Source organism: Pistacia vera, unplaced genomic scaffold (assembly GCF_008641045.1).
Source record: "Pistacia vera cultivar Batoury unplaced genomic scaffold, PisVer_v2 Contig128, whole genome shotgun sequence".
Taxonomy (NCBI): Eukaryota; Viridiplantae; Streptophyta; class Magnoliopsida; order Sapindales; family Anacardiaceae; genus Pistacia; species Pistacia vera.
In genome coordinates this window covers 468733-540821 of record NW_022195335.1, presented here as the reverse complement: position 1 = coordinate 540821, position 72089 = coordinate 468733, and the positions used below count along the sequence as shown (strand labels likewise).

At 36.3% G+C, this 72089-nt stretch overlaps 4 protein-coding genes across 7 annotated transcripts; 3 read left to right on the top strand and 1 right to left on the bottom strand.

Moving 5' to 3' along the window:
* The first annotated feature begins 34004 nt into the window (after nt 1–34004).
* On the top strand, nt 34005–35420 carry LOC116121768 (protein EARLY RESPONSIVE TO DEHYDRATION 15-like). 2 transcript variants are annotated; one of them, XM_031407715.1, is made up of 3 exons: nt 34005–34122; nt 34591–34952; nt 35047–35420. In XM_031407715.1, exons 2-3 carry the CDS (start codon nt 34610–34612, stop codon nt 35193–35195), a joined length of 492 nt encoding a protein of 163 aa, XP_031263575.1. In that variant the 5' UTR covers nt 34005–34122; nt 34591–34609; the 3' UTR covers nt 35196–35420. The 2 variants fall into 2 exon arrangements, with proteins under 2 accessions (XP_031263575.1, XP_031263574.1); XM_031407714.1 differs by having other exon boundaries at nt 34094–34122; nt 34569–34952.
* Nucleotides 35421–36822: 1402 nt separating this feature from the next.
* Nucleotides 36823–38268, top strand: LOC116121769 (protein EARLY RESPONSIVE TO DEHYDRATION 15-like). Of its 2 annotated transcripts, none has more exons than XM_031407716.1 (3): nt 36823–36964; nt 37411–37794; nt 37895–38268. In XM_031407716.1, exons 2-3 carry the CDS (start codon nt 37452–37454, stop codon nt 38041–38043), a joined length of 492 nt encoding a protein of 163 aa, XP_031263576.1. In that variant the 5' UTR covers nt 36823–36964; nt 37411–37451; the 3' UTR covers nt 38044–38268. The 2 variants fall into 2 exon arrangements, with proteins under 2 accessions (XP_031263576.1, XP_031263577.1); XM_031407717.1 differs by having other exon boundaries at nt 36827–36964; nt 37433–37794.
* A 1086-nt stretch (nt 38269–39354) lies between these two features.
* On the bottom strand, nt 39355–44597 carry LOC116121767 (GTP-binding protein BRASSINAZOLE INSENSITIVE PALE GREEN 2, chloroplastic). 2 transcript variants are annotated; one of them, XM_031407712.1, is made up of 3 exons: nt 42964–44593; nt 42113–42276; nt 39359–40075 (listed from the first exon to the last, which is right to left on the bottom strand). In XM_031407712.1, exons 1-3 carry the CDS (start codon nt 44450–44452, stop codon nt 39725–39727), a joined length of 2004 nt encoding a protein of 667 aa, XP_031263572.1. In that variant the 5' UTR covers nt 44453–44593; the 3' UTR covers nt 39359–39724. The 2 variants fall into 2 exon arrangements, with proteins under 2 accessions (XP_031263573.1, XP_031263572.1); XM_031407713.1 differs by lacking the exon at nt 42113–42276 and having other exon boundaries at nt 39355–40075; nt 42968–44597.
* A 9941-nt stretch (nt 44598–54538) lies between these two features.
* Nucleotides 54539–58394, top strand: LOC116121747 (putative pentatricopeptide repeat-containing protein At1g16830). The gene is given in 4 exon segments (XM_031407682.1): nt 54539–55048; nt 55050–56525; nt 56609–56627; nt 57559–58394. Coding segments are annotated over 4 exon segments (2841 nt in total).
* Nucleotides 58395–72089: the final 13695 nt, after the last annotated feature.

The window sequence follows — 72089 nt, the reverse complement described above, 5'->3', positions numbered from 1 at the left end:
TGCCTTGTAATACTCTAACATCCTCCCTCAAGCCAAGCAGTAAAACTTTGGTAGCTTGCCTGTGAAAAATTTTTAGTACCTTGTTAAGTTCATATCTATATTATATTTTTATATAATCTATGTAATGTGAAGTGTTAATGCCAATTTTAGATGTTTTTATATATTGTGTATTTGTGTTATTGGTTAATTGAATACTTTGCATTTGAAATGTTCTGTTGATTTTAACCAGGTAGTTCATAAAAGTGTTAAAACTAAGATTGATATTGCCGTATTTTTCAAAACGTATTATTGACAATACATCATATTAAACCCGTATATACCCGTACCGTATTTTTCCCGTATCCGAATTTTATGGCCGAATTTTTATAAACGTATTTTTCATCGTTTACCGTATTATACCCGTATAATTCCCGTACCCTTTTTTTGCCGTACCCGTATTTACTAACTAGGTTAGTTTTTAGGGAAATTCTCAAAATCATAAATATAGACAAAGACTCAAAAAGTCTATCTTGATGTTTACCTTTCCTTTGTGATGCTCACCCATTTAATATGATTTTTGAATTTTTTTTAAGTAAGAAATATTGACATACAAGACAATGAGTTCTAGTTTAATTTGACAAACTAATTTTAGAAAGTATTTTTATTTTATAAAGTATATGAAAAAATTATAACAACTTTATTAATTTTGTTCTTGGTATAATTAAATAAAAATAAAAATAAAACATAAAATTTAGTGTAAATTTGATTAAATGTACTTGTGAGATATTTTGCAAATTTAATTGATATATTTGATTAATATAATTATGTGAAATTTAAAATTTTGAAACAAATATTTTTTCAAGTTTTTCAACCGCCCCCCAACACCCCGGTCTATGGTCAGTCTCGTACTATGTAGGATGAACAATGTTAACATGGGAGTATTCATGCACTCTCAACCTTTTAGTCAATCACAGTCGACCCCTCCCAGGATTTTATTAATATCGTTAACAAATTATAGTGAGAGTATAAATGTCATTGTAAACATCTTAGCATATAAACGACGTTTTTTTATTTTTTTTATACTTTTGCAAAAGAAAAATTCTCCTATAGAGTTGTATTCACTAATTTTAATTTTTAAAATGTCAAGATTGTTTTTTTATTAGACATATTTGATCATAAAATCACGTGACATATTTTGATTTGGTATAGTTAATTTAATGAATTAAAATCAAGTCATTAAAAAACAATGTTTCAGAGGGCGCTTCCTCCTAATGTTTTCGCCCAACATCTTGAAATATAATCACCAAAATTATGTCAAATCAGTTTCTGGCTTACTGACTCAAGGATCCATCTGGAGAAAGGCCAGTCCACTACCAATTAATCATAGTGTAATTACAAACAAATTGATTAATTGATGAAATGAAGGTGGTGGTCACTCTTATGGTACGCAAATGAAATGAACAGGTCAATCCTTTTTTATTTTGTCCAGTTCCTTCAACTTGCTCAATACAATACACCTTAGTGGATCACTATTTCTATGCTAATCATTTCTGCTCGTCTTGTCTAACTTCTGAATAAAAGAAAGGCCGAACGACATGTTCTCACCCAAACTTTTCCTTAAAAACAAGTTAGTACCCAAAAAGTTTCAAAATAGCAAATACCCACTTTTCGTCTACATCTGTTAGTGAATTCCATTTATATCAACTGAAAATGCTAAAACGCCCTTATTATTTTCTTCTGTCTCCTCTTTTCTTTCTTCTTCCCTTTTTCTTCTCCACCGCTTTAAAACACATCTCTTTCTCCAAGATTTCAGCTTTTCATTTGCAACAACAAAAGTGCCCACTACCACCCCGGTAGTAACCACCACAACAACAATCGTCCCGACAACAACCACTACATGAACAACCGCCCCAACAGTAGCCACCACAACATTAACCACCCTTAAAGTTTTCTTAGCAGTTCAATTCAGTCATGTTCCCTGTATAAATTATTGAAATATCACCCTTTTTCTCTGAAATTTGATCTTCAGCTCTTTAATAATGTGATGAATTTAATGATATTAGCTTAAGTGATTGTTAAATTGTTTGCCAAATAGTGGACACTCTTTCTGCTTTGAAATACGCCTTGGTTGATCCAAACGGTGGGTTTCAAAGCTGGGATGCAGCATTTGTTGATCCATGCACCTGGCTTCACATTAAACAAATTATTAAAACATACCGATACATGGCCCAACTAAAACCGATTTCCTCGAGCTTAGAGAAATCGGTAGGTCACCTAGGGGTCCTGTAATAAAATCTTGAGTCTTCAAGTATGATTGTCTCTTCCTTGATCCGTCTTCAAGTACATTACAAAAACATCATTCTAAATTTACAGTGAGAATAATTATACAAAATTCTTTACATCAATAAATTTAGAAACCTCGATTTACATTCGAGGGGAATGAGATGAGAAAAGAATATACATCGAGAAGTGGAGAAAGGCAAGACACGCATGCCCTATTTAATAAATTACAACCATACATACCCCAAAAATTTAAAACATTCACCATAGGTCTAAGCCTCATGTACCGAGTACCATGCAATATACAAACGTACATGACACACATTTCAAAAACAATCAATTTTTGAATTGGGTGGGTAAATTATTAATTACCCCCTGGCAATTTACAGATATGTATTTGGTCTAAAAGTTTTGAAACTTTTCACTTTGGCCCCTGTGCACTCGAAAGTGCACTTGCTGTGGCGATGGATTAGATCGCCACATCGTGCGCTGATTTGCGTCGCATACATGCACCACGTGTGATCGCCGCAACAATGGATTATATTGCCACTACAAGCGCTGATTTTTGTCAACGCGCACCTTAGACTGTGATTGCCACGGCGATGAGTTATATCACCGTGGCAAGCGCTGATATTCAATCAGCGATCGCGCTAAGGATGATCGCCGCGGCGATGGGTTATATCGTCGCGGCGAGCGCTGATTTTGCAATCAGCGAGTACGCCAAACAATGCACGCCGAGACGATGGGTTATATCGCTACAGCGAGCGTACACTGATCTGTAGCATCAGATCAGTTCAACCAGCCACCAAAAATACGCCAAGCGGATTTTGCAATCAATCTAAACTTCTGATTTCAACAAAAATCCATAACCCAATATACCAAACTTGCAGATCATCAGCAAATTAAATTAACCAATTAACTTGATTTCTTAAAACATGCTTTCAAGGCAGATTTTGTGTAGATTCATCAAGGCAACATGTTATCAATCAAACCATGTAATCAACCATACATAAAACTGTAAAATCTAGTACCCTAGGCTCTGATACCACTGTTAGGAAATGATCAAGTCATGGCAGCAAAAACAAAAATTATTTACAACATGGATCGTTCCTTAGAACCAAGATCAGGACACAAATTTACAGTTTATACATTATATTAGAATCTGCAGAAAATTCAGTCTAGAGTTAAGGAATCATACGCAAGTTTGGAGGCTCCTCCAACTTGTCTCGGAACGGGTTTCGCTACCGACCCAAGAGTAGTATCGAACCAATGTAGTCCACACGAAGATAACACCAAGGAACTAAAGAGGGATTTGTTACATTCTCTTTAGCCTTAAGAACTAAGAAGGAATCAGATAATATTTGATTCAAGCAAAAAGGCAAGCTGGCGTGGGAAGAAGAGAAAAGGGGGCTGAAATTTTAATCTTAATGATTGAATAAATTGTTATTTAATTCACAAAGTGTTGCACTTATATAGTGCACACTTTGCCCTATTCCATCATGAAATAGGCTTGGACACCAACCCAAACAGCCCCTATGTCCAAACAACCCCATTTAGATATTTTAATTTTAATTATCATTATCAATTAAATTCAGTTAATAGATATAATATATTAACATTTAACAATAACGATTATTCATTTAAATATATGCGAACACATATTTAAACATAATCTCACTTATTTAATTTTAATATCAATTAAATAAAGATTACGACCTCAGCAAATTTAATTGCACTGTGAGATTACCAAAATACCATTTTGCCTAAAAAGACGAAAACACATTTCTTATAAACTGGTTCTTAAATTATGTTCTATGTGTGTGACCTGGAGGCTCCTTATCATACTAGTAGTGTGTAGTATCGCGATTAACACCAATTAATCGTCTCACTATACACAGACCAAGATTGGCCCCTAGCAAGGCATCATGGCCACTCGATAGATTTGGATTCAGTGAAGTAGCTACCTGTCAATGATATGGTTACCATACAATCCAATCATTTCACCATCCGTTATCTTAACGAGACTGAGACATAGAAATAGTGTCAACCTCAGTTACTCTCAATATGTATGTATTCAGTTACTAGACCAATGACCGGAACTATAAACTGGATAGAGCAACAACTCAATCCCACTGTGGCTACAGTTTTAGAGTCATTGCCATTTACTTAATTGCGTTGTGAGATAACTTCCCCCCGTACCCGAGAGTAATGAATCCTCTGTCGATCCACCATAGTCTTGATACACTCTTTGATGCAGCCAATCACTACCGTATTGACAGCTCTAAATAGAACTGGGTTGTGCTAGTGTCAAACTGCATCAATCGGCGCATAAGGCGCTCTAGTGATCTCAAGTCTAAGGATCACATTCACCACCATTCGTTAGAGGATTTGTTCCATAGATACTGGGGTTACCATCTATATGGAATCCTCTAGTGGGTTAGTCCAGTGTACTTGCCTACAGCAAGCACCCATGTGTTGCACTAGGTTGTCACCAAACAACCTTGACAAGTAAGATCAGTCACTGCCTTTCGACATGGTCGTTCAACACTATGATAGCCTTACCGTATTATATGTGCCCTTACTTCAGAATAATACTAAGGCTACGGACATTTTTAGAATGACCACCATATTGCTCATAGGGTTCTCACTATCAAGATTTGAAACACTTGATACCCTCGTCACGGTTCTACCATTCTAAGGACATATATCAATACATACAATAATGATTTACACGATATAGAATAAAATGCATTTTATTGATCAATGAACATTATTACAAAGAGTCAATTCTACAATAATTGACTGGCTCTAGGGCACCTACTCTAACAATGTCTCCATGACCATGTACAATTTTGGGGAATGTTTATGTCAAAAATGCTTATGTTTCTCAAAAGATGAATTCGGACCCAAGGGACCCACAAAGTAGGGTTTCTATGATTGCACAAGTTTCAAATTTGTCTTAAAGAAGTCGCGAGGTTTCATTCCTTACATTTCATAAACCCAAGCCCGCCCTCATTTTTGGGTACACATACCTCCTCCCAAGCTATTCTAGCTTTGTGTCTATCCATATCAACTCTGGACCAAAGAAAAGCTCTCAAATTAGCATTAATTTCCTCCTGAATTTTAGAAGGAAGAATAAAGAGAGACAACCAATAAATTTGGATACTCCAAAGAATGGACTTAATCAAAATAATCCTCCCTACATAGGATAAAAACCTAATTCTCCAAGAGGCAACCTGAGCCAAGATTTTATCCAAGAGAGGTCGACAATCCCCAAAGGTTAGCTTAGAGGTAATAAGGGGTACACCTAAGTATTTGATGGGAAGAGTGCCCTCAGCAAAACCTATCAAACTTAAGAGCTCCATCTTTCAATATCACTCACACCAGAAAGGAAGATATTGCTCTTATTGGGATTTGCACTCAATCCTGACCAACTTTCAAAGGTAATTAAAGCATTCTTAAGGAGAGATAGAGAAGTACCTTTGGCTTTGCAAAAAGGCATAAGATCGTCTTTGTTAAAGTAGATGCCCTAGAGCCAATCAATTATTGTAGAATTGACTCTTTGTAATAATGTTCATTAATCAATAAAAGGCATTTTATTCTATATCGTGTAAATCATTATTATTGCAATATGTATTGATATATGTCCTTAGAATGGTAGAGCCGTGACGAGGGTATCAAGTGTTTCAAATCTTGATAGTGAGAACCCTATGAGCACATATGGTGGCCATTCTAGAAACGTCCGTAGCCCCAGTATTATTCTGAACTAAGGGCACAGATAATACGGTAAGGCTATCATAGTGTTGAACGACCCTGTCGAAAGGCAGTGACTGATCTCACTTGTCAAGGTTGTTTGGTGACAACCTGGTGCAACACATGGGTGTTTGTTGTAGGCGATTACACCACAGCAAGTTCACTGGACTGACCCACCAGAGGATTCCATATGGATGGTAACCCCAGTGTCTATGGAACAAATCCTCTAACGAATGGTGGTGCATGTGATCCTTAGACTTGAGATCACCGGAGCGCCTTGTGCACCGATTGGTGTAGTTTGACACTAGCCTAACGCAGTTCTTTTCAGAGCTGTCAATACGGTGGTGATTGGCTGCATCAAGGAGTGTATCAAGACTATGGTGGATTGACAGAGGATTTATCACTCCCGGGTACGGGAGAAAGTTATCTCACGGCGCAATTCAGTATATGGCAATGACACTAAAACTGTGGCCACAGTGGGATTGAGTTGTTGCTCTATCCAGTTTATAATACGGGTCATTGGTCCAGAAACTGAATAAATAATATCGAGAGTAACCGAAGGTTGACACTATTTCTATGCCTTCGTCTCGTCGAGATAACGTATGATGAAAGGATCGAATTGCACGGTAACCATATCGTTGACAGGTAGCTACTTTGCTGAATCCGAATCTATCGGGTGGCCATGATGCCTTGCTAGGGGCCAATCTTGGTCTGTGTATTAGTGAGACGATTAATTGGTGTTAATCGCGATACTATACACTGCCGATATGATGAGGAGCCTATGGGTCACACACATAGAAGATAATTTAAGATCCAAGAAGAAAGAAGGGCGTTTTCGTCTTTTAAGGCGAAAGGGTATTTTGGTAATTTCACAGTGTAATTAAATTTGCTGAGGTCGTAGCTTTATTTAATTTGTTAGAAAAATTAAATAAGTGAAATTACGTTTAATGTGTGTTCGCACATATTTAAATATATTATCATTATTGTTAAATGTTAATATATATTTAAATATATATTAATTGATTTTAATTGAGACAATGATGGAAATTAAAATAAATCAAATTGGGAGTGTTTGGCAACATGGGGCGTTTGGGTTGGAGCCCAAGCCTATTCCGTATGGGATTAGGGCAAATTGTTTTTAATATAAAAAGAAAAGTGTGTTAATTTATTTTGGTTGATTTTTTCTTTGTAAAAACCAAAACACACAGCAGCCCCATTTTGCTTCTCCCACGGAAGTAACACCTATGGCCTAAAATCAATTCAATTGATTTTGTTTTTTTCTTCTGAATCTTGAAGCCAAAGAGGATCTAGCAAATCCCTCTTTGGTTCTTTTGAGATTGTCTTCGTGTGGACTACACAGGTTTGATCCTATACTTGGATCGGTAGCAAAACATTCGTCGACAAATTTGGAGGAGCCTCCAACGTGCATTTGTTTTCTTTAAACTCATGTTGAATATTTATGCAGATTTTATTTAATATAAATTGTAAAATCATACCCTTGATCTTGGCTCATGTAAACGATCCCTTGTATTTTTTTTTTTTTCCGCTGCGTATACGGGACCGTTTACTAACACGTCCGTGAAACAAAGATGAGTCAGCCCCACTTTCTTGCATCTCCAATGAAAACTAAAGTTGACGACAAGATTTGTTGGATACCCTCACCTTCGGGGGATTTCTCTACCAAATTGGCTTAGGAGGCTATAGTGGAAGAAGAGCAAAAGTTGAGTGATGTGACTTGGTGTGGTTCTCAAAGGCTATCCCAAGATACTCTATGATCTTATGGATGACTATAAAGGAGAGATTACCTACAAAGGAAAGGTTGATGAGGTATGGGGCTACTACTAACGCTCATTGTTGCCTTTGTAACTCATCTATAGAATCTCTTTACCACTTATTTTTTGCATGTCCTTTTTCTAAGTCTATTTGGAGCAAGATCCTTATGCTTGCTGACCTTGGCTATGTAGTTAGACCCTGGCATGATTACATCTCCCATTTGGCAAGGAAATGGAAAGGTAAGAGTCTAAAATTCACTTTGGGTAGGCTTTGTTTAGGGGCTACGGTTTATTGGATTTGGAAAGAGCAAAATACATGAATTTTTAGGGGTGACTACAAGGATTCCTTCACCATAATTGATGCTATCAAAAGTGTTGTGAGAGACAAAGCTATGGACCTTAGGAATGTCAAAGCATCCTACAGCACTAGGAAGTTGGCGAATGATTGGGGCCTCCCTAGATTTATTTTCAAAGATGTTCCTCAACTTCCCGACACCGTTTGAAGACTGGATTACGGAGGGTTACGTAGAATGGTTTTTGCTTGGTTGTATTTGTATCATTTGTAAAGAGTTTGATCTCATGTTTTTCTTTTAATGATCCTAACCTAGGGAGGTGTCCTATGGTAGGTGGAATTTTTGGTGTTCTCTTTGCTTTCTTCTTGGTGGTTATCTCCTTATGTGGTTTCAGATAAAACCCAAGAGCGGATGGCCGTATTGTAGGCTTGTTTCTTTTGATTCCTATTTTCGGGGCATGTCCCAAAATAGGCTAGTCGTCTTTTATTAGGCATTTGTACATTCTTCTCTTTTTTAATATTATTACTTACTTAACCAAAAAAAAAAAAAAAAAAGTATAAATCATTGTCTCAAAAAACTTTAGATATATATTTTATTTCATCTTAAATCTTTAATGTAACATAACATATATTTTTTTAACAATATACAGATAATTATTACTATGTGAATACAACTTTTGTTAGGACGAGAATTGTAAAAATTATAACTTATTACAATGTGAAATTTATTCTTATTTATAACTATCTCAAATTGGAAATAGAATTTTTTATGACTACGTAGAGTTTATTCATATATAGAGTATCACTATAGAGAGATTTTACTGTATTACTTTTATATCGTTATTCAACCTTAAATGTGAGTACATTAGTTTTCAATTTCGTTAAACTTTTTTTATTTCCTTTTTATGAATTCCGTTGGGATTAAAATAAATACTTACACGGATCTTCCGATTTCAGAAAGTCCATAGCAATTACTAATATTTCAATCAAATTTATATGTATGCAGTTCCAAAATAATTTTATCTATACATGGAGCAAACAAGAAAAGAACTGATATAGTTATTTTGAAAATTGTAAAAGAGAAAGAGAAAGGAAGTTGTGAAGGAAATTTCCAAATTCTATTTATCTTATAATTTGGTCTCTTACAATTTTACCGTCAACATATATAATATAACTAAATTTACATAAGTATTTCGATAATAAAATATTAGATAACAGAGTTATATTTTGGAATTTGGCATGCTCACCCACAAAATAAACATTTGCGAAAGGCATCAAGTACAAAGATACGGGCAAATGAACACAGAAAGAACATATAAATCATACATATTTGATAGGTTAAATAAAGGTAGTTAGAAAACAATTCTTCAAGGGCATTTGGGTCCTCCTCTCTTGGTTTTCCAGTTATTGTAACAAGGACAAAATTGTTTGTTTCCATAAGTTCCAGGAGGCACACACAAGCACTTGGCGCAACACTTCTGGCAAAAGAACATGCACGGCTTCTTGAATGCTGTCTTTGAGCATCTTGTTGTGCAATGAGGTGCGCATTCTGCAAGTACATCTCATATTTAATATCAGTTGACTTGCTTATTTTACCAAGTACCAACCTCATATTTAATGAACAGTATGCAGAATTGAAAACTGATTGATTTGATATTTTTTTACCTTGAGGTTGAAGGCTCCCTTGAGTGGCACCATACTAAATACCCGAAAAAAAAAATAAAAAAAGATTGACATGAAAATTAACTAGTCAGAACTTCATAATTAAATTGTAAATATACGCAAGTAATTAACATATGACAATCAGGCCATAAAAAGTCTCACCATGGGATTGTTTGGACTTGGCTGTGGCTGAGGAGTTGGAGCCTCAGTAAAGCTGGCAACCTGAAATATTAAATATAATTTAGCAAAAGAGAAGCTGGCAAGTAGCATAATTTTGTGTGGATGCATGGGTTTAAATGCCATCATATATATAGAATGAGATGATGTAGAAAGAAATGGAGAAGTTTATTATCAGTAATCACATCATCCAACTTTTTCTTTAATAATATACCTTTAATTTACATGAAATGATCATGTGATGCTCAACATTGCACGAAATTAATCATAACTGAAGAGTGCGAAATTAATCATAGCTGAAGAGTGAAAGAAAGAGGCTTACATGGTTCTGTACAAGCAGAAGAAGCAATAAGATAAGAATTAACATCAGAGTGCTTAACTTTCTCGCCATTAATGCCGGGATTCAGAAACAAATTAAAGATAACTGTTATTGGGTAGGTCGAGTGAGTACGGAAAGGGAAGAAGGAACTTTAAATAAGAATGAGTGATTGTGAAAGCAGTTAGGAATTTATGGGGTGTTGATATGTGAAGAGTAGGGGGTTTGATTTCGATTGCATGCAAAGGGTGAGCCACACATGTTGATATCGCCCCATGCTTTAGACAGCAAATATCGATAAGGATCAAGATACCATTCTCATATGAGTTTTATATCAGAGTTAGTTCGTCTCATAATTTGTTGTTGCCTAAATTTGGCATTACACTAAATTTATTATCTTGTCCTTGGATCACATTGACCTCTTACTCTATTTGGGTGATGGGATGCTCTGCTATTCAAAGCCAAATTCGTGCACTACATAAATACTATTTATTTATAATGCATTTTCAAGTTAATTAAGCTCAATAAAAGTCCCAAGTTCCATTTGTTGTAGAAATACAGTTTACACTAAAAAAGCAAGTATTTGCCGGTACTTGATCACGTTTCATTACGAGTAACATCTAGTTTTATGAATAAATTACATGTTCCTTACTTTCTAATTAATATCTGGAAAACCATCTATGCCTTAATTTCTTACACGTAATAGTTAAATAATAGGTAGAGAAGTAAGTATAATTAGGTGTCCATGCATGGAGAATTCTATAAAGTGAAATAAAGGAAGGCGAATCTGTTTAGCATATTCTGAAAGCAAAGGATTGACACGTAGCAATTGCCTAAACTTGTTTTGATTCTCCTCCATGTGAAATAGGTAAGATGAAAATGATAGGAGCAACATCACATGTGCATTCACATGTTGTTATTAGGTTCTCAAAGGACCCTCTAATTCCTCACAGACATTGTAAAGCTACGCTGAGAGTATGCAGAATCCATAGTCTTTGTCTTCATTGTATCTTAATTGTTAGTCTATCATATTCTCGTGAAACATTTTTGTTTGTTCTATAATATTCTTGGAAATTTAAGGGAGAAAGGCTGTCTATTAGCCGCCCATTCAGACCATTGAGAGTGAGAGTGAGGTATTTAGTTGGTTATGTTAGTTTATCTCGTGACCTATTTATGCTGCTGCAGGTTTGATTCCCTAAAAATTTGTGGAGGTCATTGATTGGACCGGCTTCATCATGAGAATCAAATGGATTGTGGGAGAGTGTATAGCTTTTCTTACCCTTCTTAATTAGATTAAGTTCAGTAGGTTAATTAGCTTCGTGGGACAGGCTTATTAGAGTCAAGGTGCTTCTTTGAATTAGGCTCACTTGGGGGATTCTAATTGGGTACTTCAGTTTTGTAAGCTATGAAAATGAGGAAAAAGCCCAAATCTAAAGTACTTTAAACAATAATTAAAACCCTTCCTAAATTAACATTGTGTGTAGTTACATCATCATCTATGCATTTAGGCATGGAATTACATAAGTTTTTCACAAAAAATTAAAAAATAATCAAATTACGAATATACCCTTGTATGACAATTTGTTGACTTTTGAGTTGACTTTCTCAGTACAAAATCATTTTTGCTGATTTTATATTTTATAAAATTTTAGAAAAATACAAAAAGCTCTAATTTTAAATTTCATATTTTTGGATTCATACTTATTTTATAAAAATGTTTCCTCATTTAAGAATGTACTATTTTAGCTTTCCAAGTTCTAGTTTTGTTTTAATTCCTTATAGAGAACGTTTTTATTAGTTTTAAATATTCTTTTGTTAAGGTAGGTGTCCTAGAGTTAATCAAATTATAGTATTTGACTACTTGTAAAAACATGTTGATATTAATAAAAGGCAATTTGATGTTATTATGTCTAACTATATTATGTAAATCGTATTTTGAATATATTATAATATATGTCCTTAGAATAGTAGAGTCGTATCGAGAGTATCAAGTGCTTTAAATCTTTATTGTAAGAATCCTATAATCACATCATATGGTCATTCTAGAAATCGTTCGTAGCCCCAATATTATCTTGAAGTAAGGGCACAAATAATAAGGTAAGGTTATCATAGCGTTGAACGACCTTATTGAAAGTTAGTAACAGAACTTCCATGTTAAAATTGTTTGGTGACAACTTGGTGCAACGCTTGGGTGCTTGTAGTTGGCAAGTTCATTGGACATGACCAACCAGAGGATTTCATATAAATGGTAACCCCAATGTCTATAAAATATATCCTCCAACGGATGGTGGTGCATATGATCCTTAAACTTGAGATCACCAGAGTGTTGTGTGTAAATATCAGTGTAGTTTTACACTGGCCTAACGTAGTCCTATTTAGGGTTATCAGTACGGAAGTGATTGGTTGCATTGAGAAGTACACTATGGCTATAGTGGATCAACACAAAATTCATTACTCTTGATTATAGGAGAATTATCTCGTTGAGTAATTTGATAAATGACAATGACCGCAAAACTGTGGCCACAACGGAATTGAGTTGATGTTCAAGTTTGATTAAGTAGTTAGTTTGAATTACTGAATACGAACATATCAAAGTAGCATATTTGAAGTTGACATTATTTATGTACTTCAAGACTTGATGAGATAATAGATGATAAGAGGATTTGATTACACAATAATCATACCATTGACAGGTAGCTGATACGCTAAATCTGAATCTATCGAGTGGCCCCATGCCTAACTAAAGGTCAATCTGGGTCCGTGTGTAATGTGACAATTGATTGAGTGTCAATTACAAAACTACTCACTGCCGATACGATAAGAAGTCTATGGGTCACATACTTAAAAGACAAATCAAATAAGATTTTAAGTAAGGGCATTTTCATCATTTTGAGGTGAAGGGTATTTTGGTAATTCTTATGATGCTATTAAAGTTGCTGAAGGTTGTTGCCTATGTCTGATTTTAATATTGGATTTTAATTTGTAAGATTACTTATTTATTCAAATATATATATTAGTGTATATATATTAAAAGAATAAATAATCATTATTTAAATTAATATATTGGTGTATATGCATTTTAAATAGTGGATTATTATTGTATGATTAAAGCAATACTAATAAAATACCAAAACGACATTTTCTTAGGCAATAAATAAAGTCTAATTATTTATTTATAAATAATGGATATTAGTGGAAATAGAAAGGAATATTCCTTGGCATATTGATGTGTATGATTTTATTTAAAAGCAAAATAGTAAGTACACTAATCACAAAAAGTAATAAAGTGGTGAAGTGAGTACCGTCTCACAGAGATTATGTATTAACTACTGAAATTTCTAATCTATTAGTAATTGAAGGACAAAAAAATTGGATTTATGGGAGACAAAATGAATTAAACTAAAACAAAGTATTATAACTTGCTAGAATTGTAGATAAAACTAAATTAATGCAAATGGATGAAATTTACTTTTAAAAAAAAAAGTTGGGGCTTTTAACTTCACCAAGTTACTCTAACTTAACCTATAACTTAACCTATGAAATAGTTTGCTGACGAGAGACTTACTTTAATAGAGTGCTCCCAATCTATCCAGAGATCTTTTGCAATTCGTTGATCCGAAACATTCACCAACACAAAATCTGCTAGACACATTCTAATCGCGCTTCGTGCCGTCCGATCTTGTGGATCCCATTCTATTGGCTTTGATGTGACCTCCTTTGACGTGGACTCCTCTGTAGCTTTCAAAGTTTCCTCCACCGTTGGTTTCAGATCTTCAATAACATGCCACATTTCTCTATCAACAAGCAAATCCTCCATCTTCAATTTCCATAACTCAAAATTTTGTCCATTAAACTTCTCAACTTCCAAACACGCTTGACTAAATAACATCCCTTCAAAAAAGGATGAACTCATCTTCAATCAAGGAACAAATCCCAACCACGAACCTAGCTCTGATACCAAATGTTGAAACCGAAAGACAAACACATCACAAATAAAGTATAAAATAATAATATAATATAATGATTTACCTTGGTTTGTTCCAATCAAAGAACTACATCCAAGATTCAAACAAAGAATTTTTATTGAGTATCAGAATTTGATGCAATTACAATGGTAACTCACTCTCACTCTCTATTCTTTTTCGCACATTAGGTTTTCCACTATTACAGAGAATACATAATAGACACCTAACCCCATTTGGGTTTATCCGAATATAACCTGACTCAAGCCCAAATATTAATAAACTAATTCTAAACTCAATTAGACATTGGACTAAAAGAAGTATACATCATATCCAACAACGCTGACACATTGCATTCTATCTTAACTAGAAAACCCATTTCCCTTTACAATTTTCTGGAAAATTTGTAATTGAAGAATTTTCTAACAACTCATGTGGCGCAAAGAACGGATTGAACAAGTCTGAAGAATACAAACCTAGAAGTTGTGTGAATTTTTTAAGAACACGAGCAACAAGTCTAATTGGAAATTCGACTTTTCTAGAATATGAAAAACCTAATTGAAGTCTTGTTGAAAACCTCAAATCGTCCAAGTGAAAGTTAAACATAGTTGTGAAATGGAGTCAGAGATGTTTTTGCCCCTATTTTGTCCTTATTCAAACAAAGAGTAGTCAAGCATTACTATATGAATGGGAAATTGACACAATTGTCCTTGTTAACTATATAAGATTTACATAATAGGTGTCCACTTAATGGTTAAAATGTGACTAAGTTTCCCTTGCACAAATTCTGAAAGTTTGAAATAAATGACCATTGAAAAGCTTTCCATGCACCTATTCCAAAGTTTAAAAGGAATCATCTCATTTCGTAAAACACACAGCATTACGCTTTCTCATTGTTGATCACACAACCATTCCACTCATTATCTTCATTTTCATTACACAAAACACCATCAAACATGAACAATATCATTCCACATATCAAAAACACATTAACACAACCAAATAATACAAAACTAGTAATCAACACAACAATTTAACATATGTAACAACACTGCATAAAATAAGTTTTCATTGTTATTGTCCATGTTAATATAATATAGATTACGATCTTATATATTTCATGTTATAGAAATATAGACCATAATTTAATTTTATGCACTTTTGGTAGACTAGTTCAAAAAGATTTGATCAATATGTATGTCATATGCACAAAAAATAAAGATTCCTACACTTATGTAGATATACACAACAAAAAAAGGTACCTATCATCCAACTAAAGCACTTTTATATGTCATTGTTAACGCCACCATAACCGAAACCTGAAATAAAACATACCTTAATGTGTAAAAATTCCTTAAAAGATAAGGGCAAGATTGAATAGGAGTTAATAGAAATTAATGCAGAATAATAAATTTCTCAACTACCTAAATGCTATGAGCAATAAATGACAATAACAAAAAACAATAAATAAGCAACAAGTAATAAATGAGTTAAGAGAAGAGAAATGCTTAGTGATTTATAGTGGTTTGGAGCTTTGATAAAGAGCCTTCTACATCAACTTCTTCAAAGAAACCTCCATGAAGTTACAAAAGACTCAAATTTTGCCAATACAACAGTTTTCACAGGATTTCGCCTCTACAATAATTTAACAGGATTTCATCTTTAGTTTTATAGGATTTTGCCCACAAAGATGAACCAAATGTTCCTGTGAATGAAATAATGGGTTTCAAATTTCTCTCTAAGGATATAACTTTGAGTACAAATGATAGAGTAATTTTTGTTTAAGATTGAGCTCTAGGGTTTGCAAGATTGATTGATGATTGTTGCACTATCATTTCTCTTGCTTTCTTGCAATAACTCTTTCTATTTAAGTCTTCGCCAACCCTTGAAATAAATTAGAGTCATTGCTTCATTTAATGCATTGTTGTAGCTTTCTACAAAATGGGTTGATTAGGTATGTCAACAAACTTAAGTCACACTAGTCAATGGCACCTACCAATGACCTCAAATGTAAAGTAAACCAACAAAATAATTACACAATCCAATAGCACCAACCATTGTCCTCGGTCGTAACTCTCAGATCAGTAAAGTAGACACTACATGCCCCACGTGCATCAAACGAATGCAATTCTCTTACTAGGCCTCTAGTATTTTTTTTTTTTTTCAACCTTCGCTAATGTGAACAAGCAAAACTACTAGTTAAGTGAAAACCCAACACTATTAAGGAAAATCTCCAATGTAACTTAACCTCCCACTAGTTGAAGTGTACCATTCGCTGATACAAACAAGGTCATGACCAACAATTGTTTGATTAGGCCTATAGTGTTGGAAGACATTAAAATGTTTATGACTTAATATCATTTTACGAGGGTTTTTTATTTAGTCTCATCTTTGGTTGTTTTAATAAATTGCACAAATAAAACATTCACCCTTAAGATGCATACTAAGCAAAATTTAAACGTGTTGGTACATAGCCTAACTAAAACCAATTTCCTCGAGCTTAGAGAAATTGGCGAGTCAACATAGGGTCAAAAGCTAAACTTCGAGTTCTTGGGCTTGCTTGCATTTCCATCTCTTTATCACTCCATCGTCATGTACATTACAAAAATTTCATATAAAATTAAACTAACATAATTTTACAGTTTGAAATAAGAAACCTTGAGTTACATTCAAGGGGAGTAAGATGAGAAAAGAATTACAAAAGAGAATCTAGAGAGGCAAAACGAATTTCAAACTCCTAAGGTCAAGGCTTATGTATCAGGCACCATGCATATTCATAGACAAGAATAAGCATTCAAACAATCAAAACATATTTGTGATCAAGGGATTGAACCCCAAAGGGCTAAACTTGATGGTCAAGAAAGTTTGCTCCCTTTATTGACTTCCTGGGTTCAAACCACATTGAGGTCATCTACTACATTTGTGGTTTGCCTTGGAACACTAGGCTTATAAAGTGTTCAATGAGTCCTGGGGATTAACTGAGATGCACACAAGTTGGCTCGAACACCTCAATCATTAAAAAAAAAAAAATTTGATTCAGTATGGATTATTATTTACCCCTTGATTTTTACAGCATTCCAATTAGGTCCAATGGGTTTTAAACTTTGCAGTTTAGTCCCTACAATCGGATTTCACTCAATTGGGCTTCCAAAATATACCCAAACTGAACTAACACTTCAAGTATATTCTGGACAATTAATTACACGCAACAACGCGCAACTAGTAGCCCAAAATTCAGTCCAATGTGCCATTATGTAGGCTGCTTGAAAAACATTTTGTGCACGACAACGCACGTGGGTAGCAGCATTTTTTAAATTCTAGGACATGCACCAACATGTAACCTTTCACATGATACGTTCCGTGAGTCATTCGACAAATTGTAGCCTCTTAAATAAATAAATCTCGAGCATATAGTCAGTTCGCTCACGACAACATGCACAAAACTGCTTTCTTGATAACTATTTTGAAACCCATGTTGTCAGAGTTGAACAATAAAAGGAATATCATCATTTCTAAAACACACAGCATACGCTTCTCATTGTTGATCACACAACCATTCCACTCATTACTCATTTTCATTACACAAAACACCATCAAACATGACAATATCTTCCACATATCAAAAACACATTAACACAACCAAATATAACAAAACTAGTAATCAACACAACAATTTAACATATGTAACAACACTAACAAAATAGTTTTCATTGTTATCGTAAACTAACCATATAGTGCTAGATACATAAACATTCATCAAACATAAGATGCAAATTGTCAAATTATGGAGGGAAAAATGGTCAACCAAAAATTGTAACTAAATTTATTAGTCACTAAAGCAACCTGTTCTGCGACTAACAAAATAGTCTCAAAACATTAACTTTAGACGCCAAAAGTTGGAACATGTGGACCCCAAAATTGAGTTGCTCTTTGCCCGACTAATGGCAATTCAGTTGGTAAATGTAGCCTTTTTGCAACTAATTCTGGTTAGTTGCTAAAAAAAAGGTTGCAGAATGTCATTTTTCTTGTAGTGTGGCCTGATACTGTAACTATTCATCATAATCAGTACCTGTGAGAGTTAATGAGGGCTGAACCTGCACTGTAGAGGACTTAGAATGAAGATTAGAGTGATCAGCCTGAGCAATATTAGCAGCATGGGTAGGTCGACCATGTAACTTAAAACATTTCTTTCTAGTATGTCCCCACCGATGACGGTAACTACACTTGGGTCGATTTCCTCTACCACCTTGATCGCCCTATTCTCTTTTAGTAAAAATGTGGGACTAAGAAACAAGAACCGAAGAGTCACCAGGAGAATGCACTGTAGTAAGGGAGGAAACACGAAGTAATTTGGCAAACACGTCATCAAGGGAAGGCACAGTAGATCCAGAAAGTATTTGATCTCAAACAAGTGTAAGATCTAGACCTAGCGCTGCAAGTGTCAGGACCATAAAGAACTTGTCCCGTGGAGCCAAATCTTCTGCTGCAGATTTACAAGCTGGTAACAGCAGATTGAATTCTATCTTAAGAGAGGCCATCTTACCAAGGAAGTCTGACATATTCATATCCTGTTGTTTGAGATGAACTAAGTTGGACACAACATAATATAAACATTGAATGTCATTTGTATAGAGAAGTTTAGCTTGACTCCAAATATCAACACAAGAGTGGTAAGATTTGTAAATAGGGTGAAGGGGGGGATCAATAGTTTGTCATAACATACTACACAACAGAGCATCAATTTTAGTCCAGGAAGACTTATCTGATGTAATATCGGCAGCCTTGGTGGTCAAGTGATCCTCCAGACCTTGACCCATACACCATAATTCGATAGAGGCAGCCTAGGATGAATAATTAGCAGTCCTAATTAATTTCTCAGTGGTGATTGGGGGGGTGGGGGGGGGGGGGGGGAAGAGAGATAAAAAAGAAAAACCACTTGGATGTGACTGAGAGGCTGATTTAGGGGGATCCATGAAGAAGATTAGAATGTCTTGAAGCTGACAGAAAAGCAAAAGCTCACGCTCGTTGGAAAAACAGATCGGAGCAGAAGCTGTCGAAAACTCGATTGGCGCGTGAGGGCGCGTGTAGCGACGGCCGAAGATGAAACCACTTGGGTTATGACGACGATGAGGAGACGATCAGTCTGGTATGATTAAACCAGATCCTGATCGTTGTTAGAGAGCAGTCGCTAGAAAAAAAAAAAACGAGAAAGAGAGGAAAAAAAAATTGGAACTTCAAAGACCTGGTTCTGATACCATGTGAAGAAATACTTTGTTTTATTACATATTTCACAATGAAATGTACAATGAATTTATAGCAAAAAACAAAACACTAATCTAGGAAGTAAATTGTTACATTTCTATTATAACCGATCTAATTCTTAATAGCTTTGATCTTAACCTAATATAGAAGATAGTCTTCAATGAGAATAATCTTGTTTCCTATTTTACACTTCAACAAACATAACACAATGATTTACCCTGGTTTGTTCCAATCAAAGAACTACATCCAAGATTCAAACAAAGAATTTTTATCGAGTATCAGAACTTGACGCAATTACAATGGTAGCTCACTCTCACTCTCTATTCTTTTTCGCACATTAGGTTTTCCACTATTACAGAGAATACATAATAGACACCTAACCCCATTTGGGCTTATCCGAATATAACCTGACTCAAGCCCAAATATTAATAAACTAATTCTAAACTCAATTAGACATTGAACTAAGAGAAGTATATATCATATCCAACAACGCTGATACAATGCATTCTATCTTAACTAGAAAACCCATTTCCCTTTACAATTTTCTGGAAAATTTGTAATTGAAGAATTTTCTAACAACTCATGTGGCACAAAGAACGGATTGAACAAGTCTGAAGAATACAAGCCTAGAAGTTGTGTGAATTTTTTAAGAACACGAGCAACAAGTCTAATTGAAAATTCGACTTTTCTAGAATATGAAAAACCTAATTGAAGTCTTGTTGAAAACCTCAAATCGTCCAAGTGAAAGTTAAACATAGTTGTGAAATGGAGTCAGAGATGTTTTTGCCCCTATTTTGTCCTTATTCAAACAAAGAGTAGTCAAGCATTACAATATAATAGGAAATTGACACAATTGTCCTTGTTAACTATATAAGATTTACATAATAGGTGTCCACTTAATGGTTAAAATGTGACTAAGTTTCCCTTGCACAAATTCTGAAAGTTTGAAATAAATGACAATTGAAAAGCTTTCCATGCACCTATTCCAAAGTTTAAAAGGAATCATCTCATTTCGTAAAACACACAGCATTACGCTTTCTCATTGTTGATCACACAACCATTCCACTCATTATCTTCATTTTCATTACACAAAACACCATCAAACATGAGCAATATCATTCCACATATCAAAAACACATTAACACAACCAAATAATACAAAACTAGTAATCAACACAACAATTTAACATATGTAACAACACTACACAAAATAAGTTTTCATTGTTATCGTAAACTAACCATATAGTGCTAGATACATAAACATTCATCAAAACATAATCCATGTTAATATAATATAGATTACGATCTTATATATTTCATGTTATAGAAATATAGACCATAATTTAATTTTATGCACTTTTGGTAGCTTAACCCTTTAAAGACTAGACTAGTTCTTTTACAAAAAGATTTGATCAATATGTATGTCATATGCACAAAGAATAAATATTCCTACACTTATGTAGATATACACAACAAAAAAAGGTACCTATCATCCAACTACAGCACTTTTATATGTCATTGTTCACGCCACCATAACCGAAACCTGAAATAAAACATACCTTAATATGTGTAAAAATTCCTTAAAAGATAAGGGCAAGATTGAATAGGAGTTAATAGAAATTAATGCAGAATAATAAATTTCTCAACTACCCAAATGCTATGAGAAATAAATGACAATAACAAAAAACAATAAATAAGCAACAAGTAATAAATGAGTTAAGAGAAGAGAAATGCTTAGTGATTTATAGTGGTTTGTAGCTTTGATAAAGAGCCTTTTACATCTACTTCTTCAAGGTAACCTCCCTGAAGTTCCACCAGACTCAAATTTTGCCAATACAATAGTTTTTACAGGATTTCGCCTCTATAATAATTTAACAGGATTTCATCTTTAATTTTATAGGATTTTGCCCACAAAGATGAACCAAATGTTTCTGTGAATGAAACAATGGGTTTCAAATTTCTCTCTAAGGATATAACTTTTAGTACAAATGATAGAGTAATTTTTGTTTAAGATTGAGCTCTAGGGTTTGCAAGATTGATTGATGATTGTTGCACTATCATTTCTCTTGCTTTCTTGCAATAACTCTTTCTATTTAAGTCTTCACCAACCCTCGAAATAAATTAGAGTCATTGCTTCATTTAATGCATTGCTGTAGCTTTCTACAAAATGGGTTTATTAGGTATGTCAACAAACTTAAGTCACACTAGTCAATGGCACCTACCAATGACCTCAAATGTAAAGTAAACCAACAAAATAATTACACAATACAATAGCACCAGCCATTGTCCTCGGTCATAACTCTCAGATCAGTAAAGTGGACACAGCATGCCCCACGTGCATCAAACGAATGCAATTCTCTTACTATGCCTCTAGTATTTTTTTTTTTTTTTTCAACCTTCGCTAATGTGAACAAGCAAAACTACTAGTTAAGTCAAAACCCAACACTATTAAGGAAAATCTCCAATGTAACTTAACCTCCCACTAGTTGAAGTGTATCATTCGCTGATGCAAACAAGGTCACGACCAACAATTGTTTGATTAGGCCTATAGTGTTGGAAGACATTAAAATGTTTATGACTTAATATCATTTTACGAGGGTTTTTTATTTAGTCTCATCTTTGGTTGTTTTAATAAATTGCACAAATAAAACATTCACCCTTAATATGCATACTAAGCAAAATTTAAACGTGTTGGTACATAGCCTAACTAAAACCAATTTCCTCGAGCTTAGAGGAATTGGCGAGTCAACATAGGGTCAAAAGCTAAACTTCGAGTTCTTGGGCTTGCTTGCATTTCCATCTCTTCATCACTCCATCGTCACGTACATTACAGAAATTTCATATAAAATTAAACTAACATAATTTTACAATTTGAAATAAGAAACCTCGAGTTACATTCAAGGGGAGTGAGATGAGAAAAGAATTACAAAAGAGAATCTAGAGAGGCAAAACCAATTTCAAACTCCTAAGGTCAAAGCTTATGTATCAGGCACCATGCATATTCATAGACAAGAATAAGCTTTCAAACAATCAAAACAGATTTGTGATCAAGGAATTGAACCCCAAAGGGCTAAACCTGATGGTCAAGAAAGTTTGCTCCCTTCATTGACTTCTTAGATTCAAACCACCTTGAGGCCATCTACTACATTTGTGGCTTGCCTTGGAACACTGGGCTTAGAAAGTGTTCAATGAGTCCCAGGGATTAGTTGGGATGAGCACAAGTTGGCTTGAACACCCTAATCATTAAAAAAAAAAAAAAATTTATTCAGTATGGATAAATATTCACCCCTTGATTTTTGCAGCATTCCATTAGGTCCAATAGGTTTTAAACTTTGCAATTTAGTCCCTACGATCGGATTTCACTCAATTGGGCTTCCAGAATATACCCAAAGTGAACTAACAATTCAAGTATATTCTGGACAATTAATTACACGCAACAACGCGCAACTAGTAGCCCAAAATTCAGTCCAATGTGCCATTATGTAGGCTGCTTGAAAAACATTTTGTGCACGACAACGCACGTGGATAGCAGCATTTTGTAAATTCTAGGACATGCACCAACATGTAACCTTTCACATGATACGTTCTGTGAGTCATTTGACAAATTGTAGCCTCTTAAATAAATAAATCTCGAGCATATAGTCAGTTTGCTCACGACAACATGCACAAAACTGCTTTCTTGATAACTATTCTGAAACCCATGTTGTCAGAGTTGAACAACTCAGAAAGTCATATCAAAATGTTCCTCACATGTGTATCTACCAGTGGAAGGAAACCTCGCATCAATATACGCGCTATAACGCACTCAAGAGCAAAAATGCGAGTATGCATCGCCTGTTGCCGCAAGCAAGTGTGCCATACATAAAAACTCACAGCAAGTGGTGCACACGACTAGATTAGCCGTGCGCTGGTCAAGGCCATGTGTGGGAACACATGGCCATCATGGCTTGGCCATGCACAACTATGTACAGCCACGGAAACCGCCATATGCAGAAATGTATGGTGGAGGCAATGTACAGCAGTGGTTGTGTGCAATAATCCATAACCTCTGGGGAGGGCAATGGTTGCAAATATGGACGTGCAGCCACCATAGTGCCCGTTTGTGGTGGCACTACACACGGCCACTCATTTGGGTCGCACGAGGCAACGCGTGACCATTCTATTGTCACACACACGAAACACGCAACAGTTGACATCTACTGTACGCGACGATGCACAACAGGCCCTATTGTCGTGCACAACCACATACAACTACAGTGTGCCACCACACGCAGTGGTGCACCTAGGGTTTCTAGAATTTTTTTTTTTTTATTTTAATCAGAGGCACATTAAATTAATTTTGAATCCAAACCTCAACAAAATCTATCAATTAATCAAATTAGAATTATTAATCATAAAATTAATTGAACATGCAATTAATCAAATTACATACATAAAACATAAAATTAAAGAGAAAAATCAGATAATCCGACACTCTGATACCACTGTAACACCCTGACCCATAGCTGGCCCAACACTGTCAATATATTGTCTGCTTTGGCAACCTAGATGACTCGGCTCTGAAGCCCAACCCCTCATGATTTTGTTCTCAGGCCCAAAAACCTTTGTTTAAGCTTAAATGCATCTTGACATTTGGGTGATTTCCTTGGTATTTAACCAGCTTAGGCCCCTCTTTCCCAAGCAATGTAGGATACTCTTCCCCTTGCTCCTACTCTCTTCTCCCCTTTCTTTTCTCTTTGGACCCATTCTCAACAATTTCACTCAATCATTCACACAACACCAACTCAATACTCTAAATCAAAGTCAAGCAATATCCAAGCAAAATAATTCTACAATTAAACTATTCAACTTAAATTTGCTCTAAATTCAACTTCCAATAATATATATTAATTCCAATTCACCAATCAGTTGCAAAAATTACATTTCCTACTGCAATGGGACACTTACTTGTTGAGAGCAAAGCCAAGTTCCCTCTTGCTGATGGAAATCCACTCCAATTTGCAAACCCTAACCCTTGCAATTGATGATGAATTCCCAAAATCCTTGAGAATCTCTACAAAGTAAGATTTGGAAATAGATATGAAGTGTAAATAATTGAGGAATTTGAAAAGAGGTTGAATAATCAATGGAAAAGAGATGAGAGAGTTGATAGAGTTTTAGTAAAATTAGAATTTTAGGGTTTATTGGTGAGAGAGATGATATTTGAGTTTAAATAGAATAGGTTCAAAATTTTGGGTGGCGTCACAATGCTAAAAATTTGATGCTGTGGCGCCAAAATAAGAATTTTGGGAAAAAATTCCAGGGGCATCCATGTCGCGGCATGGATGTGGCACCCAACATACCCTTTTGACTCGATAGGTCTATGCCGCGACATGAAATTTTTCATGCAATGCTAATGCCTTAATGCAAGTTAAACAAGTTTTTCTCTTCTTTCATCAAACAAGTATTTTTCTTTTTTAAACAAGTTAACAAGATTTTCTCTTCTTTCTTGCAATGCTTATGCCTTAATGCAAACACACATTTAAAATGATACATATCTCGATAACACATTTATGAAACAATTGAGTCACTTCATGCAAAATAACTATAATTTTTCACAAATGATAAGTGTTAATTTGGGGCAAGAAATGTGAAAATGAAGAATTCTCTTATTCAATGAATGAGAATGTCTGTTACTTGTTGCTTATATACAAAGAAATAATACACAGCCTTTTAACTAATTTCTTCTAACTATCTTAACAAACTTACAGCTCACATAACTAATTTCTAACTAACTAAGTTTTTTCTATATACAAACACTTGATCTTTAACACTCCCCCTCAAGTTGGTATCTTATGTATATCTTTCAAGCATAACTTGGACAAATTTTTTTCATGTTGTAGCCTTCCCAACCCTTTCGTCATCACGTCTGCCACTTGTTCTCCAGTTTATATATTTTGCAATGATCAAACCACCTTGAATTTTCTCTCTTATAAAATGACAATCTATCTCTATGTGTTTTGTTCTCTCATGATACATGGGATTTGCCGCAATCTGCAATGCTGACTTATTATCACAGTAACATGCCGGTATTTTGGCTTCATCATCAAGCTCTTTAAGCGCCTGTTAACCAAACTAACTCTGCAACAGCTACAGCCATGCTTCTATATTCTGCTTCTGCAGATGATCTTCGCCACAGTATTTTGTTTCTTTGATTTCCAGGACAGAAGAGAATCTCCCATCTTGATGCAGTATCTTGATACTAATTTTCTACTGACTGGCCAAGCTGCCCATCTGAATCATAAAGGAAATTAACTCTTTTGTACTTTTTGCGGACATGAACAACCCAAGTGCTGGTTCCTTTTTCACATATCTTATACCTCAATGCTGCTTCCATATGTGATTGTTTAGGAGCCTGCATGTGCTGCTTAAAGTCTGGACAGCAAATGAATTGTCTGGCCTGGTAATGGTTAATATACAACCTTCCCACCATTCTCCTGAATATACTAGGATCTGACAGCAACTCATCCTTTTCAACCGTGGGAACTTTTGATCATACTCATATGAAGTCAGTTTTGATTTTGTTCAAGAGGAGTGTCAGCAGGTTTTGCAGCAGACATCCAGCCTCCGAAATGAGTTCCAATGCATATTTTCTCTGGTTAAAAAACAATTCCTTCAGAGGACCTAGCAACTTCAATTCCAAGAAAGAATTTAGGTGACCGAGGTCTTTGATTTTGAAATTATCCTGCAATATGAACTTCAACTGATCTACATCTTGGTGTAGCTCCCTGTTTCAAGATGTCTCTACATAGACAAGCATGATAACATATTGCTTCCTTCTCGTTTGGTGAATAAAGAGTAATCATATTTACTTTGTAAGTAACCATTTCTGATCAAGGCTTCAGTGAGCTTGTGATTCCACTGTCTACTTGCTTGCTTCAATCCATACAGGATTTGAGCAGTCTGCAGACTGTGTTCTCCCCCTGAGTGCCAATCCTTGAGGTAAGGACATGTAAACTTCTTCATAAAGATCCCCTTGCAGGAAGGCATTAAACACATCAAGTTGAAAGAGTGGCCAAGCATGAATAGAGGCTAACGCAGGGACTGATCTGACAGTGACCATCTTTGCCACCGGGAGAAGTTTCTGTGTATTTGATACCAGCTGTTTGATTAAGCCCTTGGCCCACGCCGAGCTTTGTATCTCTCTAAGGTACCATCAGAATTATACTTGACTTTGTAAACCCACTTGCAGCCAATCGACTGCTTTCCTGCAGGATTGGAATAAGTTGCCAAGTTTTTATTAGCTTCTAATGCGTGATTTCGGTCTGCATTGCATCAATCCAATTAGGATCCTGAGAAGCTTCAGCAAATGAAATAGGTTCCTTGTCCGAGAAATGGAAGAAAGGAAACACCTTTAAGATGAAGAAAGATGATCATGAAAGAACATCTGAAATAGAGTAATGAGCTGAAGGTGTAATGTAATCCTGCAACCAAATTGGAGGTCTATGATCTGGCAGAACGTCTGATTTTTACAGGAATGGCAGAGGAGATGCTGGAGCTGAATATGTTGAGAGTGTGAATTAATTGAAGGAGCAGCAGAGACAAGATCAGTAGTGGACCAGGACTGAAATGGTCATCTTCAGTATTAGGATCAGGAATGGCAGTATTGACAGGAGCAAGATAAGAGTCATCAGAAAATATAGTATTGAAAGGATCACTTGAAATAATGGAGTATAGAATGTTTCTGGAATTGAAATGGAAAAATGTCTTCAATAATTTGACATCTCAGTTGACAAAGAAACTGAAATCTTGTAAGTTCAGCAACTTGTTCCCTTTTGTGTGAAGAGTATCCCATAAAGACTGATGGGATGGCCTTGAAACCAAATTTATCTCTTGAGCTTAGATTGGATGCGTATGCCAAACAGCCAAACACTTTGAATTGATCAATTGAAGGAGGGGAACCAAAAGAACTTGATGAGGAGAACTATCCTGGAGCACAGCAGTTGGAAGTCTATTGACGATATAGCAGGCTGTGAGTATACATTCTCCCCAATACTTGATTGAATAGAGGCCTGAAATCTCAAGGCTCTAGCAACACTAAGTAAGTGCCTATGCTTCCTCTCTACTACCCCATTCTGCTGGGGAGTATAAACGCAATTTTTTCTAGTGGATAATCCCAAGGGAAGTAAAAAGAGCTGAACATTGAGAGTTGAGAAACTCTAAGCCTTATCTGTTCGAACAGTTTTGACAGAGGCTGAAAATTGATTCTGGATAAGAGTAAGAAAACTCTTAATATGAGTATGACTTCATCTTATTTGCCATGAGGAAAACCCAGGTAACCCGAATGATCATCAACCACTGTGAGGAAGTATTTGTAATGATTTGTGTAGGAGTATGATATGGTCCCCATACATCCATAGCAACAAATGAAAACTGTAGGGCCCTTGTAGTTGCTAATAGGAAAAGGTTTTCTCACATGTTTGGCAAGAGACAATATCACAATGGTACTCAGCATTATCAGAATTAAAACTTCTTATTCCAGAAAAATATTCCATTTTCGTATATGGTATAACCAAGTCGTTTATGCCAAGCTGGTTTACAGAAGCTAAACACGAAACATGTAAAGTTTTATTCAGTATTCAAAGTAGAAACATTGGCCTTGTGGCATGAGAAGGCATGAAGAAGTAGAGACCCTCTGATTCTTACATCCCCAGGATTTTCCCATGGAGAGGCCCTGAAATATGCAAATCAGGATAAAACTGACAAAGCAAGATAAGTCTTTGGTGAGCTTTGAGATAGAAATCAAATTATATTTGAAATCTGGCACAAATAACACATTATTCAATTTCTGATCTGGACCAATATTCAAGATCCATGTAGTGTTCAGTTGAATAGGCCATTGGGAAGTCTGACTGTGGAAGGAGAATCTGTCCCCATCAACTTGTTCAAAGTGTTTAGAAAAGCTGTCAATGGTGACTGCTCCTGTGTCTAATATCTAGCAACATGATTTAAGATGAAAAGTAGGAGTGAATACCTGCCATATTAACGTGTGCATCATTTGGAGCTAATGCAGGTTCCTTTTGGAGCAATTTAATATCTCTGCTACTGTTCTTTGGAAAAAATTGGAGTTGCTGCGGCGTGTTTATTATTTGACTATGATCAGGTAATTCATTTGTGGCAACATTGTTTGCTGATGATGGAGCAGGATCTTTCGTCTGGTGAACTTAAAATCAGCAGGATATCCAATGATCCTATAACATTATCCTTTTTATGTCCTTTCATATGGCAGTGTTCACAGTTTATATCCAGTTCTTTTTGGGTTTGACCGATTGTTGGTTGGATGAAGAATAAAACTGTTGTTTCAGAAGAGGATTCTACAGCACCATTGGATAAACTTCTCTGGCTTTCCTCAGTGACAAGCATAGAGTAGGCTTGTTGATAGATGGTAAAGGTTGCATCATGAGGATTTGGCTTCTAGCATGCAAATAGTCTCATTTATCCATCAGAATTGTAGTAACTTTTGATTCTGCATGTGATCTACGTAAACTTTTGACATGGAACATTCACAGGAAGGAAGCTGGACAGAACGAGTACTCATCCATAGCATTCTTAGTTTAGAGTAATAAGTGAGATGGACGAAGTACCCTGCATTAAGGTGACTATTTCTCTATGTAATTGAAAAACTCTAGATCCATTCACTTTAAAAACCTTTCTTTCAAACCTTTCCATACTAGATGTGCACTAGATGCATAAACGATGCCACTAGAGTTCTTTAGTAACGGAATTCATGATCCAGGAGAGAACTATAGCATTACATCTATCCCATTGATTGTGCAAGCTAACTAAAGCTATTCTTTGTGTAAGTTCCATCAATAAATCCATCTATTTTTAGCTAACAATGCAATTCTCATAGATCTACTCCATAATGAGTAATTATCAACACCACTTAATTGAAAAGAAACGGAACAGCACCTGGAGTATCAGAAGGATGAAGGTAAAGCTGATGACTAAAATGATGTGATGAGCTCAATTGATCATTTCATTATTTGCAGAAGACTGCGTCTCTCCATCTGCACTGACATTTGCCATTTTGGAAGAATGAAGATGTAGCTTCTTGATCAGAAGAATGAGATCAGATATAGACGAAATCCTGAGGAATATGAAACGAGAAACTGATGAATCATTAACGAAGCTGATGAAACAGATGGACTGTGAATCAGTAAGCCGTGAATTCCTGATGAACAGAGTGAAGTTCTCTGTGAATTTTAGAATTCTCAAACCCTGGAATCTTGCTCTGATAACATGGTTAATTTGGGGGCAAGAAATGTGAAAATGAAGAATTCTCTTATTCAATGAATGAGAAGTCTGTTACATTGTTGCTTATATACAAAGAAATAATACACAGCCATTTAACTAATTTCTTCTAACTATCTTAACAAACTTACAGCTCAGCATAACTAATTTCTAACTAACTAAGTTTTCTTCTATATACATAACAACTTGATCTTTAACAATAAGAACAAAGAAATATAAATGCATTTTCAAAAACTTATCAAAAAATCTATTTTCTTGAAATTACCAATCAAGTTAATTAATGATTCAGATATAAGAATCAAACTAACTATGTTTTCTGGGACAGCTGACATATTTTTTGGTACACAACAAGCCAATAAGAAAACTTGTACTGACACTCGACATATTGGGGTCATAGTCAGTCTTAGGCAGTAACAACTTAAAAACCTAAAAGACGAATAATCCAAAACTTTTGACCTTTATTTTCTCCACTTTGATTGCATAGCTACCAGACCTGCTCTTTATTTTAACCTAAAAAATAAAAAATAAACGAAAGTTCGAGGCGAGTGGCAGATTCAGGATTTTTATCAGGGTAGGCATATGCGGCTCCGCCATTATTTTTGCAAAAAATCACTTAACCTTAAATAAAGAAAATAATATAATATCAAGAACTTAAGAAAAAAGAAGGTAATAATACAATATTTTCCTACTTAAATAAATCTATAAGAAGCTAAATTTTGAGTAAATGTGTTGAGTAAACCTTGAGCAAAACCTCATTTTAATTTTTAATTTTTTATTTTTGGCTTCTAAGATTATAATATAAATTTTAATGACTTTGATCAAACCTAACCTAAGGTAAAATCAATCAAAACTTAAATTAAGTTAACAATGTGTCGACTTTTAATATGAATTAATAAAAAAATGGGGAATTTTCTTGGTATAAACATAGATAGTAACTCAAATTTCTTTAATAATTTTGAGCAACTAAATGATGACGTTTGAAATGTAGGAAAGTGGTGGGTCAAGAGTGATGAATAACGTTCTTTAAAATATAGTTAAGGTTTTAATTTGAGAAAGTATGTTTATTCTTAGACACAAAACACAAAATAAACTCACAAGACCCATGTCTTTTTCTCTCAAATTAGAATAAAATAATTTAACTCTAAAATAAACTAAATTGAAATAAGTAATACACATACTTAAAACTGATAAAACAGAAAACGGAGCTAATTGTTCCACCTTGAGCAGTGAAAACTTTAATAATTTCAATCTTCAAAAGTTTTAAGAGCGAATAGCATGAGAAAGAGAATTAGAAAATGAGAGAGTAAAGAATTTGAGGGATAAAATCATAAAAAGTAAGTAGAGCCATAGAGAAAAAGAGTGGAGAGAGTTTTAAATTTTTAATATTATGTGAGCTTGAAATATATATATTAATAGCAAGTTTTTTATAGGCTTAGATATATGTATAACAGTTCTCATTTTTTTTTTTTTTTAAATCTGAGGATGGACTTGGTATATATATTAATAACAAATTTATGGATCTATATAGTATTAATTCCTTTTTTAAAATATAAGGCCTACCCTTGTAGGGGTTGGATCCGCCCCTGCATGTAACCAAAAACTAAATTATTGGGAAACGGTCGCCAAACTTTGAAGCTCTATCCATAGGGTGATGAAAAAAAAATGATGATGGGTCGAAAATGGTGATAACAAAAATAAGAAGAGGCCTAAATCATTCAACCCAACACGTTAGGCCGTGCGAAGTTCGGGATGAAAAGAGAGACACAAAGAATTAAGGGGCCTCAAAAATTCAGCTTGAGATGCAGGGGTTGCCAAGGTTGGGGGAAAATCACGAAGAATATAAGGGGCTTTTAGAATTTACCCGCCATGTTGGGATGAAAGGAAAAAAGAATAAAGAAGGGGGCCTAAAAATTGTGCTTTCACAAACAAAAAGGAGAACTAATTGAAGGAGGGCTCAAAATTAACCAATCATACTGGGACGAAATGGAAAGATGAAAAAAAGGGCAAGAGGGTTTAAATAAACTATGTATTTATTTCAATAATTCTACGGACACCGAAGAGTTGCACCGAATGATGTGTCAATTGAGTAGACGTAGCCATGTATCATATTAATAAATATTCCGCGAATGAATGGTCGTCCATCAAATATGGACGACTGTTCGTGATTATTGGACGACCATTCATTTTAAATAGACTCCCATCCATGAGAAAATAAGAATAGACTCCCGTCTATATTATATGGACAGTAGTCCATTTACTACAGACGGGCGTCTACTCCATCCATATTTTAAATTAAAAAAAATTGAAAACAAAAATCATAGACGCCCGTCCGTATATTATGGACGGGCATCCCTACTCAAGGGACGGACGTCCACTTAGAATAGACACCCGTCCATAGTTTAAATTAAAACATTTTTAAAACCAAAATTTCTATAATGCCTTGAATCTTTCCTTTGATGAACATCATGAACAGCAACATGATTATTTTATGGTAATAGAATTATTTTATGGTCTGAAATATTAACTAGTCAATACATGTGTACAGAGAGCAAAGCTTCATTTTATCCACATCACATCTTGTTCAATTATAATCAAAAGCATGTAGTTTGGGAATTCTTCCAATCCCTTGATGAAACCAATAGTTAAGACATGATTCTGCTTACTTTTCATTTCTTGAACAAAAAGATATGTTTCTTTTATTTTCTTTTGAATAGAATGGTTGGATTATGTTATATGGAACTTGTTTTTGTCGGACCACCCAGAATATTTTCAAATTTTGGATGAGATTAGATGAGTGTGGATGTAAAAATGGGATAAGGGAGGAAAAATATTGGGTTCTATGTTGTGTTTCTTTTTTCATTACTACTTGTGTACACTGCATGAACAGGTGTCCATGATTTTGGTTTTAAAAATGTTTTAATTTAAATTATAGACGAGAGTCTATTCTAGGTGGACGCTTGTTCCTTGAGTATTATGGACGAACGTCCATGATTTTTGTTTTCAAATTTTTTTAGTTTAAAATATGGACGGGGAGTAAATGGATTTGGGAATCCATTGTTATTTTCTCATTGACGAAAGTCCATTTAAAATGATCAGTCGTCCAATAATCACAGACAACCGTCTATATTTGGTGGGTAACTGTTTATTCACAGAATATTTGTTAATATACTATGTGGCTATGTTTAGTCAACTGACATGGTGCAAAATTTATGTGCAAAGTTTTCTATGTCCGTAGCATTATTAGTCTTTATTTAATTGAGCCACCAATTTTGAGCTCTCTTAAGTTACAGGCTTACAGGCCTTAAAAAATGGGGGGCATTTTTGAAATTAACTGGAAGATCAAACTAAAATTTTAAGCTGGTCCAACCCTGATTGATGGTGAACAAAAAAAGGATAGGGTCGGTAAAAATGAAGATAGAGATGAGGAATGAGCTTTTATAAAGAGTGAAAGTGAATGTATCTGAGTCATCAATTTGAGGACACCTGTACAGCCTAGATTAATACTATAAAATTAACAGAAAAACTTTCTTAAGTTAATTTTTCTGCATTAAAATTAGTAAAAAAAAAAAATGAACAGCCGGCAGAGGAGAAATATTGATTTATGGTGAAATTTTTTTTTAATCAATCATCAATAAAGAAATTTTAACTGAAGATCAATGACTAATACAATCATAAATATTGTAATTTAATTTTAAAATGTATATTATTACAAATTTCACTGGCAATGTTAAATTCACACTTCAAATAATCTTAATTAAGGTTTAGATAATAAAGTAGAGTATGATTTGGTGGAGGTGTCAATTTTCAATCATCTTCTTACCTTACCCACCAACAATCCATGTGGATTACGCGCATTACTTGCTCTTCCCTACCTAAACCGTCCCCATCTTATCACCACTTCCTGGCAGTATCCTAGCCGTTCACTTTTAATCATTTGTCCTTATATGTGTTAATTAAAGTTCCACTACCGAAATTAAATTACTCATAACTATAATTACACCATAAAACATGTATTATGCTTCCCACGTCTAAAACATTTCTTAATTTCCCTTTTTTAAAATATTAGAAATTAGTGAGCTCACGTGGTTGGGTCCCGCAAGGTGACGTGCCACGTTTAGGTTGTGGTCAATACTAGAACGCGTAAAAAAGAAATAGCAGGCAAAAGCGAAAGTCAAAAGTCAAGAAACAGCATCCCTGTAACCGGATAAAATATCGCAGGCTGTACAGTGGTATCAAGTTGCTGAGTTTTCATTGCACGAACCAACCAGGCTCGTAGACCGAACCTAATAGGCTCGGAACTCCACTACTATATATCACCTTTGGCCTAATACAAGCATCAGAAAAATATCAGCATATATTTTTCTTTCGCTCTAAGGTAAAAATCTCTCTCGTTTCATTTTATTTTCTCATTTTTTCACATAAATTATGCAAGTTTGAGGTGAAACTTTGTTGACAAAAATATTTTTGTTGATTAGAGATCTCATCTTTATGATCTTATTGTTTACTAAATATTAGATCTATCATGAAAACTGGTTTGTTTTTTTAGTAAGAGGGAAAAAGAAAAATTACTTATCTTAAATTGCTTAGCATGAAAGATGGGGTTTTTAAATATCTGATTTCTACTATTTTCAAGGGTTAAGTAGGCTTTGATCTGATGTTGAATTTTTCTTTCTGGGTTTTCTGAATTGGGCTTTTGATTTTTGTCCGTGGTGGTGGAGCATATAAGCTAATTTGATTGTTGTTCATCAAGTAGAATAGTAAAGTAGACTGATTGAATTCTTCAATTTTTAATTTACTGCCCTTTGTTTTTGATTGGTTTAGACTGGTCTGGGGACGTATACAGATATAGAAGACAGGATCAGATGGCGCTAGTTTCTGGAGGAAGTTCAAGGTTGAACCCTAATGCCCCACTTTTCATTCCAGCTGCTTTTAGGCAGGTGGAGGATTTTTCCCCTGAATGGTGGCAACTAATTACTACCTCCACTTGGTACCGAGACTACTGGCTCAGTCAACACCAGGGCGAGGATGGCTTTTATGACAATGATCAAGATGATTTTGATTTTGATTGCACCAATGTTGCGGACTTGCTTCCTGATACTTTTGACCTTGATGTTGGTGACAATTTCTCAGCGCAATTTGATGATTTCGTTGCGTCTTATGAAACTGAATTCGAAAATGTTTCATCCCCTCTACCTGCTAATGCTGGTATGGATGGATTGTATATACCATAAGTTTTACTCTTTAACCATGTTGTTAGTTATTGAACTTCAATTTGATGAGCTCTGATTTGGAATTATAGGGTTGGAAAAGGATGCAGAAGTCTTCAAGAATTTGAGCTTGTTGAAGTCTCCCAAGGCGTCGTCCTTGGAGCCCGCAAAATATGCTGAGAAGGCAGCCAAGTATGTGAACCCAAAGTGCAGTCCCCGCTGCATCCAGCAACCTCGTTGAAAAGGGGAATATGCAATGGCTTTAGCTTACAGTTTATCCAACAACCAACTAGAGTAATGTAGTTTCCGCATTCTGTAATTGCTGTACAGAGCAAGGTTGCAACTCTTGTATAACTCCTTGTTCATTCTCATGTCTTTGTTTTCAGTTAACCAAAGAAACCTTAAGAAAAATGTAAAAAAATGAAATTGTACAAGTTTAGAAAAATGAGGAAAAAAAATTTCTGTTGGAATCTCCCTCTATAAGTCATCCAAGACTTGCGATGAATAGTTTTTAAGCCAAATGGGCAGCTTAGATTGGCATCTTTGTTGATTCTTTAGAGTTTAGACCCCTGTAAACATTGTTGATTGGTGGGCAATCTAACCTTGATACTAATTTGGACTGTGCATACTGGACTTTCTTCTTGTTATATGGAATCAGTGATCTTGGACCTTCACAACTGGGGTAGAAGCAATAGTTTTATTTATCTGACTGATCTCTGAGTTTTGCCAATTTTCTGGGTATCTATTTAATTGCCTTGTTTTATGGGTGTGATTACTGCAAAATGAGTTCTTTTGGTGGGTTAGTATAAAAGGTTGTGGCAGTTCGTTATTTCTGGTAATTTATGACATTTGATCTCCGACATTGGAGATTGAACGAAGGCAAGTAAGTGCTGATCAGAGCTAAGAGCATTAAAAGAAACAAGGGAACATATTTAAAGCTTCTGCTTATCCTGATTCATGTTTCTACCTGGATGAGAGTGAGATAACGAGAGAATGTAACTTGGTTTAAAAACATCCTGGCAAAGCAAATATCTTAACTTAAAAGTTAAAAGGGGAGTGTGATGTGCCATTGTTTCACATATTACCTGTAAATTTTTAAGGGAGGACATTCAATGAAAAAAGAATATATTATAGTGGCCTCAGTTCTGTTGTCCTCTATCTTCATTCTGCTATAGGAAACTGACCGACTTTTTGAGTTGTGACTCACGCCAACGGGAACACAATTAGGAAAACAACGAGTTGCCTACAAGGTTCTTTGTTTTGTCATTCACTACCAGCCAAACAACTTTAATTTTATCTCCAGCACTAGCACTAGCAGAACAAACTTTCTATGGTATTTGAATATTTATGGAGTTTTTACCCCTATTTATGTTTTCTTTAATTTTAATCAATTTCTCATAATACTATTTTGTAAGTCTTGCAGCACATCATCTTGCTGGACACCTTGCATATTACAAGACAGTGATATTTGTAACATGTTCAAAGACGGTATCTTCCATAATTGGGTATTTGTATCTTTTTCTTTTGTGAGAAAGGATTGAAGATCCTTAAATTAAATATTTAGTGGGGGCTAAGCGATCAAAATTCCCATAATAAACATGTTAGATAATATTACATTTATAACAGACAAAGATACACCCCTCCATCCGACTTGAGCCTAGCAACCCCTTCCCGCAGTTTCATCATCCACCGAAATGACTTTTTAAAATATTAGAAATTAGTGAGCTCACGTGGTTGGGTCCCGCAAGAACTCAAGGTTGTGGTCAATACCAGAACGCGTAAAAAAGAAATAGCAGGCAAAAGCGAAAGTCAAAAGTCAAGAAACAGCATCCCTGTAACCGGATAAAATATAGCAGGCTGTACAGTGGTATCAAGTTGCTGGTTTTTCATTGCACTAACCAACCAGGCTCGTTGACCGAACCTAATAGGCTCGGAACTCCACTATATATCACATTTCGCCTAATACAAGCATCAGAAAAATATAAGCAGATATTTTTCTTTCGCTCTAAGGTAAAAATCTCTCTCGTTTCATTTTATTTTCTCATTTTTTCACATAAATTATGCAAGTTTGAGGTGAAACTTTGTTGACAAAAATATTTTTGTTGATTAGAGATCTCATCTTTATGATCCTATTGTTTACTAAATATTAGATCTATCATGAAAACTGGTTTGTTTTTTTAGTAAGAGGGAAAAAGAAAAATTACTTATCTTAAATTGCTTAGCATGAAAGATGGGGTTTTTAAATATCTGATTTCTACTATTTTCAAGGGTTAAGTAGGCTTTGATCTGATGTTGAATTTTTCTTTCTGGGTTTTCTGAATTGGGCTTTTGATTTTTGTCCGTGGTGGTGGAGCATATAAGCTAATTTGATTGTTGTTCATCAAGTAGAATAGTAAAGTAGACTGATTGAATTCTTCAATTTTTAATTTACTGCCCTTTGTTTTTGATTGGTTTAGACTGGTCTGGGGACGTATACAGATATAGAAGACAGGATCAGATGGCGCTAGTTTCTGGAGGAAGTTCAAGGTTGAACCCTAATGCCCCACTTTTCATTCCAGCTGCTTTTAGGCAGGTGGAGGATTTTTCCCCTGAATGGTGGCAACTAATTACTACCTCCACTTGGTACCGAGACTACTGGCTCAGTCAACACCAGGGCGAGGATGGCTTTTATGACAATGATCAAGATGATTTTGATTTTGATTGCACCAATGTTGCTGACTTGCTTCCTGATACTTTTGACCTTGATGTTGGTGACAATTTCTCAGCGCAATTTGATGATTTCGTTGCGTCTTATGAAACTGAATTCGAAAATGTTTCGTCCCCTCTACCTGCTAATGCTGGTATGGATGGATTGTATATACCATAAGTTTTACTCTTTAACCATGTTGTTAGTTATTGAACTTCAATTTCAATTTGATGAGCTCCGATTTGGAATTATAGGGTTGGAAAAGGATGCAGAAGTCTTCAAGAATTTGAGCTTGTTGAAGTCTCCCAAGGCGTCGTCCTTGGAGCCCGCAAAATATGCTGAGAAGGCAGCCAAGTATGTGAACCCAAAGTGCAGTCCCCGCTGCATCCAGCAACCTCGTTGAAAAGGGGAATATGCAATGGCTTTAGCTTACAGTTTATCCAACAACCAACTAGAGTAATGTAGTTTCCGCATTCTGTAATTGCTGTAAAGAGCAAGGTTGCAACTCTTGTATAACTCCTTGTTCATTCTCGTGTCTTTGTTTTCAGTTAACCAAAGAAACCTTAAGAAAAATGTAAAAAAATGAAATTGTACAAGTTTAGAAAAATGAGGAAAAAAAATTTCTGTTGGAATCTCCCTCTATAAGTCATCCAAGACTTGCGATGAATAGTTTTTAAGCCAAATGGGCAGCTTAGATTGGCATCTTTGTTGATTCTTTAGAGTTTAGACCCCTGTAAACATTGTTGATTGGTGGGCAATCTAACCTTGATACTAATTTGGACTCTGCATACTGGACTTTCTTCTTGTTATATGGAATCAGTGATCTTGGACCTTCACAACTGGGGTAGAAGCAATAGTTTTATTTATCTGACTGATCTCTGAGTTTTGCCAATTTTCTGGGTATCTATTTAATTGCCTTGTTTTATGGGTGTGATTACTGCAAAATGAGTTCTTTTGGTGGGTTAGTATAAAAGGTTGTGGCAGTTCGTTATTTCTGGTAATTTATGATATTTGATCTCCGACATTGGAGATTGAATGAAGGCAAGTAAGTGCTGATCAGAGCTAAGAGCATTAAAAGAAGCAAGGGAACATATTTAAAGCTTCTGCTTATCCTGATTCATGTTTCTACCTAGATGAGAGTGAGATAACGAGAGAATGTAACTTGGTTTAAAAACATCCTGGCAAAGCAAATATCTTAACTTAAAAGTTAAAAGGGCAGTGTGATGTGCCATTGTTTCACATATTACCTGTAAATTTTTAAGGGAGGACATTCATGGAAAAAATAATATATTATAGTGGCCTCAGTTCTGTTTTTCCCTATCTTCATTATGCTATAGGAAACTGACCGACTTTTGAGTTGTGACTCACGCCAACGGGAACACAATTAGGAAAACAACGAGTTGCCTACAAGGTTCTTTGTTTTGTCATTCACTACCAGCCAAACAACTTTAATTTTATCTCCAGCACTAGCACTAGCAGAACAAACTTTCTATGGTATTTGAATATTTATGGAGTTTTTACCCCTATTTATGTTTTCTTTAATTTTAATCAATTTCTCATAATACTATTTTGTAAGTCTTGCAGCACATCATCTTGCTGGACACCTTGCATATTACAAGACAGTGATATTTGTAACATGTTAAAAGACGGTATCTTCCATAATTAAGTATTTGTATCTTTTTCTTTTGTGAGAAAGGATTGAAGATCCTTAAATTAAATATTTAGTGGGGGCTAAGCGATCAAAATTCCCATAATAAACATGTTAGATAATATTACATTTATAACAGACAAAGATACACCCCTCCATCCGACTTGAGTCTAGCAACCCCTTCCCGCAGTTTCATCATCCACCGAAATGAATAAAATTGTCATCAGAATCGTTATTTCTTTCAATTTGGGAAACAATACAACCTCAAGTGAACAAAACCCACCTGACAAAATTTGGATGAATGGAATGTTTTAAGGTATCATCCATTTCCCTTCAGATAAACCAGCAGAATCTATTTCCCATTCGGACTTTACAATCTTTCTAAATTTCGAGCTCAACCATACTGCAGAGAGGAAGGGGATGAATTCTTTCCGTTTCAAGCAGAAACCTCAGAAAGGGATTCTATACTATCTCCAAGCTTTTTCCTCTTTTGAGCTTCAAGTTTGCTTTGGTTGCCGATAGCATCTGATATAAGTTTCGGTAGCCAAAATCCAGGTCTCTCAAGGAATGGTGCTCTGTCAAGAACTAAAGGTTCTCTTAAAGTTATTTCGATACCATCATATGTCCAAAATGACAAGGTCGCGTCACCTTTGAGACCCAAAGAAAACCAACCCAAGCCAGCTGCAGCGATGTCAATGCTGTTCACATCCCAACTCGTTCCAGAAACCTTGAATTTCCTGTCTTCCCATTTGCCCAACTCAGAAGCTCTGTCTTGGCCAATAGGAGGCTGAGAGAAAAAGGTAAATAAAGTTACACTAACCATAAAATTCACTGAAGTAAAATTCAGAAAGAGTTGAAACAACAAAGTAAACTTGTTATTCAAGAGATTTAAAAGTTCAGAAGAGAGACAAAAAAGCTTAATATCATTCATCTCTACAAAAGATCCAGAACCCCAGTTTTACTTCACAATGGATGACTTTCTAAAAAATTGGTAGGAAGAAAAGAATAATAAAACGGAAAATAAAGATGCTAAATGGACACATCTTTCACCAAAGACCAAGCCATGCTCTAGTAACATCTGAAAGAGCCAACTCAACCAACAAGTAAACCCTTTTTTACACACTGACTAATCTGACAAACTCCTTTCTCAGTTAATAATATATGCTTTGCCTGTCTTTCTCAATTTTTTTTTATATTATTCATGTATGCACTCAAAGATCATGGGAAGACATACTGTCTCATTAATCTTCATAAAACACAAACTTAACTAAAAACCTGTATATTAACCTTTTCTTTATGAAGATCTCTGTAAGACTGAAGCACTATTTCACCTTTTATAGCAGAGTGGCTTGGGGAAGTGAGATACTTATAAACTGTCAGTGCTTGAGTAGCGATAGTAATATCATCTAGAGTTTTCATATTTCCCGCGTTTCTTAAGTTTGGGGCTTTAGATACTATGCAACCATCTATTTATGAGCTAATAGATGGTAGTCTTCTTTATACAGCTAGGAAAGTAGAGCTTATTGAAGTAGATCCATAAAAGTTGAGCTTTTATTTAAATTTTTAAAAAAAAAAAAAAGAAGGGAAAAAAAAAAGATGCTAATTGTTTGGTTGTTTACATCTAAGAAGTTTTCTATGAGTTAAATGTCAAGAAAGGATAATGTGAAATTTCGAAGATAACAAGCTGGAATTTTAAAAAAGATCAAAAAGAGCTTATTAAAAAAGCCCAAATTTTGAACTTCTCAACGTAGATATATAATAACTTATTTGATCACCCATAAGGTCTTCTTAAGTAACAACCAAATGAAACAAAAAATAGAAAACAGCTTCAGACCTTGAAAAAACTCTTTTGACCCATAGATAATCCGAACCAAACGAGCACTTGATCCAATATCCAACTCATGAAGGCTTATTATGGGATAATCTTTACTAAACTTTGTTGTGTTACACAAAATAACTTAAAGAACCAAACAACTCTATTTAATATTGCATTTCTTTGGTCCCATCATTTAAATGGCATCAGCTATGGTGAACCAAGTTCGTCCTTCCAAAAAGAAAATGTAAGTGTTTGATGAATACCTCTGACCTCAACCTCCCTTTTCACTCACAACACAGAATACAAACCAAAATAACAGCAGCAACTCCAGAACACACAATATTCCAAACCACAATTAAACAAGTAATAAACCAAACAACAAATAACTGAAGAAAAAGGCAATATTCATTAGCTATATCTGAATCAGTAAAAGGTAATCAGAACAAAAGAAAAACAAGAGAAACAAAAGAACAGACTGGACTTTGAGGGCCAGCTCCTCCCACACCCTTTTTACCAAATATTCAGAATGATCCCTCACACACACCCCCTTAGTCCTTTATTCCTGACACCCAAATTCTAACAAACTACCCAGGCCACCTTTCAGGCCACCTGTCCCCAAGTTGATTACCCTTTTTGCCCCCTCTTTTCCTCACGTTTGTAACATTTAGTAACAACGGGTTCATCAGTGTTAAAACTCTATATTTAAGTATTTTCTCTAAAAGATTTATAGTCTCTACTTTAGAGAAGAACTAAGCACTCACAATTAAGTGGGAATTACTCAAGAAGCAACGGGACACAGCACATTGCAAGTATGACACAAGAAACCACATATTAATAATTTATCTTGGTAGTTATTAATTTAATTGACCACATATTAATAAAGGAATGAAGCCTAGATGAGTAATAGTAAGCAACACACAGGCATCGATGAACTATCCAGAACTAAACAGAAGCAACTAAGCTATTTGTGTAATGTTAATTGTAAGACTCTTTCAAGTGAAATCTTACCTGCAACCTGATGCCAACGTGATTTTTCCAGGTTTCATCAGCATTTTCTATTTTTCCCAAGTGTAGTGAAACATTTGGCGATGCCCAAACGGTCACATAAATTGTTTGTACTGAAGCTTGATCAATATCTAGTCTCATTAAGCCACCAACATGTATGGCTTGGCCTGCCTAAAAGTGTCAAATCATGCTAAAGCATTAGATCTAAAAGCACCTTAGATTCTGGGACTATTAATATTAAGAACATTTGAGTATATCTACATTTGGCAGGGTACAGGCAACAACAACATCACAAATAATTATTCATTAAAACCAGGTATCAATGACAAGGTATGACATGTCAATAATCAGTTATTATTGTCTAATGTCTATTTTTCCCCTGCTACTTTCATACAACATGCTTTCTCTGCATAGTCGGCATATGATCAGTTTAGAGAACCCTACCCTTTGGTTGGCCTCTCAGAAGTCTGGCATTAGTAAATAAATTTGTTATGAAAAGTACAAATATTCATCAAAGAGTTCAATTTATCACTCAAAAGCCAAAATTAGAAATCTGAAGAAAAACTGAATGTTAATTACTTAAGGTCAAAGTTATCATTCCCAGTAATATGACTGAAAACTCAATGACTGGGGATTCATTTTGTATAGTGGACATTTAATGTGCCATACTATATAATCAGTGGTCAGATAAATAATTATCCACAAAACAACTAATTTTTTTACCCATTAAGAAAAATTTCAACCAGCACTCCTATGTAAGCTCCTAGACAGATTACCTGTAATAGACATACATACAAGAATAGTTGCACACATGAAATAATTGGTCCAAATGCAGATAATGGATAAGGGGTAACCTGCCTTGACCCTATAAGTTCGAGGTTGTAGCTCCTTTCGAATTTCAACCATTTTCTGCTCATCCCGATTCAATCTCATGGCCATTAGATGAGGATGTAGGAGTCCTGGGGTGTCATACATCTTTGCTTTCGCTGGCAAAATCCCCCCGATTCTCAAAATTCCAAGCGTTGTCCCAGGAATTGGAGCTTCTGTAAGCTTTGAAACTTTCAACCCTTCTTTCTTTGCCAACATATTGATTAGAGTAGATTTGCCTGCATTTTGAGCCCCAATAACCCACACATTCCCTCGAGGACCTGCCAATTCCTTGATGAATGTCAACAAATTTCTGACACCTAAATCCTTACGCGCACTAATCAAGAAAATCTCGCTCAGCTTAGGTGCTCCTGCAGCCTTAGCACGGTGCCGAACCCATCTATCTAACCTAGTTGGTGAAACTTGTGATGGAAGGAGATCAACCTTTGTAGCCACAAGAACAAGCTTTGGAAACTTCTTACTTATCTTCGCATCATTCTTTATCCCTTCCATTGCCTTGAACAGGGACTTGGCAGCCCGTTTCGGAAACATGCCGTCAAAATCAACACAATCAACAACCATGACAATAACACTAGCATTTGCACTACCACTAGATTTTATCAATCTGGAGGAAATCAACCTATCAAAATCGAAATCTGGTATTAAGTTTTCTGCCAGTTGGTTCTTCACTTGCCCATAATTCCTCAATGAATGACACCGAGCACATACAGTAACCTCATCTTTTTCCTCCTTCGCCTCCCTAGCCATCCTCTTCTTCTCAGCTTTCGAAATTTTTTTCTTTTTCAACCTCTCCAACGTCTCCTCGGTAATGTTACCATACCCAACACCTGCAGGTTTAAAACCATCCAAATCCAAATTATCCTCTTCTCCACCCCAAAGCTTAGCTTCCCATTCATCAGAATCCCAATCATCAAGCACATCCCCATGCCCATGCCCACTTTCCTCCCCACTACTTTCATCAAATTCTCCATCCACAAACCCCTGTTCCTCCTCTTCGTCATCATAAAGCGCCTCAACGTCATCATCCTCTAAACCATCCTCAGTTTCTAACACCACTTGTTTTGATAGACTTAATTTTCTCTTTTGATAATACCCAGGTAGATTAGGGTCCTTATCCTGCATAAACACTCCACAACCAGGGCAAATAGGTCCATACTTCTCATCCTCATCTCTTCCCTCACTCAACAGTGGATTCCTTGCACTTCCTTTTCTTGGTTTATTGATCCTACTAGCATGATTACTTATTGTTTCTTCAAAATTTGAATGATTGTTTACAGCTAGAGTTTTGAGTGAGAGTTTCTTCTTATAGTTTGTGTTAGAAAGTGAAGGAAAATAAAGAGGGAAAGTGGCGAAGTTACCTGTGAAGAAACCGGGTTTGGTTTCAGGGATTTCTGGTATACTTTTCGGGGTCAGCTTAGTTGGTGTTGGTGGTGTTGTCGATAACATAACCGCCATTTCTTCAGTCTAGAAGTGGCTTACGGCTACTTCAGTCTTTAGCCAAAAAAAAGAACGAAAACGCTGAGACAACGCTAAACGTACCGTTTCGTATACCTTATGGGAATGAATTTCTTGAACAAAAAATAATACAGTTTAGCCGTAGACTTCCCCCGTATTATCAATTAATGGACTTTTTTCTTGTAGCCAGTTCTAAAACGCACCATGAAAGGACAAATCAAATCAAATTGAGATTCGATTTGGCAAGTTTATGAAAATCGACTTATAAGTCGTCGGTGTTTACAAGATAATTTGAATTTATAATTATTTAGAATTTAAATAATTATGTATTTTATTAAAATATTTATATGATTAATAAATAGTTGGTATGTTTGATAAAATATGGTTTATAAATACATTTTATTATTTAAATAACTAAAAATGATATTACATTATTTCATCAAATAATAAATGATATTAACTCAACTTTTTAGTATAGTATTATCAAAATATAGTTCGATCATATTATAGTATAATTTAATTTTAGATTAAATAAGTAAATATTTTATAGACAAATATTTTATTAAAAATTTATATGAATAATTTTTAGATTCTTTATACAAAATAAACAAACGAACAAATATAATGAATTAAATATAGATAATGTAGTAATATATATGATCAAAGTAGTTTATAAGTATAATGCTTATAAACGGAAAAAAAAAAAAAGTAGATTCTTCCAAACTTTTTTCTTGGGGGGTTTATAAGCCCAAAAAAATTATAAACAAATAAATCAGTTTGATTTCAGAGCTTATAAAACAAACACCTCCTACGTGTCTCTTTGATCCATGATTCTTAAGCAAGTTTAAAAAGTAAAAGATCCAATAATTTGAGTTGTATTCTTAATAAAATCTAATAAGTTATGTTCTTAATATTTTTAAAATCTAATAACTAATAGGCTTGATGTAATATTCAAAAACTACTTTCAACTTCAAATTTTTTTAAAACTTGTTTGGTATTCTATTATGAAAAATTGACGTTATGAATATTTGTTGAGTTGATATGTTTTTTAAAACACATTTTTAACCAAATATTTTATATTAACGTAATCCTAACTTATTCTAATAATATATAAAATCATTATTATTTACAATAAACTTTTAATTTAATAAATGTTTTCATAATCTACTCTTAAGGTTTTCAAATTTATCATTCGAATGACAATTTTTGCACTTTTTATCATAGACTACCCTCAAAGTTTGAAACCGTATCATGAATACCTCTTTATTGTTAGTGTATATTAGTGTATGCCCTAGAAACCATTCGTGTTGTCGGTTTCAGAACATTTTGTCTTGTATCTATATATTATAAATAATAGAAGAAAGAATTCTTCAATTCATATATAAATTGCTTCCTTTATTCAGTCATGCATTTAAAATAAAGTAAGTATATGAATTGTCCAGATGATTCATTTAATCGGTAAATGAATTATAAAAAAGGGTTCCCTACGAAAGCAATATAATTTGGGCAACTATATTGCACAGTAGACATATCGGATGCTTCCGAATGATATCATGAGTTAATATAAGTACGGATGACGATGATAGTTATGTCACTGGGGCATTGGTATGGATTAGCGGTTGATGAACTGTTTTTTCGAACATGACCGAATAACGACAAATCACTTGGAAAAACATGTAGTCAATGATTTATCGTTTGGTTATATCAGTGCACGATGTAGTCCTTTGACCTGAGACATTGTAGTCGGATCCGATACAGATGCGTATGGTTCATACGGTATATAAGTACGAGACTAATCATGTTTCCTATAATAAAACCTATTTGGTCATGCGTTGTTCATATGCGGAAACGAACGATGGTCAAGAGGGGATCCATTGACTCAGAAATATAGGATCAGGAGTACCGTTGACTCCATCCAGATTCTAGTTCCTAGATGAACATCGATAAATGTCGGAAATCAGAATCTCTGGCCAGAGTCTATTATTAGTCATACAAAAGCAAGTTTGTGATGACAAGTTCCGGACATATTGATTGACGATTCGGTAAAAGATCAAGTTTAGGATTTTGACGTTCCATGAATCCGTGCTTGATCAGGATATTTCAATGGAGAGGCTTTACCTGCATGGTACATATGATCTGGAATGGGTTCAATGAAGTATTTCTTCATCGTGGTTTAGGGAGTATGACACATTGTTAGATGTTTACCATAATCATTGGGCCTCCGGACAAGTTTCTGGATTCATCCAGAATCGGCTCACGGCTAATCCATGATGGACCTACATGGTCACACCAATAGCCTTAAGAAGTTAGAGAAGGATGAGAGAGAGAAATGATTATCCGGAGAGGGCTAGCATCTTCCAAGGGTAATGACGAGATTTCTATGGTAATAGTTACATAGAAAATTGTTTGTGATATTTTAAGGGTTAAAATGGTCAAGCAATAATTAATTATATTTAATTATTATATCTTAAAGTATTAAGATTAATGAGATGAATGAAAATAACCTTTTATAAAGGGTAAAAGGGTAAATTTATGGGTTGTTAATGTAAACTAGTTTAGTTTATANAGCAGAGTCGATCCGAAGGTGTAAATCCGTGAATCGAGCAGGGTTGATCCGAAGGTGTAAATCCGTGGATTGGGCAGGGCCGATCCAAAGGTGTAAATCCGTGGATCGGTCAGGGTCGATCCGAAGGTGTAAATTCGTGGATCGGGCAGGGTCGATCCGAAGGTGTAAATCTATGGATCAAGTAGGGTTGATCCGAAGGTGTAAATCCGTGAATCGGGCAGGGTCGATCCGAAGGTGTAAATTCGTGGATCGGGCAGGGTCGATCTGAAGGTGTAAATATGTGAATCGGGTAGGGCTGATCCGATGGTGTATGACAAGTGGAGCTTGTATGGAGCTTGCAGTCGAGTCGGCATAATTGACTTGTAGTTGAAACCTTTGAGGGCTATGTGGCCTAATCGGTGTGATCGACTTTGTAGTTGAAAACATTTGATTGAAGTTGGAGCAGTGACATGCATGGCATGCATGTTTTAAGCAAATAGTCGAATGGAGAGTTAATATGCATGATGTGCATGTGTTATGGACTGAATAAAAAGTGAGCTAAATGAAAAAATGGGCTGCATGTATTTAAGTAATGGGCCGAATAGAGAAAGATTTAACCAAATAGAATGGTAGTTAAAAGGAGACAATGACACATACCTTTCCCCTTCAAGTGCTGCCACCTATGCTTGCTGGACCGAGTGGAGAGAGGGGTGTTACTTTCTATGTTGAAGCTAAACTAGTTGAAGTTGAGTGGGCACGTGATTCACTTTTGGGCTGATCTGAATGGGCACGTTAATATCGTATGTGCAGACCCAAATATCATTAAGTGGACTACTTGTGTTGTTTAGTGGTGCTGAGTTGTAGTGGGAAGTGGAAAGTTTGCAGACAGTGAGGAGCGTGAGGGCTTTTGTGATAGGTGTGCTGGAGATTGTGATGTAAAGGTGGTTTGAGTTGATATGTATTGGTTGGGAAGGGGTGATGGTTCGAATTTGGAGTTTTGGAATACGGTGGGGTAAGGAGATTAGGCGAGAGTGGGGTGACGTCACTTAAGCAGGTTTTGTTTTGGGGGGTTTCTCTTCATGTTTAGTAGATAACTTTAGGTGTTTTGAGAGGATTACTGCTGTGTTTTTAGGATTTCACTGTGTGATTGGAGAAGCTGTTAGGGCGATTTTAGGAGAACAGATGGACAGGTTTTGGGTTTCAAAGTGGTGGCAAATCTCCGTGAAGTTGAATTGGGATTGGATCAAGGCTGGTCGAGTTTTAGTTACCTTCTAATGGAGCGGAGGTCCTGGAGATGCTGGCGTATTACGACATCTTCTTGAATGAACAAATTGACTGGTTTTGTGGCGGGTAATGCATTACAAAGCTCTGATGACAGTGGTGGAACACCTAGTAGTTTGATGACTGCAGTGAAAAGGCGCGTGTAAAGAGGTTAGAGACAGAAGCTATTACCTTATCAGCTAGCCTGATGGTACTCACCATGCTCCCCAATTGACTATAGCCCCTTGGTCTTGGGTTCGAGTGGTGAGGGAGGCGAAAGAAATCTCCTTAAGGGGGGGAGAGATATCCTGCCATGCTGTGTGATCATGGCCGGCCATCTGTGTGGGGCCGTTACATTATCTGAACAGAGGATTAGAGAAGAGAGATTGTTGAAGCAAAGTCAATGAATCAAGTGGTTTAGGAACACCACTTTAAACTCTGACACATTATTATTCTATTATTAATTTAGAACAATAATATGAGCTTCAAGGTCTTATACTACTCACTGAATGAATATAATATAAAATAAATTACGATATGCCGAATAGATATAATATGGCATGTGAATAGATAAAACAAACGAAGAAAAATAAAGAAAAAAGAAAAAAAAAATCTTATCGTGACGGGATTTTCTGATTAGCATTATCAGTCAAAAGGAGTTCCGTGTCGCCTCCCATGTTGTAAGTTATCGTTGGCAAATGATTGTCAGGGCCCCACGGTGGGCGCCAAACTGTAGATGCAAAAAATCTACTGTCGTGCAAATAGGGTCTGATCCCGTGAGGTTGAGGCCACTGACAATCCGCTAGACCTGCACACATGAAAGGGTAAGCGTGAAGCTTCCGAAAAACACCAAGGTGGTGTTTGCCGTAGGCACTCCGACGCTCAAGTCAGCAAGGCTGAAAGAGATTATTTGATAAGAATTAAGGAGATGAAGAATTACCAGGAGTCTTGTCGGAAGCTAGGACTACGGTGGAGGCGTCGAGTTCTTGGGAGCAAGAACTTTATGAGCAAATTGATGGTTTTGAGTCGTGTAGATTGACTATGGGAGATTGCCACTTAATGAGAGGGCAAACCTCTGTTTTTATAGTGAACCCAAGGGGTTGGAATCCTAATAGGACATTGAGTCCTCTTTTTGGGAGATAATCCTTATCAAGAAAAAAATATGATTTATTGACCTTATCAGATTAAGTTTAATAATTTAAATAAGATTTGGAATCTTAGTAGGACACTAAGTCCTATTTTGGGAGATAATCCCTATCATGAAAGAGATATGATTTCTTGACCTTATTAGATCAAGTTTAATAGTTTGAGTGACATTTGAAATCTTAGTAGAAGAGGAAATAGAATGAGATTCTGATTTCCTATTTATAGACTGTTGCAGGCTAATGGGCTGAAACCCAGTTTAACTTAACTTATAGGATAGCCCAACTCATAGAGTGGGTAGTTCGCAAGGTGATTTTAAGCGTAGGCCCAATCGGGATTGGGTTGAGACCTTGGGCCGTGACATGTTTATTTCGTTATTAGGCCTCGTTAAACCCAAGATGATTTTTGGCCCTAACAGTAGATAAATGAAATGGTAACACTGGTCCTCTAAGAAAGTGTTAGTGTAAAATGGTAACTTTGTCCTTATAATCAAATGTTTTGCTAACCTAACGACCATGTGACGGAGTTAGTGCAAAGGGTTTCATGTGATAAAGTTTTTAAACTTTGGAAGTCCATTTGATAATGCAAAGGGGTATCCATGATATAATTTCAAACTTTGAAGTTAGTCTATGATAAAAAGTGTAAAAGTTATCATCCAATGATAAATTTGAAAACCTTAAGGGTGTGTTTGGTTGGGGTAATCCCCCATTATTCTAATAATATTATTTTATATTACTAACATTACCATATTTGGTTGTCAAATAATAAATATTTTGGTAATTCTCCAATACTGATAACAATCAATGTAGATTATATAAGTGGTAATCTGAATACCACCAATTTCTTAGGTTTTTTAAGATTACTTGGTAATCTTAATTTTGTTATAATTTTACCCCTGATTAATAAAAATTTTAGACAATAATGCCATTGTTCTGAAAACAATTTACAAGAATATTCATGGACTATTTTTTTCTTATACACAAGATTTTTAAGACATTATTACCCTTGTATTTCAACCAAATTACATCCCAAATTAATATCTCTAGCCACCCAAGACCACCACCGGTTGCTGGCCATCACCGTCGTTGCCTGAACAGTGCATGAGTGGTTGGATTTTGGGCTTTTTTTTTTTGGGTGATTTTTTCCTCTATGCAACCACCGGTATTAAGTCTGATCTGGGCTGATTTCAACATCACTTTCGGCCCCAACCACCACTATCTTACTCCTCTTTTTTCCTCTTCAAATCCCACCAAACCTTGTCACTGGAGCTACCTCCAATCGCCAACGAAGCCCATTGCTTTTCGCACGTTTGCCCATTTTGTCGGCCCTTTTTCGGTCACATTTTCCATCAAAAATCACCCCCACTTGCACTAATCGACTCCTCTTCACCTCCTCTTTAAAACCTTGCGAAGCACATCTTCGTTGCACTTCTTGATTGACAACTACACCCATTGTGTTTTAGTTCGATTTGTCATTTTGCAAGCCTTTCTTCGGCGATTTGGACGGTTGGAAATTCACCCCATTACCACCTATCAAACCACCTCACTCTCATCTACAAAACCCTATCCTTATTTTCCTTTTTTGGTCGTGCACTGGCTTCTTGGGTAGTTAGGGGTATTTTGTTAAATTTTAACTTTTATTGTAACTGGAGTGTTTTAGCTAAATTCTCAAATATAGGGGTTAAAAAATAATCCAAATAATAATAATATTAAAAAAGAAAGACAATTTAGTAAAAGGCTTCTCCCAGCATTCTTTTATGAGTAATGTTATATTTATAAAGAAATCTTACAAAAATCTTCATACAAAGTGATGTGACAAAAAATGAATGGAGGAGTGAATCCATTCATTTTTTGTCACCTCATTTTGTATGGAAACTTTTGTAAGTATATTATTATTGTTTTTTATTCCTTGCAACCAAACATATTAATTATTTATACTTACCAATTTATTTTAATCTAACTAAACATATTTAATTAACATTCCTAATAATACAATATTCTCTGAACCAATAGTCGGGTATATGATAATCTGGCTTCCATAAAATATAGCTTTATTTTAAATATTGTGTCACTAACTTAAACAAAACTTAATGTATTACTTAGTATTTTTAGGTTAAAATATAAAAAATATTTTACATCCACAAAAAATAAATTAATTTTTTTATTAAATACTATATTTTATTTTGAAATTAACATTGAGGGTATGTACTATGTATATGAAAACTTTTACTGATTTATGCATTACACTATTATAACTTTTGAATATATGATAACTATATACGAGTAAGTAGATTAAACTGATTATATAAGTTATATTAATAGTAATTTAATATTGAATTTCTTAAATAAATTATTATATTTTAGTATGATATATAAGTAAATAAATTATAATATAAATTTAACTAATTGTTTTATATGATTAAAATCAATCTAAGAATATAGTAACGAAAAGTAAAGTTAATGAAAAGTGAGATCAAGAGCAAGATATACAAAAGATCTGACAAAGCAGTACATTGAATTAATATAAATACAATAAGATATTTAGGAGAATTTCATATTCTATTTCTACTCCTGAGGTTTAGCTGGTTTTTTTGACAGCAAATCATCAAAAGCTATCTTCAACGCTAATTTTGTAAAAATAATAAAATAAAATAAAATAATAAAATAAAATAAAATAATAAAATAATCAAAGAACACTTTAGTCATTTCTCATTTGACATATTTTATAAAAATAATTGCGTTTGGTTCAATTTTTTTACCCATATTCCCAATCATATTTTCTAAATATTATTTGGCACATTATTCTAGAAATATTACTATATTTTTTTAATTATTTTTAGACCCCTTAAGCTTATTAATTTCATTAAATACCCCCTAAAAAAAGTTTAAAAATTAATAAAAACACCCCCATCAACCCATATTTGCCAGATTCCAACAACCACCATTGGTGATAGCCGAAATCTGTACAACGGCTTACACCACGACCGCCATTGGCCTATAGTTCACCGATCTGGCCGAAAAAGGCCAGATCTGACTATCGTTGACAGAAAACGACGATCATATCTTTGGCCGTCGCTGACAGCCAAAGATAGTCTTCTTTGGCATTTTCCAGCCGTCGACGGCCACATTTGGCCGTATATTTGTCCTTTTCCAGCCAGATCCATCGTGGATTTGGCCGGAAAAGGCCATATCGACGCATTACGGTCTGTGTCGTAACATAATTTTATGGTCAGATTCCAGCGGTGGTGGTCGGAATAGGGCACTACGGGTGGCGGGGGGTGTTTTTGTCATTTTATATGTTGGGGTGTTTAATTAAATTAGTAAACCTAGGGGTTTTTTTTATAAATTTTTAAATTTTACCTCGTAATACTCCCCGATTCAACTACCCAATATTATGTCCAAAATCCTACCCAAAATAATGAACCAAATGCACCCCAATTTTTTTTTCTTTTTTCAATAGGGAGAATAACATTTTCCCACCCAAGGTTTGGCGACATAACCTTTCCCACTCATCAAGTTTTAAAATGACACTTTCCTACCTTGCATCAAGTTCTGTTAGTGTTTTCTGTTAATATTTGACTGAAAAGACAAAAATACCCTTAAATAGTTTATTTCTTAATTAGTTTATTATAAATTAAAATTTATTTAAGTCAAATTCTTTACTAAATTATTTATTAGTTCAAGTGTAAAGATACATTTTTTTCCTTTGTTTATTTAATTAATTTGGATTATTGATTTTCTATGTTAATTAGTAAAAATGACAAACATTATAAATTTAGTAGATTATTGAATAATAGTGATGAAATATTGATGACATTATAAATAAATATTAAAGTCAAACTTTAAACAATTCTATAGTATTATTCTTACTTTTTTAAGTGGGATTAACTATTTTTTCTTTTTTGACTTTTTAATATTTGAATTTTTGGTAAATTAAAAATAATTAAAAATTTAAAAAGTCAAGTATTTAAGGGTATTTTCATCTTTTCGGCAAAATATTAATGGAAAACATAAGAAAAGTGTCATTTAGAAACTTGAAGGGTGGGAAGTTATTTTTCAAACCTTGGGTGGGAAAATGTTATTCTCCCTTTTCAATATTAGTTATCTAAAGCCAACCTAAATCCTGACAAAACCCATCGGCTTTCACCACCGTTCGTCATCTCAAATCACCTACTTAACAGTCTCCGCCACAACTTGCCGGCTTATCTTGGCTTCTGATTCTTACATTCTATAATAAGCTCACTGAGAAACATATTGTACCTTCGACCCCACAATAAATCCACGGCTTGGAATCCACAAATGCTTGTCTCAAAGTCAGGGGACGGGTAACCACCATGGTGGAGAGGTCTAAGTGACGACGACGTCAGAAGTGTTGACGGAATCGGAAGTGTCAACTGCATCGGTAGTGTTGGTGTTCGTAACTTAGGCTATGTCTGCTCCTGGGTTTTTGTTTTTGTGGTGAATTTCTTCTGTTTTTTGGTGGTTTATTAGTTTGGGATTTTATTTTGATTATGATAGAACAGTGGTGGCGGTTGAGACTGGAGAGGACTGGTGGGAGTTTTGGTGGTTAACAAAGAAGAAGATGGGATTGCAGGAACAAGATGCACTTCCCAATTATTTTTTCTTATTTTTTTATTAGAAAATTTTGGTTATGTTTAATAATTTGCTGAAATTCATTAAGTTGTTTAACTTTATTAAATAGAAAATTTAGATGAATTTCTAAGTTACAGTTCAATGTCGATGTTAGATAATATTAACTTCTATCTAATTGGATTTGGGGTATTTCAATCTGGATTAGATTTACATGAATAAGATTATTGTTGCTTAATTTTTCTGACAATGGATGATTCCTTTTATATATTCTTGATTAGAATTCTTGTGGGCCTGGCGCTATTTTCAGGAGCAATGGATGATTCATTTGAAATAGATTTGCAATAAGATGGGAACTAGTTTTGCTTATCTTGGGATTAAGTTCTAAACACTGTTTTCGATCACTGTTGTGAATTTATGGAATGGGGGATATGCTATGGATGGAGGAAGCATATCTCTGATTAAAACCCTTTTCACTCTATCAGCCCTCTTTTCTCTAATTTTGCTGCTACTTTATTTCTATTATCTTTCCCATTTGCAAAGCTCAATATGCTGTGGACATATAGAAAGAGTTTATTGCACACGGCACAAAGAAGGAAAATCTGGAGAACACTATCCTTTAAGTCAATCCATCAGGTATGTGCAACAACAACACACCATGTACAAAATATTTATGACCAAAATGAATATTTTCCCAACAGAAGGAAACCAATCATTCTTACACCTCACTTGATATATTCGACTTTGTTGAATTGTCCCTCTGATTTGATTGCTTTCAGTTTTTTCCTTTGGTGTGCAAAACAACGGACTTATTTTCATGATAGTCAATCAATTGGTCACATGATTAGCGTGGTTGCTCGTTTAACTGAACAATATAGGACTGTTGGAGGACTTGTTACTGAATTAGAGAATATTGGGTGTGTAACAAAGGCTCAGACTTTCATGCTTTTGTTGAGGATGTATTGGCGTGGAGGAATGCATGAGCAGGTTTTTGAGACTTTTGAGGAAATGGATAAATTTGGTTTTATGCCCAACACATTTGCACGCAATGTTATTAATTATTATGGATGTATTGTTCAAGGTTGGGCATGTTGATCTGGGTATTAAGGTTTTGAAAAAGACCCAGGCACCAAATTTCTTGAGTGTTAATATTGCACTATGTAATTTATGTAAGTATAATGATATAGCAAAAGTGCAGGATGTTATTAGGATTATGTTGAGGAAGGGGTTTTATCCTAATGTTCAGACATTTGAGATGGTTTTAAATTGTTTCTGCAAGAAGGGTATGATGGTGCAGGTGTATCACGTGTTGGGTCTCATTCTTACATTGGGAATTTCTTTATCTGTGAATGTTTGGAGTGCACTAATTGATGGGTTTTGTCGTTTGAGCAGACTTGATATGGCAGGTTATTTATTGGAGAAAATGGTCGAGACTGGTTGTTCTCCTAATGTTGTAACATATACATCTTTGATTAAGGGATACATGGAATCCAAAATGGTTATTAATGCATTTGGTATTTTAAATACTATGGAATCTAAAGGACATGCCCCCGACTTGGTTTTTTACAATGTATTAATAGATTGCTTATCAAAAATTGGGAAGTTTGATGATGCTCTTGATGTGTTTCATGGTTTGTTAAAACAGAAATTGGTTCCAGACTCTTATACATTTTCTTCTTTATTATCTACCATATGTTTGTCTAGGAGATTTTCTCTTTTACCCAAGTTAGTAAGTGGACTTACAGTAGAAGCAGATCTAGTAGTTTGTAACGCACTTTTGAGATACTTTTGTGAGGCTGGCTTTCCAACTCATGCATTGGAGTTATATAATGATATGGTGGATCGAGGTTTGAGACCTGATAAATACAGCTTTGTTGGATTACTCTGTGGACTATGTGGAGCCAGAAGAATCGATGAAGCAGTCAGTGTGTACCAAGGGATTGTTCTGAATCATACTGCTCTTGATGCACATGTACATGCTGTAATTATAGATAAACTTATAAAAGCTGGTAAATGTCATAGAGCCATTAGATTGTTTAGAAGAGCCATAGTAGAGAACTACCCACTAGATGTGGTATCATATGCAGTTGCCATTTGTGGACTTCTCAAGGGTGGGAGGATTGGAGAAGCATCTACCTTGTATAGTCAGATGAAAGAGATTGGTTTATCTCCTAATGCTCACATTTATAATGTAATGCTTTCTAGTTTCTGTAGGGAAAGAGATATTAAAATGGTCAAAGAATTGTTACAAGAAATCATCGAGGCAAGAATTGAGCTGAACTACAGGACTTTCATGAGGGTAACTAGTTTTATATTTCAATTTCATCCGTCTTCTTCAGCCTTAAATCAGTTAATAGAAATTTGGAATATTGGATTGATTCCTGATGAGGCAATGTGTGTTCCATTGTCTGATGGTGTTGAGCTTCATGTGAAAAACGTTGATTCCAATCATTCGTTGTTGCAAAGCTGCTCGGAAGATAATCAATTTCTAAACTCTTCTAGCTCTGATGACCTTTCTGATGTGTCTGCTTCCATGGTTGAGTTATAGTCAATAAAGAAATAAATCTTTATTTGGAAAGACTGTGCAGTTCTGTCCTGTGGAACTTGGCATGCCTGCAGATTTTGATGCATGATAAAGGTATAATTGATGATTTCTCTTTCCTACCACTTCTATTTGAAGTCAGACAATATTTTGCAGTTCTATTTTCTTTTTCCTGAATCACTTCATTTTTTTTTTTTTGGATTTTTGTTCAAATTGCATTCTGAAAGATTTGACCGGCTTATTCTGTGCTTTTATGAATGCTTGTAGATTTAATATAGTTTATTATGGCCTTTATACCGGAGTATTATAGGGTAAAGTCACTTTCACAATTAGAACAATACCCTGGAGACATTGTTATCTTTTTTTTATGATTTTGAATTAATATGGTGGACCTTCTACCTGGTCTGATTCATTTCTGATTGGAGTTACAGAATACTGAGGCTCAAAAATTCACCTTCAACTCCTCAATCTTAATTGACCTAATTCTTAACCCATAGAAACCCTAACATCTGTTAGTATAAGTATTTTTCTTTACCTATTTGAATTCAAACCAAGCAAAACTGTTGCATTGTAGGAGGTCATCATTACCTCTCTATATTCCATGTTTTAAGGTAGCTGAAATTCATGGGTTAGGCATTTACCAAGATTAAGAGTGATGCTAAGTATTATGCTTGGCACGATCCATATCTGTGGAAGCATTGTGCTAACCAAGTGATAAGAAGGTGCATTCCTGAACATGAATTTATTCCTATTTTAACCTTCTGTCATACCTATGCATGTGGAGGACATTTTGGACGACAGAGGACAGCTTGTAAGGTATTAGAATGCGGTTTTTATTGGCCATCATTGTTCAAGGATGCCTACATGTTTTGTAAGTCATGTGATAATTGCCAAAGAGTAGGAAACATTTCTCGTAGAGATCAAATGCCATAATCTCCTATATTAATTGTTGAAATTTTTGATGTCTGGGGCATTGATTATATTGGTCCATTTCCTGTTTTCTTTGGTAATGTTTATATTCTTTTAGCTGTTGATTATGTTTCTAAATGGGTGGAGGCGAAAGCCACCAGAACTGACACTTCAAAGGTTGTTGCAGATTTTGTTAAAACTAACATTTTTGTCAGGTTTGGGATACCAATGGCCATAATAAGTGATAAGGGCACTAATTTTTGCAACAGGACAATGGAGGCATTGCTTAAGAAATACTGTGTCACACACAAGGTTTCCACATCGTACCACCCACAAACCAATGGCCAAGCTGAGGTGTCAAATAGAGAGATCAAGTCAATTTTGGAAAAGACAGTGAACCCAAACAAGAAGGATTGGTCTTTGAGATTAGATGATGCATTATGGGCATATAGAACAGCATATAAGACACCTATTGGCATGTCCCCATACAGATTAGTGTTCGGTAAGCTGTGTCATCTTCCAATGGAATTAGAGCACAAGGCATATTGGGCAATCAAACATTGCAATATGGAAATGAAAGAAGCTGGTGTTAACAGGAAGTTGCAATTGCAAGAACTTGAGGAGTTGAGGAATGATGCCTACGAGAGTTCACACATCTACAAAGCAAAGACTAAGGCCTTTCATGACAAGATGATCTCAAGGAAGAATTTTTCTGTTGGACAGAGAGTCCTTCTTTTTCATTCAAGGCTGAAGTTATTTTCGGGTAAGTTACGTTCTCGTTGGGTGGGACCTTTTATTGTGACTAATGTTTTTCATCATGGTGCAGTGGAAATCCAAAGTTTGAAAACAAACAAGGTGTTTAAGGTCAATGGACATAGGCTTAAGCCTTACTATGAAGGGTTCCAAGTTTGTAATATTGAGGAGGTGGGATTGGAGGAGTCGATACATGAGTAGTGATGACCATGCAGAGAGTCGGGCTAACGACTTTAACCAAAGGTGTTGCTTGGGAGGCAACCCAAGAATTCAGATTTGATTTTCTTTTCCTTTGAATTTAGTTTTTTTATTTGCCTTTTTTTTTTTTTATTTGTTTTATTTGCCTGTCTCTACATTTGGGTTTTACACTAGGGACAATGTAAGTTTTAAGTGTGGGGGAGAAGTTAGGCTTTAGGTGTATGTTATGTTTGTTTAAAAAAAAAAAAAAAAAAAAAAAAGCTTTTGTTTTTAGGAGGTTTATGCTTTAATTCATGTCTTTGAACATCTAGTGATGCATGAAATAGTAACTTGACTTTGTTATTAGCATATTCTTTGACTTAGGATGATAGGAAAAAAAAAAAAAACAACGGGTATGTGATGAGTCGAAATGGAGCGTAAAACGCATTCACTCATAAACACAATCATGAAATGAGATGGAGCTAAAATGCACTCATTTGAAACAGAAAAAAAAAAAAAAAAAAATATATCCCTAGTTTGCTACCCAGTTTGTAGTAGTGAAGAGAAATAGTTGAGGAAAAAGTTGAGAGGTGAGATGTACATGAATTGGTTGTGATTAGTTTCCTTGTTTGCATTGACTGATTGAGAGTAATTGTGGAAAATGATGAAGAGAGATGAATGTCATTAACTCTACTTTATTTTATTTTGCTGCTTCCTAAGTTAGGTACAAATATGCATGGATTAAATACTATTGCTTATGCATCATGATGGTGTTCTTAATATGACTTGACATGATGGTGTTCTTGATATGACTTGAGTGTAGTGTAGTGTTTGTTTGAATTAGTTTGCCCGAGGACGTGCAAAAGCCAAGTGTGGGGGAGTTTGATGCGAATGCAAAATGTCATATTTACCCCCCTTAATGTTTAGTCTTTTATACGTATTTGTTGCCTAATTGTACTCATTATTACTTTATTTTGATTTAGGAAGCAAATAGAGGTGTTAATTGCAAAATGGAACTAATTAGGTGAATTCGGACAGTTTCGACACTGCTTCGTAATCTGAACATAACTCTCTCATCTGAGATCCGATTGAGATGATTCAAAATGTTGTGGAACACTAAGAAAGAGATCTACAACTTTCATGTTTTGAGTTTGGAGAGATACTCGCTGCATAAAGGTTGTAATCGGGCTTGAAGTTGACGCACCTGCACTGCCGACGTCCTGGAGCATTCTGCCTTGTCATGCAAATCAATTGGGCAGTTTATTATTGGAAGATTTGAAGACATGTGGCATGCAAGTTACAGCTCAGAATCACCACTTTCCTATTTTATTTTAGGACTGTATCTTATTATCAATTAATTAGAATCAGATCAGGATTAATGTTATTTTAGGATATTAGATTATTTCTTTTAGGAGATTTAGTGGGATTCAAATACTTGAACTGGATTTTTGTTAAGTAGATCAGATTAGGTTTTGAAAAGGGTACCACGCCTCTCTCTTCTCCTCTCTAAAAAAATTCTCTTTGAGTTTTGTTTATGGCAATGAGAGACTAAACTTTTATAACTTGGTCGAAGGAAACGGAGGCCTCAGAATCAATAAACTGTGAGATATAATCTATTTTTCTTAGTGTTCAATTTTCGTGTTTGAGTATTGGATGTTTTTTTGTGCCTAATTTTATGATTGTTTCGTTTAATTACTAGGAGGCCTACTAGTTTATTAATTGTTGCAATCTACTGCTAAGTTAGATATTAAATCCGTAATTGTTTGATCCCTCTAACTTGTAAAGCAGTTAGGGTTATTAATTTGCTGTGTCAAAAATTAGAAATCTTAAGAGGAACACTCAACAAAATTAAATACAACCGCTTGAGTTTGTGTTGTTTAGCTTCATCGATTTCTCTAATTCTTAAGGTTGCCACTAGATTAAATTTTGAGCGCTTGTCAAGGGTTGTTTAGTGGTAAGATTAATTAAGATCGCTTGTTTCTTAATTAATTACAATTAAGGAGAGATAGGAAAATAGTTCCAACGGTGAATATTCAAAGTAAGAATTGATTTACTTTTGCATCAATGATCAGTTGTAAGATTCCGATGGTGGATGTTGACGGAGACCAAGTTTCGTTATATTAATTGATTTCAAATTGAATTGTTTTTGTTTTTGTTTTTGGCTAAGATTGTTTTCTGTTTTCTGTTTTCTGTTTTACTCAAAAACCCCCAGCCTTATTCACATCATCGAAAATTCGGCTAGACACTCTTCGTGGGATCGACCATTGCTTACCCTATTTACAGTTCAGTAGTTAGGTTAGGAAGGTTTTTAATCTTGGTTGCCTACGACAGCACACCAATGACCATCCGAATTAACACTTAATTCATATTAAATCATAAGACATTGGTTCGTACCTGGTTTTCCTTTGCCTTTCCTCAAACTGTTCAGGTACTAAGGACAGTTCCTCTTCCAGTGTCCGTCTTCTCCATAGTGGAAACATTTTCCCTTTGCATTAGCTTTCTCTGCCTTCGCCGCTGGCTTCTTGAAGCTCTTATTCATGGGTTCAACTTTTGTACCTCTCTTTGGTTGCTTTATTCATTTTGAGGTGGTCTGGCATGACCACCCCATATCCATCCAGTCGACCTAATACATTGATCATCTTAAGAGTATGATCATCTGGAGGTACCCCTTCCCTCAACTTCATGCTAAAGAGGGATGCACATAACTCATATTTAACCACACTTGGATTTTCGCTGTATAACTCTTGTAGAGATGTGAGGATATCATAAGCATTCGAAACCTTTTCATGCTTAGTCTGAAGTTCTCTATTCATTGAGGCAAGCATGTAATTTATAGCCCTTTTACTATCCTCTCTCCACTTTTTAAAAGCATCAAGCTCAGCTTATGGAGCATCAGATTCAATATCAAGTGGAAGAGGGGCTCCATGTATTCATCTTTCAGACATTCTACATTAGTCCACGTTGACGGGTTCTGAATGAGATTTTCAAGGGTATCTTACAGGCCCTGTAACTCTTCCCGGATGACAAGTTATGGTCGTCTGAATGGGACATGCTCATTTAAGCCCTTTGGGCTTTACGCATAGAGTTCTAATGTTCAACCCACTCCATGCATTAATCCGTCAAACATTCTACATTAGTCCACATCAACGAGCTCTGAATGAGATTCCCAACGGTATCTTATAGGCCTCGTAACTCTTCTCGAAAAAAAGTTATGGCCGTCTGAATGGGGCATGCTCATTTAAGCTCTTTGGGCTATACGCACGGAGTTCTGACGTTTGGTTTGCTCCATGAATTCACTCGTCAGAAATTCTACATTAGCCCACATCGAAGGGCTCTAAATGAGATTTCCAACGCTATCTTACAAGCCCCGTAGCTCTTCCTGGATGAAAAGTTATGGCCATCTGAATGGGGCATGCTCATTTAAGCCCTTTGGGCTTTATGCACAGAGTTCTAACGTTTAGCCCGCTCCATGAATTCATTCGTTAGAAATTTTTCATCAGTCTATATTGACGGGCTCTGAATAAGATTTCCATCGGTATCTTACAAGCTCCGTAACTCTTTTTGGATGAAAAGTTATGGCCGTCTGAATGGGACATTCTCATTTAAGCCCTTTAGGCTTTACGCACGGAGTATTGACGTTCAGCCTGCTCCATGAATACATCTGTCAAACATTCTACATTACTCCATGTCGATGGGCTCTGAATGAGATTCTCAACTGTATCTTACAGGCCCCGTAACTCTTCCCAGATGAAAAGTTATGGCCGTCTGAATAGGACATTCTCATTTAAGCCCTTTGGGCTTTACGCACGGAGTTCTAACGTTCAGCCTGCTCCATGAATTAATCTGCCAGATGTTCCACATTAGTCCACGTCAATGGACTTCTGACGGGCTCTGAATGAGCTTTCCAACGGTATCTTACAGGCCCTGTAACTCTTCCCGGATGAAACGTTGTAGCTGTCTGAATGGGGCATGATCATTTAAACCCTTTAGGCTTTACGCACAGAGTTCTTATGTTCAGCCCGCTCCAGGAATTCATCCGTCAGACATTCTAAATTAGTCTACATTGACGGGCTCTAAATGAGATTTCCAACGGTATCTTATATGCCCCGTAACTCTTCCCGGATGAAAAGTTATGGTCGTCTAAATGGGACATTCTCATTTTTACCCTTTGGGTTTTATGTGTAGATTTCTGACGTTCAACCTGCTCCATGATTTCATCCGCCAGATGTTCTACATTAGTCATCATTGACAGACTTCTGACAGGCTCTGAATGAGCTTTCCAACGGTATCTTCTTGGCCCCGTAATTCTTCCCGGATGAAAAGTTATGGCCGTCTGAATGGGGCATGCTCATATAAGCCCTTTGGCCTTTACGCACGGAGTTCTAACGTTTAGCCCACTCCATGAATTCATCTGTCAGACATTCTACATTAGTCTATGTCAACGGGCTCTGAATGAGATTTCAAACAGCATCTTACAGGCCCCGTAACTCTTCTCGGATGAAAAGTTATTACCGTTTGAATGGGACATGCTCATTTAAGCCCTTTGGGCTTTACGAACGGAGTTCTGACATTCAACCCGCTCCATAAATTCATCTGTCAGAAATTCTATATTAGTCCATGTCGACGGGCTTTGAATGAGATTTCCAACGGTATCTTACAGGCCCCGTAACTCTTCCCAGATGAAAAGTTATGGCCATCTGAATGTGGTATGCTCATGTAAGCCTTTTGGGCTTTACGCATGGAGTTCTGACGTTCAGCCTGCTCCATGAATTCATCCGCTAGATGTTCCACATTAGTCCACATCAACGAACTTCTGATGGGCTCTAAATGAGCTTTCCAACGGTATCTTACAAGCCCTATAACTCTTCCCGGGTGACATGTTATGGCCGTCTGAATGGGGCATGCTCTTTTAAGCCCTTGGGCTTTACGCACAGAGTTCTGGTGTTCAGCCCGCTCCATGAATTCATCCATTAGACATTTCTACATTAGTCCACATCGACAGGCTATGAATGAGATTTCCAATGGTATCATACAGGCCCCGTAACTCTTCCTTGATGAAAAGTTATGGTCGTCTAAATGAGACATTCTCATTTATGTCCTTTGGTCTTTATGCACGGAGCTCTAACGTTCAACCTGCTCCATGAATTCATCCGCCAGATGTTCTACATTAGCCCACGTTAATGAACTTCTAATGGACCCTGAATGAGCTTTCCAGTGGTATCTTACAGGCCCTGTAAGTCTTCCTGGATGAAAAGTTATGAACGTCTGAATGAGGCATGCTCATTTAAGCCCTTTGGGCATTATGCACGGTGTTCTGACGTTCAGCCTGCTCCATGAATTCACCCATTAGACATTCTTATATAGTCCACGTCGACAAACTTTGAATGTGATTTCCAACGGTATCTTACAGGCCATGTAACTCTTCCCGGATGAAAAGTTCTGGCCGTCTGAATAGGACATGTTCATTTAAGCCCTTTGGGTTTTACGCACGTAGTTCTGACGTTCAGCCTACTCCATGAATTCATCCATCAAATATTCTACATTAGTCTACATCGACGAGCTCTGAATGAGATTTTCAACGGTATCTTACAGGCCCCGTAACTCTTCCCGGATGAAAAGTTATGGCCGTCTGAATGGGACATGCTCATTTAAGCCCTTTGGGCTTTATGCATGGAGTTCTAATGTTCAGCCCTCTCCATGAATTCATCCGCCAAACATTCTACATTAGTCAACATCGGCGGGCTCTGAATGAGATTTCCAACGGTATCTGAAAGGCCCCGAACTCTTCTCGGATGAAAAGTTATGGCCGTCTGAATGGGATATGCTCATTTAAGCCCTTTGGGCTTTATGCATGGAGTTCTTACGTTCAACACGCTCCATGAATTCATCCACCAAACATTCTACATTAGTCCACATCAACGGGCTTTGGATGAGATTTTTGACGGTATCTTACAGGTCCCATAACTCTTCCCGGATGAAAAGTTATGGCTGTCTGAATGGGACATGCTCATTTAAACCCTTTGGGCTTTATGCATGGAGTTCTAACGTTCAGCCCGCTTCATGAATTCATCTGTCAGATGTTGTACATTAGTCCACATTGAAAAACTTCGGACGGGCTCTGAATGAGCTTTCCAACGGTGTCTTACAAGCCCCGTAACTCTTCCCGATGAAAAGTTATTGCCGTCTGAATGGGGCATGATTATTTAAGCCCTTTGGGCTTTACGCACGGAGTTCTGACATTCAGCCTGCTCCATGAATTCATCCGTCAGATATTCTACATTAGTCCACATCGACGGGCTCTGAATGAGATTTCCAACGGTATTTTTAAGGCCTCATAACTCTTCCCAGATGAAAAGTTATGGCCGTCTGAATGAGACATGCTTATTTAAGCCTTTTAGGATTTACGCACCAAGTTCTGATGTTCAGCCCGCTACATGAATTCATCTGTCAGACATTCTACATTGGTCCACATTGACGGGCTCTGAATGAGATTTCCAACGGTATCATACAGGCTCGTAAGTCTTCCAGGATGAAAAGTTATGGCTGTCTGAATGGGACATGCTCATTTTAGCCCTTTGGGCTTTCGCCCGAAGTTCTAACGTTCAGCCCGCTCCATGAATTCATCCACTAGACGTTCTACGTTAGTCCATGTCAACAGAATTCTGACAGGTTTCTAATGAGCTTTCCAACGGTATCTTATAGGCCCCGTAAGTCTTCCCGAATGAAAAGTTATGGCCGTCTGAATGGGGTATGCTCATATAAGCCATTTGGGCTTTACGCACGGAGACCTGACGTTCACCCTGCTCCATGAATTCATCTACTAGATGTTCTAGGTTAGTCCATGTCAATGGACTTCTGACGGGCTTTGAATGAGATTTCCAATGACATCTTACAGGCCCTATATCTCTTCCTGGATAAAAAGTTATTGCTGTCTGAATAGGGCATGCTCATTTAAGCCTTAGGGGCTTTACGCACGGAATTTTGACGTTTAGTCGCTCCATGAATTCATCCGTCAAACATTCTACATTAGTCCATGTCGATGGGCTCTGTATGAGATTTCCAACGGTACCTTGCATGCCTCATAACTCTTGCTGGATGAAAAGTTATGGTCATTTGAATGAGACATGCTCATTAGGGTCTTTAGAGCTTTACGCACGGAGTTCTGACATTCAGCCCACTCCATTAGTTCATCAGTTTGACATTCTACATTATTCCACATTGATAGGCTCTGACTGAGATTTCCAACGGTATCTTATCGGCCCCGTAACTCTTCACGGGTGAAAAGTTATGGCTGTCTGAATAGGACATTCTCATTTATGCCCTTTGGGCCTTATGCACGGAGTTCTGACGTTCAGCTTGCTCCATGAATTCATCCACCAGACGTACTACCTTAGTCCACATCAATGAAATTTTGACAGGCTTTGAATGAGCTTTCCAACGGTATCTTATCGGCCCTGTAACCCTTCCCGGATAAAAAGTTATGGCTGTTTGAATGGGGCATGCTCATTTAAGCCCTTTAGGCTTTATACATGGAGTTTTGACGTTTAGCCGCTCCATGAATTCATCTGTCAGACATTCTACATAAGTCAACGTCGACAGGCTCTGAATGAGCTTTCCAATGGTATCTTACAGGCCCTGTAACACTTCCCGGATGAAAAGTTATGGCCGTCTGAATGGGGCATGCTCATTTAAGTCTTTTGGGCTTTACGCACGGAGTTCTGACGTTTAGCATGCTCCATGAATTCATCTATCGAACATTCTACATTAATCCATATTGACAGGCTCTTAATGAGATTTCCAACGGTATCTTATGGGCCCCGTAGCTCTTCTCGAATGAAAAGGTATGGTTTTCTGAATGGGACATGCTCATTTAAGCCTTTTGGGTTTACGCACGGAGTTCTGATGTTCAACTTGCTCCATGAATTCATCTATCTGATATTCTAGATTAGACCATGTCGACGGGCTCTGAATGAGATTTTGACTGTGTCTTATAGGCCCCATTGATGCGTTGTAACTACAACATGCAAATGTAGCAAGTATACTAGTCGCACTAAGTAATAAAGTGATGAGTGAGTATCGTTCCCACGAGGATAGTGTTACTAATTACCGATTTTTCTAGTTTAAGTCCTAATTGAAGCAACAATAAATTGGATTGATGGAAAATTAAAAAACTAAATACAAATGCAAAACCCAACAACTTAACTAATTAAACAATTCTAAAACAAATGCTAGGGTGTTGAATTCACCTAAATACACTAACCCAAATCATAGAATCCATTACCCAAGTTCTAATTCCTTGATTGAAAATCGAATTCCCTAAATTGTAAAACATACATTCTCATGCTACATTTCCCTACTTATCCCTATTAAGCTTCCGCACCCAACAAAATGAAGATTAATAGTTCAAAGGATTTTAAGCTTTATGAAATTCTATCTAGATTTCATAGATCGCTAAACCTATCTCTAGCGTTTGCTAATCTATGGTATTTATCCCAAGAGGCACAATCACAAATCACTTCTCAGTCTCATTGTGAACAACACACATTTGAATGGTGATCAAGCATCCAAAAGACATTAAGCAAAGAGATAAACACTCAATCATGAAATTAAAACTTAAAGTAATTCAATCCATATAAATTTGAATCATTGTATCAAGATTACATCAAACCCTAGCTAAACAACTCAGTTCATACTCAAAAACGAAATAAAACAACAAAAACAAACTGAATCAAGATTCATCATTGAAAAGCAAGCAAAAGATGGAGAAATCTTCTCTAATTTGAAGCCCAAATCTTCAATAATCTTCTCCTTCCATGAGCTGCCTCCCAAATCACGAACCAAGCCCCCTTTTCTCTTCCTTTTCGCTCTAATTTATACCTCTCTCACTTAAGGACGAAGCCCTAGCAAGCCAAAACGCGTCGTTTTATTTTTAGATCTGATGCACCGTGGCGAATATTTTCGGGCCAAAAATGAGCATGATAGAGTCTGAATCTGGAAAAGTGTTAAACATATGAATTGTATCCCTTTCAATTATCTTTCTGGTCGTTCAAGAATCAACACAATTCGAGGTCTACAGCTCAAGTTATGGCAGAAATACTGAAGCACGTCCAAAGACGTTTTTCTTCAGTTCCCAGCGTACTTTTCACGACTTCAAGCCAATTTTTCACCCTTGTCCAGTCAGAATTAGGAAAAACCCAAAACATGAAAGTTGTAGCTCTTCTTCTTAGTTTTCCAAAACTTCTAAATTTAGGTCATTCCGAGTTTCCAAGATCAAGTTACACAATTTATGCTCAAAACTGTCATTTATGCTAAAAATCATCGTTTAGGCCTACAAAGACAAATTAATAGAATTAGGTAGCAATTATGGCCCAAATTGTATGAAAAGTATCCTAAATCCTATCAAAATTCAATGCAAAATCATAGTGTAAAATATGCTTGTCACCCATAACTCTTCTCGGATGAAAAGTTATGGCCGTCTGAATGGGACATGCTCATTTACACTCTTTGGGCTTTACGCATGGAGATCTGACGTTCAGCATGCTCCATGAATTCATCCTTCAGACATTCTACATTAGTCCACATCGACGGGCTGTGAATGAGATTTCCAGCGGTATCTTACAGGCCCCGTAACTCTTCCCGGATGAAGAGTTATTGCCGTCTGCATGGGACATGCTCATTTAAGCCCTTTGGGCTTTACGCACAGAGTTTTGAAGTTCAGCCCGCTCCATGAATTTATTCGCTAGACATTCTATGTAACTCCATGTTGATGAACATCTTACGGGCTCTGAGTAAGCTTTCCAACAGTATCTTACAGGCCCTGTAACTCTTCCCGGATGAAAAGTTACGACCATCTGAATGGATCATGCTCATTTAAGCCTTATGGGCTTCACGCACGGAGTTTTGACGTTTTCCCACTCCATGAATTCATTTGCCAGACACTTTAAATTACTCCACATTGACAGGCTCTGAATGAGATTTCCAACGGTATCTTAGAAGCCCCATAACTCTGCATGGATGATTAGTTATGGCCATCTGACTGGGACATGCTCATTTAGGCCCTTTGGGCTTTACGCATGGAGTTCTGACATTCATCTCGGTCTATGAATTCATCTGCCCAACGTTCCATCTAAGTCTACGTCGATGGAATTCTGATGGGCTCTGAATGAGCTTTCCAATGGTATCTTACAGGCCCTATAACGCTTCCCGAATTAAAAGTTATAGCCGTCTGAATGGGAGATGCTCATTTAAGCCACTTGAGCTTTACGCATGGAGTTCTTACGTTCAGCACACTCCATGAATTCATCTGTCAGACAGTCTACATTAATCCACATCGACGGGCACTGAATGAGATTTCCAACGGTATCTTACAGGCCCCATAACTCTTCCCGGATGAAAAGTTATGGCCGTCTGAATGAGACATGCTCATTTAAGACCTTTGGTCTTTATGCACGAAGTTTTGACATTCAGCCTTCTCCATGAATTCATCCATCAAACATTTAACATTAGTCCACATTGATGAGTTCTGAATGAGATTTCCAACGGTATCTTACAGGCCCCATAACTCTTCCCAGAGGAAAAGTTATGGCTGTCTGAATGGGATATTCTCATTCAAGACCATTGGGCTTTCCGCACAGAGTTTTAACGTTCAATTGACTCTATGAATTGATTTTCCAGACGTTCTACATTATTCTACATCAAAATATTTCTAACGGGGTCTGAATGAGCTTTCCAATGGTATTTTACAGGCCCCGTAACTCATCCCGAATGAAAAGTTATGGCCGTCTGAATTTGACATGCTCATTTAAGCCTTTTGGGCTTTACGCACGGAGTTCTGACGTTCAGCCTGCTCCATGAGTTTATCCATCAAACATCCCACAGTAGTTCATGTCGACGGGCTCTGAATGAGATTTCCAACGGTATCTTACAGGCCTCGTAACTCTTCCAAGATGAAAAGTTATGATCGTCTGAATGGGACATGCTTATTTAAGCACTTTGGGCTTTACGCATGGAGTTCTGACGTTTAACCCGCAGCATGAATTCATCCGTCAGACATTTTATATAAGTCCATGTCAACAGGCTCTGAATTAGATTTCCAACGGTATCTTACAGGCCTCGTAACTCTTCCCAGATGTAAAGTTATGGTCGTTTGAATCAGACATGCTCATTTACGCCCTTTAGACTTTATGTACGAAGTTCTGACGTTCAGCCCGTTCCATGAATTCATCTGTTGGACATTATAAATTAGTCCACATCAATGGACTTCTGCCGTGCTCTGAATGAGCTTTCCAATGATATCTTACAGGCCTCGTAACTCTTCTCGAATGAAAAGTTATGGCCATCTGAATGGGGCATAATCACTTAAGCCCTTTGGGCATTATGCATGGAGTTCTGATGTTCAGGCCACTCCATGAATTCATTCGACAAACATTCTAAATTAGTCCACATCGAAGGGCTCTGAATGAGATTTCTGACAGTATCTTACAAGCCCCGTAACTCTTCTCGGATGAATAGTTATGGCCGTCTGAATGGGACATGCTCATTTAAGCCCTTTGGACTTTATGCACGGAGTTTTGATGTTCAGCCGACTCTGTGAATTCATCCGTCAAACTTTATACATTAGTCCATGTCGACAGGCTCTGAATGAGATTTCTAACAGTATCTCACAAGCCTCGTAACTCTTTCCGGATGAATAGTTATGGCTATCTGAATGGGACATGCTCATTTAAGCCTTTTGGGCTTTACGCATGGAGTTATGACGTTCAGCTCGCTCCATAAATTCATCCGCCAGATATTCTACGTTAATCCATGTTGACGGACATCTGATGGGCTCCGAATGAACTTTCTAACGGTATCTTATAGGCCCTGTAACTCTTCCCGTGTGAAATGTTATGGCTGTTTGAATAAGACATGCTCATTTAAGCCCTTTGGGCTTTACGCACAGAGTTATGACGTTCAGCCCACTCCATGAGTTCATCCGTCAGACTTTCTATGTTAGTCCACATCAATGAACTTCTGACAGGCTCTAAATGAGATTTCCAATGGTGTCTTATAGGCTCCGCAACTCTTCCCGGATGAAAAGTAATGGCCGTCTAAATGGGGCATGCTTATTTAAGCACTTTGGGCCTTACCCACAGAGTTCTGATGTTCAGCCCGCTCCATGAATTCATTCGTCAGATATTCTATGTTAGTCCACATTGACGGGATCTTAATGAGATTTCCAACAGTATCTTACAGGCCCCGTAAAGCTTCCCGGATGAATAGTTATGGCCGTCTGAATGGGACATGCTCATTTAAGTCGTTTGGGCTTTACACATAGAGTTCTGACGTTCAGTCCGCTCCATCAATTCATATGTCATACTTTCTACGTTAATCCCCATTGACGGGCTCTAAATGTGATTTCCAACGGTATCTTACAAGCCTCTTAACTCTTCCCGAATGAAAAGTTATGGCAGTCTGAATGGGACATGCTCATTCAAGCTCTTTAGGCTTTACGCATGAAGTTCTTGAGTTCCGGTTGCTCCAGGAATTCATTCGCCAGACATTCTATGTTAGTCCACGTTGACGAACTTCTGACAGGCTCTCAATGAGCTTTCCAACGGTATCTTACAGGCTTCGTAACTTTTCTCGAATGATAACTTATGGCCGTCAGAATGGGGAATGCTCAGTTAAGCCCTTTGGGCTTTACGCATGGAGTTTTGACGTCAAGCCTACTCCATGCATTCATCCGTCAGGCATTCTATATTTATCCACATCGACGGGCTTTGAATGAGCTTTCCAACGGTATCTTATAGGCCTCGTAACTTCTTCCAGATGAAATGTTATCGTCGTCTGAATGAGGCCTGCTCATTTAAGCCCTTTGGGCTTAATGCACGGAGTTCCGACGTTCAACCTGCTCCATGAATTCATCTGTCAGACATTCTACATTATTCCACTCGACGGGCTATGAATGAGATTTCCAAGGTATCTTACAGGCCCCGTAAATCTTCCTGGAAGAAAAGTTATGGCCGTTTGAATGCGACATGCTCATTTAAGCCCTTTGGGCTTTACGCATGGAGTTTTGACGTTCAACCTGCTCCATAAATTCATTCCCCAGACATTCTACATTAGTCCACATGAAACGACTTCTGACGGGCTCTGGATGAGCTTTCCAATGGTATCTCACAGGCCTCGTAACTCTTCCCGGATGAAAAGTTATGTCCATTTGAATGGGGCATGCTCATTTAAGCTCTTTGGGTTTTACGCATGGAGTTCTGACGTTCAGCCCACCTCATAAATTCATCTATCAGATATTTTACATGTGCTTGCATAAATGAGCTCTGAATGAGATTCCCAACGGTATCTTACATGCCCCGTAACTTTTCTCGAATGAAAAGTTATGGCCGTCTGAATTTGACATGCTCATTTAAGCCCTTTGGGCTTTAAACATGGAGTTCTGACGTGAAGGCTGCTCCATGAATTCATTTGTCAGACATTCTACATTAGTCCACGTCGAAGGGCTCTGAATGAGATTTCCAACGGTATCTTACAGGCCTCGTAACTCTTTCTGGATGAAAAGTTATGGCCGTCTGAATGAGACATGCTCATTTAAGCACTTTAGGCTTTACGCACGGAGTTCTAACGTTCAACCCGCTCCATGAATTCATCTGTCAGACATCTTATATTAGTCTATGTCAATAGGTTCTGAATAAGATTTTCAACGGTATCTTACAGGCCTCGTAA

Coding starts and splice junctions, on each gene's coding strand:
- LOC116121768 (XM_031407715.1), top strand. CDS start 34,610: ATGGCGCTAGTTTCTGGAGGAAGTTCAAGGTTGAACCCTAATGCCCCA. Junction 34,953..35,046: donor CCCTCTACCTGCTAATGCTG/GTATGGATGGAT, acceptor TTGGAATTATAG/GGTTGGAAAAGGATGCAGAA.
- LOC116121769 (XM_031407716.1), top strand. CDS start 37,452: ATGGCGCTAGTTTCTGGAGGAAGTTCAAGGTTGAACCCTAATGCCCCA. Junction 37,795..37,894: donor CCCTCTACCTGCTAATGCTG/GTATGGATGGAT, acceptor TTGGAATTATAG/GGTTGGAAAAGGATGCAGAA.
- LOC116121767 (XM_031407712.1), bottom strand. CDS start 44,452: ATGGCGGTTATGTTATCGACAACACCACCAACACCAACTAAGCTGACC. Junction 42,277..42,963: donor AACTTATAGGGTCAAGGCAG/GTTACCCCTTAT, acceptor ACTTTTAGGCAG/GCCAAGCCATACATGTTGGT. Junction 40,076..42,112: donor ACGTTGGCATCAGGTTGCAG/GTAAGATTTCAC, acceptor TTTTTCTCTCAG/CCTCCTATTGGCCAAGACAG.